Genomic DNA, 72,089 nt, shown 5'->3' on the forward strand with positions numbered 1-72,089 from the left:
CTGCTTGTAACAATAGCATCCTATGGAAGTCAAAGATTGCTTGGTTATTTATTTACTTTTAACAAGTGCTATAATTTATTTTATAATACATTTATAAAGAGATTAAACCAAGTAATTTAGAAACCAATTAGAAGCTTTAATTTATTTTAGTTCAAGTAGTGACCTCAGTTACTATGATGTGGCATTTAAACGCATGGTTCTTGAGGAAGAGTGGCAAATCCCCACTAATCCAAGATCTCACAGAAAACATGACATCTCTATAAGTATTTAAGTATAGGGCATGGCAATGATTCTGCCTAAATTTTCATTTATATTTTACTACTTCAGTAGAATTTTTCTCTCAAAAATGCATGAGGATTCTTTTTGTTGCTAAAGAATAAAGATTCTTCAGAAATCTCTCTATTGCAAATCACAATCTAGCACTGTTAAAAAACAGTATTCTAAAAGGTACTGGAACTTTCTTACTGTTACCACCCTGTAAGATCTAAACCACAGAAACATCTGTATCTAAAAATATGATTACCAACTATATGCTTTCATGCTTTATGTTAGGTTCCTCCTCAGACTTTCATGCTCCACAAGAGACACCTATTATCTACTCCCTTCTGGATACCTCCACCTAGGTGTCTGATAAATTGCTGCCACACAACATGTCATAACACAACACAATAACATAACAATAGTGATCTACTGACCTTACCCCCTGCCAATTTCACCTTCTCCCCTCTCACGGGATGGCAACTCTACCTATCCTTCCAGTTACTGTGGCATCTTCTATCCTTCTGTTTTTTATATCCTTGTCCAATTGATCCCCAAATCCTCTGACCTTCAGGAGATATCCCAAATATGATCACTTCTCTCACCATTTCTACATCATTGTCCAAATCAACATCTCTTGTCTGGATCCCACAGACAAGATTGCAGGGCAATCGGAGAATTCTTTTTATATTGAACTCCAATAAAAAAAAATATATACAAAAATACTTAAAAAAAAAGAAAAGAAAAAGAAAATTATTTTAAAATGTGAATTGAATCATGTTACTTCTCTTCTCAAACCTCAGCAGTGTGGAAGCCAAAGCATACTCATGGTGGTTTATAAAATTGTTGGATTTGTCCTCCTTTTGCCAATTTGATATCATAACTACACTTCCTATGATTTATCCTTTCTGTCTGTAGCCACAGTTGGCCTCCTTCTTATTCTTTGAGTATATTAGGCATTCTTACACCTCGGGACCTCATTAACTGTCTCCCTGATTTCCATGCCCCCTGATATCCACAAGGCCAATCTCCCCACATTTCTGCAACTTAAAATCAAATGATACCTTCTTAATGCAGCCTGCCTTGACTACCCCATTTAGAATTTCAGGCAATGCACCCTATCTTTTAATACCCAATCCCTTTTTTCATGCTTTACTTTTTCATAGCATTTATCACTTTCTATAATTAGGTGAAATGGGATTAAACAGAAAATAAAAATTAAGATTTTTTTCTAACTGCTGATATAACCCAATACCCACATTTATATCACAAAACTATGGACCAATTGTCATAAAACTTTTCTCGAAGACTGTTCTATTTTAGTCAATATAAACTAATAAAGATGAAGGTATTTAATATTTGCTATGGTAACTCATACCTGCTATGGTATTTTAAGGACAGTTGGTTACATTCCGAAGAAGTTTCCTGTCAAATAATGGAATCTGAGTAAGTGTTCACTAATGTGACCTTTTCCTACTTTGAAGGCACTATAGTTTTGAAATACACTTCTATTCCATCTCTTCAAAGAGCTCACCCTGAAAGCACATTGGTAAAGTAGAGCATTAGAAAACTGAAGAAATTTCTGAACATTAGGACAGAAGAGGGGTGCCTGGGTGGCTCAGTCACTTAAGCATCTAACTTCAGCTCAGGTCATGATCTCAGATCCTGGGATCCGGCCACACTGGCCCCCCTGCTCAGTGGGGAGTTTGGTTGACCTGGGTCCTGGGATCAAGCCCCACATGAGGCTCCCTGCTCTATGGATAGCCTGCTTCTCCATCTTCCTCTGCTCCTTCCCCTACCTGCCACTCTTTCTCAATAAATAAATCTTTAAAAAACTGGCACAAAAGAGAAGTTCTGGCATGCTACCTTTTAATCCTAAAAAGCTGACATTTTGAAGAGTCACTAAAAATATAAGAATCATGTTACTGCTACCTCCTCTCCTTTCTCACTCCCCATCCTTCCCTCAAAAAGGATTCTTCATTTTTATCATGATCATTAGAACTCTGTATCTTGTTTATACTTCAACCTATTTCCTTTGACAGGTAACCAACTCTTTCACTTTTTACTTTGTGATGATTCTCAAACTCCTTTCTACTTACTGGCAATTCATTTTTGAATAAATATAAGGTGATACAAGCAAGGGCAGTATAGAATAACAAAATGAAATACAAATGACATAGAGTTAATATGCGTAAGATAAAAGTAAAAGGTCTTCTGTATCCATTCAATAGAAGATTAGGGCTAAAATAAAGCATAAAAACTAGTAGGACTTTGAGACTCTGTGGGACAGCTCAGATGTGACTAGGAGACTCCGAGTGCCCAGCAATGAGACCTGATCACAACTATTTTCTCATATTTAATTTAACCCTTAAACTTATATGAAAATGTTCATGTTTAAATGTCTTCCTAGAGTTGAAAACATTCTCTTAAACAGAACAAATCATATACTGATGCTCACACATGTTCTCCAAAGTACTCAGCACATTGTTATGCAAAGAGACATTCAATAAAACTCCTGATTGCCAAACAACTGCTGTTTCCTAGCATTAATAATATATCTTGGAAAACATTCTCTTTCACAACTTGTGTATTATAGATCTCAAAGGATTTTACTCAATGGGAATAAGTCAAATTATGGGGCCAGATATATCACACAACAGGATCCCCCACACAATAGCTTCCCTAGCTTCCAAACCAATTATTTTTGATTGGTAAGAACATGACATGGAAGGATGCTACTAAGACAATGAAATCATTAATAACTTCCAGCAGTAAATTCAATTATTGGCACAATAGGTGCTTGTGTATGTGTTACATGGGCAAAGCAGGAGGAAAGAAAGGCTTTTTCTTTTTAGTGATGATTTTTAGAAAAATAACAAAATCTAAGCACTCACCAATTGCTAGGTAAATACTAATGTGCTGTAAATACATAATCAGCATAAAATCATAATCTCCATCCACACTTTGCTTCTATCAAAGCACCACTTCTGTCTGAACTAAGTATGAGAATATCATAATCGCATTTTTGAAGTGTACTATATTATATAAAAGATAATACACAATTAAGGATAGTGAGATTTATGCTTGTCTGAGACAAAGGGATGGTCTTGCACCTCTAAATTCTAGACTTCCCTTCAACATTCTCTTCAAAATGGGTATGAAAGGTATTTGAAATCAGCAGAAGTATACCTACAGCTAATATCTACTTACCTAAGGTTTACTCTATGACCCACCTAAAACAATTCTCAGTTCTTTCCATGCTTTGGGCCTTCCCTCTGGTTCACTATAAATGGATCATGAATATTGGCTATTTTTTATTGCACTGTTCAGGTCAGCATTTCCGCTTCCTAATTATTTTTTGACTTCATTTGTCTTCACCATTTCCAGAAAGACACTCCTCCCAAATGAGAGGTACGGCTCCAAGAGCTGACCCAGGGACACCACCAATGAGGGCCTTCATTGACCTCCAATTCAAGGAAAAAAGGTTTAATTCAGAGAGGAAAATAGACATTTAATCTTAAAGGCATACAAATTATGCTGCTCTTCTAAGAAACATGTATTGCAGCTATTTCATAGAAATAATCATTGTACTACCAAGAAATCTGGAAGTCACACCAAACATGGGCAAAACATTGCATTCTGGATATTTACAAATCTCCTGAACACAATTCATTTCAAATAAATACAATAATCTTACAACTAAGAAAAGTTAAAAGTTTACACAGTGTCCTCTTTCTTCTCTGGAACCACAGCTACCTGTCAGACCTGGGACTGACTGGCACCGGGGGGGCCTTACCCAGATCCACCATGTAGCCATATAGTCTCCAGCAGAGTTTCTCGACCACAGGACTGCTAACATTATGGATCAGATGACTCTCTGTTGAGTGGCTCTCCTGTGGGTTGAAAGATCTAGTAGCATCCCTTGACTCTACAAATCAGACCACCCCACTTCCCCTAGTTGTGACAAGCAAAATGTCTCCAGTCAATACCAAGCATTCCCTGGGTGCAAAATCATCCCCAGATGAGAACCAATGGTCTACGGTGCATCACTGATCTCTCCAGTCCCAGTTGTTGTTGTTAATCTGAAAAATGGGTGAATATGAGATGGCAAAAAAACATATTCATAATGTTTCTGTCAAGACAGATTCTCTATTGTTCTGAACTTCCTTTATTTTTTATTGATTGATTTTTTTGAGGTAGCTCATTGGCTACTAGGAGAAAGAGATTTCCAGGAGCTGAGATGGGAAGAACTATCAGGTTTGAAAAAGGAGGGAAATTTATCAATAAAACCAGAAAGGGAAAAGAGAGAAAGAGTTAAAGAAGGAGTATAATCATCAACTTCTTTAGCCTTCAACAAACTGAATAAACTCCTGATATACTTAAGATAGATGGCTTATTAATAGAGATCAGCAAAGGAGTTCAATTTTCACTAACAGGTTAAATCACTGTGAGAGATAGAACAATATCCCTCAGAAACGTATACATCCTGGAACCTGCGAGTATTCTATGTCGCATGCAAAGAAGAGTTACGGTTAAAGACAGAATTAAGGTTGCTAATCAGCTGACCTTGAAATAAAGCAATTATCCAGGATGAAAGTGATCCTCAAAGTGATCACAAGGGTGCTGAAAAAGGAACAACATAGCAGCAAAGGAAGAGGAAGGTTTGTGTCATGAGGACTCAGCCTGCTGTCACTGGCTCTGAGGCTGGAGCAAAGGCCGTGAGCCAAGGAATGTGGGCGGCCTTGAAAAGCCAGGAGAAGCAAGAAACGGATTCTCCCCTAGAGCCTCCAGAGAGAAACAAAGCCCTGCTGACACCTTCGTTTTAGCCCGGTGAGACCCACGTTGGACTTCTAACCTCTGGAACTATAGGAGAATGGATTTGAAGAAAAAAAAAAAAGAGAGAGAGAGAGAGAATGGATTTGTGTTGCATTAAGCCACTAAAGTTATGGTAATTTGCTACAAGAGCAACAGAAAACTAACAGCTGTAAGGGATACAGCACAGGAGGACACCAGGCTTGGCTTACAGGGATGCCTGAGCCAGTGACCTATTAGGAATCTACAGAAACTGTACAGTGGAAGATGCCTATGTCTCAATGGCTGTATAAATGGGGCTATGGACCAAAGGAAATCAGAGATGAGAATCAGGAGGCCCTAGCTGACCTCTAGGACACATGAAATTAAAAGACAAAACCATCTCAGAGACCCATTGGGAAAATTTAAGGAGGTGTTGTATATAAGTGTCCAGCACAGTACTTGGCACATCCCAAGTGCTAAATACATGTTTACTGTGGACATTCTTTTTTTTTTTTTTAATTAACTTTTATTGGTGTTCAATTTACCAACATACAGAAAAACACCCAGTGCTCATCCCGTCAAGTGTCCACCTCAGTGCCCGTCACCCATTCCCCTCCAACACCCGCCCTCCTCCCCTTCCACCACCCCTAGTTCGTTTACTGTGGACATTCTACTGTGTTTTCCCTGTGGACAAATAGAAAAGCTTTTGCCAAAATGGAATAATATTTCCTGTGTTGGCCTAATTGCAAGTTATACTACCACTCATGAAAAATGCACAGGGAGAGAGAGAAATCACGTGCCGTTAGGCCTCTCTTAAAATCTTTAGGATAGGGATCCCTGGGTGGCGCAGCGGTTTGGCGCCTGTCTTTGGCCCAGGGCGCGATCCTGGAGACCCGGGATTGAATCCCACATCGGGCTCCCAGTGCATGGAGCCTGCTTCTCCCTCTGCCTGTGTCTCTGCCTCTCTCTCTCTCTGTGTGACTATCATAAATTAAAAAAAAAATTAAAAAAAAATCTTTAGGATGATCAATAACTGCGTGCTATTCTGTATGGTCCCAATCAATACATGATTCCAGTCATCATGAACTCACTCGGAGTCTCTGCCTCCTTGACACCTTATCAGGAGCAGTAGATAAGCTGTAACAATTTTTCTGGATATCTGCAAGCGCCATCTATCATTGTGACAAATGGATGATATGGCATTATATTTTCTCTACTCAGCTTCGTTTTAATATCACAAGTTAGTATGTAATATCACATGATTCAGATTCAAGCTCTCATTTTAATGCCTTCTGGACTGCCAAGGCATAATGACTTTGCCTAGAATACCCAGCTGGTTGGCTCATGTAAAATATATGGCAAGGCCAGGGATAGTTTGAACAAATTGAGTTATTCTGGAGAAGAATGAACTTGCTAGAGACTGTAGTGCTAATTTTATATCATGTTGATTCTAGCCAGGAAAATTGCCCTTTGCTCAGACTTAGTACTGATTTCAGGAAAAAGTCCAATAATTATTTGAGGCAAGAAATGATTGCTGTTTTTGTTTTTATTTGGGGAAAGAAAATACAAAATCAGAGAAAACATTAAAGGTGAAGAAGAACATCTCAGATTATTATAATCAACCAATGAGAACTTTAATGAGTTGTTTAAGATTTTCAATCTCTCCAGGGTGCCTGGGTGGCTCAGTTGTTTGAGCATCCAACTCTTAGTTTGGCTCTAGTCATAATCTCAGGGTCAGGGGATCAAGCCCTGTGTTAAGCTCTGCACTCACTGAGGAATCTGCATTCTCTCTCTCTGTCTCCTTCCATCCCTCCCCTTGCTCGTGCTCTTGCTCTCTCAAATAAATCTTTAAAAAATAAAAGAAGATCTTCTCTCTCTCCTTCATGGAGATGCCAATTCCGTTCCATTAACAGGATGCTCTGTCACACCGGCAGAAACATGAAGGTCACTGTCTAGATAGATGAACAATCATTACTTTTAGAATTACTATGTATTAGAGCTGAGGGTAACTTGAAAGACCAACCACCTTCCCACTTAGTGACAAACAGAAAGACTCCTCATATATTCATTCACTCAACAATAGTACCTGCACAGGTCTCAAAGAGTCAGGCACAGACCCCCAAATGCCCCAGCAAGTCAGCAGCAGAGCTATGATCTTAAGACATGAACTTTCACAGATCAATCAATATACCCATTAAAATGCCCACTTATATTGTGGCTACAGAGGATAACCTATTCTCTATAAAGTTAAGAAAATATTAAAAACATAGGTTGAATCTACACAGTGCTAGACATCTAAAATTTCTCATTTCATGATCTACCCTAATCAGATTCTTTGCCTAACTACCATGGACTGGCTGCCATACACAGGGCCTCAGTACCATCTATAATCAACCCAGAAAAACCAACCAGGTAGAAGAAGGAGCAGCACACACACAGTCCCAAGGTGGGGACTGGTTCTGAGACTCACAATCACATGTGACCTCTCATGAGTCTCTTTGCCATCATTATCCTTTTCTTCTCATCAATAGCGTAAGGGCTGCCTCCATTCTCACAGGATTCTCAGTTTTATGGGTTCCTACATTTGAAAACCCTGCCACCCTCACATTTATGAGAAATGATGAGGGTGACTCCTGTTTTAGTTCAGTTTTCACTATAAAATGGAAAGTATGATTCATACCAAGATTTACCATGCTGTTGTGTACACCATCACAGACAACTGGGTTCAAGGGGTGTGGGAATGTAGGCATACACTCCTCACTCTTAAACGAAGGCCATGCCAACTGCAGCCATAGTAAGAAGTGAAGTATGAGCAGCAGGTGTCCCTGACCTGTAGCCACTCTCTCTTCAGTGCTGCTTTATGATCACGTTGGCCGCCACTAAGACCTCAAGCTGGGCTGCTTGTCAGGCCCTCGCATGTCCCACCATGATCTGGTTTTGGTGGGGATTCCCACCTCAGAGCAGCCTCAGGTGGGAAACACTAACAATGGGACAGAGCTACCAGTCTGAGTGTTATGATACCTTCCAATACAAGATGAAATCCACATAAACTAAATGAAGCAAACTAATGGCCTCTGATGGTAAATGACTATATACTCAGAAAAAGATCATGGAATTTATCTGTTCTTAAAAGTATTGAATCTAATAAAAATGACAACAAAATCCAAAGATGGGAAAAGACTTGAACAAACATTTCTCTTAAAGAAGATATACAAATGGCCAATAAGCACATGAAAAGATGGTCAACATCATTAGTTATTAGGGAAATGCAAATCAAAACCACAATGAGATACCACTTCATATCCATTAAGATGGCTATAATTTTAAAACACGGGAAATAAGTGCTGGTGAGAGTTGTAATTCTCATACAATACTGACGTGACTGTAAAGTGGTACAGCTATGACGTTAAGCAGTACAGCAGTTCCTCAAAAAGTTAAAATTGTTATGTGATCCAGCAATTCCACCCCTGGTATATATCCAAAGTAATTAAAAGCAAGGACTCAAGAAGAGATATCCATGTTCATTAGCATTATTCCTAACAGCCAAAAGCTGAGAACAACCCAAGTGTCCATCCACACATGAAGGCATAAACAAAATGTGATCTATATGCACAACGGGATATTATTCACCTACACCAAGGCCTGGATTTCTGATGCATGCCACAACATGGATGAACCTGTAAAGCATCATGTGAAATGAAATAAGTCAGACGCAATAGGACAGTGTATGATTCCACTTACATGAGGTATCCAGAACAGCCAAACTGGAGACCGAAGGTTGAATGATGACTGCCTGTGGTTGGCAGGGAGAGGGAAGTAGGAGGAGGGCAGAGAGAGTTATGTTAGATTAATGGGTACACGGCTTCCACTTGGAAGGATGAAAAGTTCCAGAAATGGATAGTTACGATAATCCTACCACATTGTGAATAGACATGATGCCACTGAACTACATATACACTTAAAAAGAGTTGAAAAGGTAGATTTTAGGGACGCCTGGGTAGCTCAGTCGATTGGGCGACTGCCTTCGGTGCAGATCATGATCCCGGAGTCCTGGGACCGAACCCCACGTGAGGCTCCCTGTTCAGTGAGGAGCCTGCCTCTCCCTCTGCTACTTCCCTGGCTTGCGCACACTCTCTGACAATTAAATACACAGAATCTTTTCTTAAAAAGAACGATTTTATATTACATATATTTTGCCACAATAAAAAAGTATTTTAATAAAGTATCTTGCCCCAGAGGTATACCGGCAGCTGAAGTGACAAAGCAATTTGTGCCAAATACAAGCATATTCCCTCTTCTAGGGCCTTAACACGGGTGTGGGGGTATGAGGAACAAAATGAGAAAAAACAATAGTAATAAGGAAGCAGGAAACTGGTTTGATTCTCTGGCAGAACAGGTAACCATTTTCGGGATGTGAACCTCAAGATGGCAGCGGTATGAGGACACTGGGGAGGCCCTGATGGCCCACAAACACCACCTGGCCAATGGGGTGGGGGGCTGTGACGGGAAAAGCCAACAGAACTCTGGAATCGGCTGCAGCCACTCTGCAAGCCTGCTGGCGAGGGCCAGGGGGAGAGCATGGGCTCCTGCGGAGATGGGTCCACGGGAGCCCCGTTAATCTGCACCTTGGCTCTCCTCTTGGGTGGAGCGTCCACCCCTGAAGACATTCAGCAATCCCCAGAGGTAGTACCGTTGGTCACAGATGCAGGGTGGGGTGCCACTGGCATCTAGCAGGTAGAGGCCAGGCTGCTGCTAAGGTTCTGTGTGGGCCCAGGACAGCCCACACAACGAAGAGCTAGCTACCCAGCTCACAGCAACAACGGCACTGAGGCAGGGACACCCCCTCACAAGAAAGCTGCCCCTCCTTGGTGCCCATTTCTCTCCACGAAGATGGAAAGAGAGCGCTGCTCATGGCCCACGTATGCACACAACAATGCTGGAGCCCCAGAGCTGCTAACCGGGAACGGGCTTTTGCAAAGGTCCCTGACTTAAATAAATTTGATGATAAACAAAAAGTTCCCAGAGCTCAATTCCCTGTAAAAAAGGAAGTGCTAAAAATGTGTGAAGTGCTTGCTTCACAAGGCAAAGCAAGAAAAATCTGTCACCTCCACGTCTGTGGAGGAGCAGAGGATGCTGTTCCCTGCCTGTTGCTGCGCACCGCCCTGCTGACTCAATGCAGTCATGCAGAGCTGGCCCCAGGCCACACTCCAGAGCTGCCCAGAAACAGCACTTGGTGCTAAGAGGCAAGCCCACAAATTCCAAGTCAGGTACACAGGTAGGATTTACTATTGGCTGATCAAGACAGAACTTCTAACATCAATTAGTGGGAAATTAATCCTCGGAGGAGACTCAAGAAAGAGGTTTCTATCTAAATCACCAAAAATGCCCTGAAAGTCTGTGTCCCCCCAAAATGCATATATTGAAACTACCAGCCTCAATGTAATGTTATTTGGAGGTGGGGACTTTGGGAGGTGACTAGGTCATAAAGGTGGAGCCCTCCTAGAGGAGGCTTATAAAGAAACCCCAGAGAGCTCCCTCACCTTCTGCCAGGTGAGGACACAGCAAAAGTCAGCCATCTGTGAGCCAGGGAACTGGCTCTTCTCACGCACCAGATCGGCTGGCGCCCGGACCTTCAACCTCCCAGCCTCCAGGACTGTGAGAGTCCATGGTGGTTTGTCATAGCAGCTCAAACTGAAACAAAACCTCTTGTGTTTCTATGGCCCGTGCCTCACATTCTTCATCTGCACAATGGATAAAAATAGTGCCTATTGGGAGGATTCAAGAAGTTATTTATGTAAATGACTACAAATAATGCCTGGCATATCAAAAGTCCTACAATTGTAATAACACAATAAAGATTGAATATCACTTAAGGTTGGAGGCAGCCAACAGCACTATTTTAAAGAAAAGGCATGTGAGGCTCAAAAAACTTGAATGGGATGTGCAAGTACCCACAGATTCTTTGTAGCCAATATGAAAATGAAAATGTTGGGTAGCCAGAAACTGAACATTCAACACCACATTCAAAGTGTTCTTGCCAAGAAGAAAAAGAATATTTGAAAACCTGGGGGAAAGAAATATTTTAACATTAAAAATGTTCTTCACTCTGCATCAAAAATATTAACAGTGTGTGTAATATGCAAAGAGAGTTAAGCCCACAGTAATTTGAAATAATTAACTAAACTTGTCACTGTCCAATAAATATCTCTAAAGTTTTATGGCCAAATAACAGCCTTTATTCTCAATCCCACAAGTAAAGTGGATGTGACACTGTAAAGTAATTAGGACTAGACTAAGTCATTTGACTGTAGTGTTGGTTTCATGACTGTGACATTTACATTCAAAATCTCCAAGTAGGGATCCCTGGGTGGCTCAGCGGTTTGGCGCCTGACTTTGGCCCAGGGCGCGATCCTGGAGACCCGGGATCGAATCCCATGTCGGGCTCCCGGTGCATGGAGCCTGCTTCTCCCTCTGCCTGTGTCTCTGTCTCTCTCTCTCTCTTTCTCTCTCTCTCTATCTCTCTGTGTCTATCATGAATAAATAAATAATTAAAAAAAATCTCCAAGTAGCTCATTCTCTTTATCACTTTGAAGAAAACCTACACAAAACGCATGCACTATGGTCTCATTTCATGGATTCCCTTCTTTCTGTTTACTGTTTCATTTCTTTCAGAACTATCAGATTTACAACTAGCTGTAGTTTTTTAACAAAAAAAGGGAATGATGGTGCAATCTTTAGATATTTAACTGGCAGTTTATCCAATAAACTCTACCAAAGACAGACTTTCTGGCACCCTCTAGAGGCTTTACTTGTGTGTCTACATGATCTTCACAGACAATGTGGTTCTTTCTTGTTAACATCTTAATAATTTAAAATGAAGCAAGTCTTCACAATTCATTCTGAGCACTAAGATTAGCTAAAAATAGGAGACAATTATGCTAAGTAAGAGTTTTCACTGGAAAATTACCATTCTATTATTGGGAAGGAGAAATTATCAAACATTTTGGGGGAGGGTGGGAAGCAGTACAGTCTGATTTGATAATTTCTGGATATTTCCTGCAGAAACCTATTCATTCCCAAATAGTTATTCGAATCAACAGTCTTCCATATCTGTCCAAAACCACTAGGCAGTAACAACAACAACAAAAAAGCAAAAGGTAGTTTTAAGATGTTAACAGTGTCTGAAGCTGAGGACACTCATGCATAACTATTAAAACTTAAAAAAAAAAATAAACTATTAAAACTTAATCAGTGTCATGGTACCACCTGAAATGCCCTGAATTGACACTTAAAGATAGAAACACTCGCTCTAAAAAGTGGCCATCTTTTCTAAACCAAACAAATGAGCAGCCAGCAGGAGTTGAACTATAGTGTATCTGCTCCCACTGCCAAGGCATGGACAAAGATGTACCCTGGGTGGGGACTGAGGCTTCCTCTCACTAGAGCCTATCTGTTTATCTTTCAAGGCAAATTAGGTTACAGGAGATTTTACTGACTACATATGAATTTACCACTTTATCATAAAGTTAAAATCAACACAAACAGGTTGCAAATAAGTCACTTCTCCATTGTGAACTAATTAAGAAAAAATGGACTGAATTGAAAATATAGCCCCTGCTTCACTGCTGCCAGAGCTGACCCATCTGCCTGGATTGGAGGCCTCACAAGCCACTCCACAACTTCCAGCAACTGGGCAAGGACCTGTAGAGGGGCTTACCCTGTGACATCTGCTCAAGAAGAAGGTGAGGAGAAGGAGAACATGAGCAGTTTGACAGCAGCCTTCTGTGGGGGACTTACCTTCAACAAACTTGTTCCACCCTTGGAATGAACAGCACGTGAGATGCCCCCACTGGTAGCAAGGGAAGAAGTACAGACAGTAGAGCGCCCATAGAACATCTACCATTACTGCCTCCAGGAAGTGTAGGAGACAGGAAAACTAACATAGATTTAAGATATTCTTTCTTTTTTAAATTGTCAAAGTCAACACCCAAGAAACAAAAAAATCCAATCATGAAATGAACAGAAGACATGAACAGGAATCTCACAGAGGAAGACAGACATGGCCAACAAGCACATGAGAAAATGCTCCGCATCCTTTCCATCAGGGAAATACAAATCAAAACCACCATGAGATCCCACCTCACACCAGTGAGAATGGGGAAAATTAATAAGGCAGGAAACCACAAATGTTGGAGAAGATGCAGAGAAAGGGGAACCCTCTTGCCCTCTTGGTGGGAATGTGAACTGGTTCAGCCACTCTGGAAAACTGTGTGAGGTTCCTCAAAGAGTTCAAAATAGAGTGACCCTACAACCCAGCAATTGCCCTGCTGGGGATTTACCCCAAAGATACAGATGCAGTGAAACGCTGGGACACCTGCACCCCGATGTTTATAGCAGCAATGTCCACAATAGCCAAACTGTAGAAGGAGTCTCAGTGTCCATCGACAGATGAATGGATAAAGAAGATGTGGTATATGTATACAATGGAATAATACTCAGCCATCAGAAAGAATGGATAAGGGCGCCTGGGTGCTCAGCAGTTTAGTGCCTGCCTTCAGCCCAGGGCGTGATCCTGGAGTCCCAGGATCGAGTCCCATATCAGGCTCCTTCCATAAAGCCTGCTTCTCCCTCTGCCCATGTCTCTGCCTCTCTCTCTCTCTCTCTCTCTCTCTCTCTCTCTCTATGTATATATATATATATATATATATATATATATATATATATATATATGTATATATATCATTGAATTTAAAAAATCATTAAAAAAATCTGTCTTTGAAAAAAAAAAAGGATGATACCCACCATTTGCTTCAACGTGGATGGAACTGGAGGTTATGCTGAGTGAAATAAGTGAAATGGAGAAGGACAATCATCATAATGGTGTCACTCATATGGGGAATATAAGAAATAGTGAAAGGGACCATAAGGGAAAGGAGGGGAACTGAGTGGGAAAAATCAGAGAGGAAGACAAACCATGAGAGACTCCTAACTGGGAAACACACAAGGGGTAGTGGAAGGGGAGGTGGACAGGGGTTTGGGGTGACTGGGTGATGGGCACTGAGGGGGGCACTTGACAGGATGAGCACTGGCTGTTATACTATATGTAGGCAAATTGAACTTAAATAAAAACAAATGTAAAAAAAACTATTCTTTCTTTTTTAAAGCTACTCACTTGTATATTTCTAGAGAATATTTCACTAATTTAGATTTAAGAATATAAATGTGTTATATTATTTTTAAGGCTGTGTGTGTTATATGTAGGAAAAAAATATGGTAAAAGTAACTGGTCTTAAATTTGATATTCAGGTTAAATTTCATATTCAGGTAATAGTAACTGGTCTTAAATTTGATAGTCTTAACTAGTGTTAAATTTGTTGTTCAGATTAAATTATTAAACAGGAATTTAATGCATTAATTGTGTCAAATTATGATGTATACAAAATCATTTTTTCTATATCTCACGTGTTTTTTTTATAAGCTATTAGCTTCATTTTTGCTAACATCCAAGGTGCATACCATTATCCAGGTTGGTTATCTTATATCCTACCCTTCCTCTGCACTCCCCATCATTTTGTGATGACACAAGACTCTTCTCTTTGCAGGGAAACACTTTCATAGCCAACATTTAAGAATGACATAAAAGATCCCACATTTGTCATTTCCTCTGACAGTGCTATTTTCTTCTAAATATAAAAAAACAGACTTCTTGCATTTTCATTTTTGCTGACGATATCTGGGTCCCAAAGAGAACTTTGGTATTTTTTCCCTCCTTGTGGGAAAAGTAGCACAAGTTTGGTTAACCTGTCACTTTGTGTACAAAGGTATAAATTGTCCATTTTCATGACAGTCATATCATGACTGACATAGATTTTCAAGCTCTACTAGTCAGTGGTGAATACAATGTTGAGCACTGATATAGACTTGCTTTAAGTGGATAGGAAAGGAAACAGACTTTGGAATTCATTAACCATACACTGAAGCCTTATCCTATTTCTAAGTTAACACAACAACCTTTAATGTTAAAATTCTCTCATTGTTATGACCACTTTGTGATAAACTTATCATAACCTCAGCAACGCACAGAAACATGGCATTAATATCAAATGTCATTGAGTCAGTGAAAGGTAGCAACAATTACTTTAGGAAGTTAGCATCACATCTCCTCACCCAGATAACCTGTACTAAACCAAGGTAAACCCCACCATTAATTTTCAAAGGAAAGTATAACCTAAATACCTTTTAAGTTAGACATGAAAAAATACATATGCATTGATGTTTTAAGTAGATACTTTCAAACAAATTTGAAAAAATTATAAATTATCCAATCCCAAAGAGGTTTGCATAAGTGGAAAACAAAATACTGTTAACCTCTTACACTACCCATGACTTTATCTTTCATTTCAATAACTTGGAAATAATTTTCCTATAGAGCCGCTAAGTCCTTACCCATTAAGGAACAAGTTTCTACACTGTTAAATCATTCTCATAGAAAATTATGTTCTACTGAGTTTCAAACATTCGATAGAGACTAGCTATTAGCCTATTGTGTATCCAGTTCTCAGTCTTCACAAATATCTCCTTTCCCCTGAAGCCTCAATTTTCACTTCCTAACCCCCTAACTCACTATTGAATTTGTGCAAGGGCACTGCTTCTTTTGTCTGTTACTCTAGGAATACATAACTCAATCAAAAATCCTCAAAGCTTTGCAAAGAAAAACTGCTGCAAAAGCACCTCAGCACTTCGGATTAAACACATTTTTTAAAATTTTTATTTATTTATGATAGTCACAGAGAGAGAGAGAGGCAGAGACACAGGCAGAGGGAGAAGCAGGCTCCATGCTGGGAGCCCGATGCGGGACTCCAGACGCGGACTCTGTCCGGGGCTCCAGGATCGCCCTGGGCCAAAGGCAGGCGCCAAACCACTGAGCCACCCAGGGATCCCCAGACAGACCAAATCTTAAAGTATATAAACTCTCCATTTTTAATAACAGCCATATCATGAATAACATTATATAAAATATTTAACCAGGTACTATTCACATATAAAGAAATAGAAAACAAGATAGACAAGAGTTTACTATTTCCATTCTTTCCATTTCCCCTGAAAGAATAGGAAGACTATGTCACATGTATAATTATATGGATTTATGAAATTATAGATTGCATACATAATCTTTCAACAAGGTAACATGGATTACAAATGCATTTCATAGGGAAGAATTCCATTTAAAAGGCTAACATTTAGTCATAGCGCTAAAATCAATATAATCATACTCCTTCAACAAACCATGTGTGCATGTGTATGTACATACATACACACATATATATATTTAAATGCATATAAATACTTAAACAAAATAGAAAGATAACTTTGCATAGAAAGTAAAACCAAGAGAAATAGTCCAAAAGCCTGATTTGGTTAAAAGGTTAGCTTAAAAACACACCATACATTCAATGAGCATTTAATAATGCTATGGATTGAACAAGTGTTCAAAGCTCCACTGGTTTACCGTGCACTTCTGCCATTTTAAATGGCACCGAGGTACAAACATTTTCTAAGGTTTATTATGATGTCTCAATGTTAGCTTTTAAAGGTAATCTGAATCATCAATATAGATATCAAGCATGAAAGAAATAAGCTGTATTTAACATGCTGATATTTTACCCAGAAACCTTGCTGAAATCTCTTCGTAGTTTTGTTAGTTAATTCTCAGATTCCTTTGGATTTTGTATGTAAACATTTGTTTTATCTGCAAATAACTTTTAAATGTTTCCTCTTCTTTTCCCATGCTTTTGTCTTTTCTTGTCTTTTTTTTTTTTTTGTCTTTTCTTGTCTTATTGTGATATCTGAGGTCTAAGAAATGGTGAGAGCAAATATTCTTTTGGTTTTTGTGATTAGAAGGATAGCATCAATCTAGGATTTCAGTATTAGTTAGATTAAGAATATTCACAAATTCTTAGCGTACTGCAATTATTAATTGCAACCTAGTTTTGGAATGTGGTACTTCTTTAAGATTGATTAAAATAATCCCAAACCTCTCCTCCATCTGTTGATATTGGGGATTACAATAATTCCTGGCTGGTGCCTCCCCTCAGAATTACCCCTCTACCTTCCTGATTCCACTCAGCATCACCGGGCTGCCCTGCAGCCCGTGTTCTGTACACCTGTAACAGAAGGCTTCCAGCTAAGTTTCACAACAGGGAGTCCCTGCCAAGAGGCTGGATGGAAGGAAGGAGGGAAGATACAGAATATCACTCTTCCTTCCTCTTGGCCTCCAGTAGCCTTTCTGAAAGTGACTGCGTTTCCCCCTCTCCCCACCCACATGGCTCTACATCCTGCTGGATCATCCTCTCCCCCTGGGAAATCCAGGCCTTGGATTCCGGTGGCACTGCCTTCTCCTCTCTCTCAAGACCACTGGTTCTCCATCTGAGTACTACTGACTTTTTGGGACCAGATAGATTGTGCTTTGTTATGTGGGCTGGCTTGTGCATCAGAGAATGTTTAGCAGCGTCCCTGGCCTCTCTATACTAGATTCCACTAGCACCTCCCACCCAGTCTCCAAAGACTGCTACTTGTCTTCTGGTAGGGGTGAGAGGGACCACACAGGCCCTGGTTGAGAACCACTGATCTGGGCTAATGGAAGTCATCTCCTTGAAGCTAATCTCTGAGTTACTTCTCTGCCTCCTTGCTTGACTCTTAGCTTTTCTTTCAAATTTGTAACTATGCTCCTATATTAAATCCCCTCTGCTGTAAATACAGAAGTGGTGCGTAACTGATAAAACAAATTCTTAACATTAAAGCATACTTAGGAATGACTGTAGTACAAACTTCTACAATAGCTGGCTTTTATCTGCTTTCTTTCATTTTACTCTGTTGCCTTTAAGACGAACATTTAGCTCATTATCAATTACTCTTCTTTTCTAATAAATGCATTAAATGCATGTACTACACTAGCTACACACTTTGAATTTCGCTATTTGCTGTTTTAATTGGCATCCAGTTACATTTTCTGCAATTTATTATGATGTCTCAATGTTAACATTTGAAAGTAATGTTGAATTATCATTATAAATCATGCATATAAGAAATAAACCATATTTAATTTGTATAAGAAGCAGATTTCAAAAGAGGAAGAAATAGCTTTTAAACTGTATCACCAATATTTGAATACGTTTGTAGCTAATCTCCAATATTTAAAGTATCTATTATTGAGAAGCTTTTATTTCACATTACTTCTCAATCCATAGCTGGAAAATAAAAGGTTTGGGAAAAAATTCTCACTTTCAATAATAATGATCTTGATCATTATTATTATCATTATATTCTCTTAAGAGGTAAATTGAACACCAATAAAAGTTAATTTAAAAAAAAATGAAAGAGTATCACTGATCTTTAAGACAAAGACAAGAGAATCAAATGAGAAAGACTAATGCATTTGGGGGGAAAATGCTATGACCAAAGGCAAGAAAAAATATACAATTACAAACATCAAATTCGAGTAAAACTACATATAAATCCACCTAATAACTAAAAATATGTAAGCACCAAAGAGCAGCACGTAAACTTGAGTCTTTCTGAGTGGTGGAATCAAATAAATGAATCTTGCATATAAGAAAAGAAAATTAACTTCTATCCAAGCTTTCTTCTTTTAAGAGTGCCTTACAGAATAGCTTAACGATTTTATACACACACAGAGGCACACACAGAGGAACAAATTTTGGAAGTAATAAGAGACACTTGAAAATGCAATTATGTTTTTTCTGAATTGTTTTGCATTTTATACTTGAAAAACTACATCAGCGTCTATTAATAAACATGGTGTAAGAGCGTCATAAAAATCATCATCAATATTACATATTTCCCTCAGTTCTCTTCCATCAAGAATTCCCTCTCTGGCTTCTGTGTTCTGTCTCCTCACCACTACGTGTGTTTCTTGTAAAAGGTCGCCCATTTGTCTCTGGGATGAGCTACCTGAGAAAAGGTCAGGTCCAAGGAAGGCAGGATTCATTGCCACCCAAGACACAGACGGTATTAGTGCCTCCGTTTACCTCCCATCTTCAGGGCAGAGCGATGCTCAGAGAAGACAGAAGCAGCCAACGTTGGCTCTGTTCTACCGCCCGCAGCTCCCGCAGTACTGTGGGCCCGGAACCCCACCCCGGCGCGCCGCCGCGTAGACACCTGCAGGCGGGGCCACACGGACCCAGGGCCCTGAGCCGCAGCCTGGCCAGCGCTGCCCAGGAGGGTCGGGGGCCACATCCTCCCGAACCACGGGGTGCTCCGCGGGAGCTGCTGCCCTGCCCTGGAGCCCTCCTCAGTCCCCCTCCAATCTCCCTGGGCCCCAGCACAGGGCAGCGGGGGCCGTGGCAGCGCCCTTCCACGAGGTGGGAGCACAGACGGGCCTGGGCGCTTCGCCACGAGCCTGGCTGCTCAAATTAATGACTTGTCGGGCCTGTCTCCGCAACTGCACTGGAAGCTTTTTGCAGAGCTCAAGGCCGTCTCGCTCTTTGATTGTCTCTGCCAGCTCCTGCTGCCCTGCACCCCCAGCGGCCCCCCCAGCAGCCCCGAGCCCCCCCACAGCAGCCCCACATCCCCTCCCCCTGCAGCAACCCCGCAACCCCCGCAGCCGCCCCGCCCCCGCAGCAGCCCGCAACCCCCACAGCGTCCTGCCAGAGACAGCCCCACACCCCGCGCCCCCCAAGCAGCAGCTCTGCATCCCCCCCGCAGCAGTCCCGCACGCCCCCCCGCAGCAGCCCCGCATGCCCCCCCGCAGCAGCCCACACCCGCCCCGTACCCCCGCAGCAGCCCCCCCACAGCAGTCCCGCAGCATCCCCCCAGCATCCCCCCCCCCGCAGCCGCGCCCTGCACCCCCCCAGCCGCCCCCCAGTCACAGGCGCCTGCAGCCTGCAGTTTCGATGGCGACGGGGCGCGCAGAGGGGGCACCACAGGGAAGCAGCGCCGCCCGCTCCTGGGTCCCTGGGGTCCCCGGGACACACAGACGCGCCAGCCAGGACAAGAGGGCCCGGAGAAGACAGGGCGGGGGCAAAGCAGAAAACAACCTGAGATGAGAATGAGAGGCATTAGAACCGCCAAGTGTCTCGGACGTTCCCACCAAAATGAAACGTAAAAATCAGGTCTGTGAGTTTATTTTTTAAAAACTATATATGCATACATACACATATAGGTACATATGTGCACACATACACGCATGTGCATGTCCGTATATACAGGAAAAGTTTGATCTGCCTTCTCTTAACACCTGGGAATAGCATTTCCAGAAAAGTTCATTTTCATGGAAATCTTGAAAAACAGCAAGGCCACTCTGGAGTGTGCTACCATTTCACTGGAGCACATTATCATAATATTGACTCCCGATCATGGATCATGCCCTGTTCTGGGCCCTTCATGAGGCTTTGACATTTATTTTTTTCTTACTTTTATTCAAATTCCTCAATTTTTGTTTTATTTACAAGAATTCCAAAGAAAATTTTGTTTTACTAATAAAAGCTATAGGCTCACAAATACCTCCTAGAGTTAAAATATTTCTAAGCTGTCCAACTCTCCTTCAAAGACTCCACCAATATTCTTTTTCTATTCTGTATTTAAGGCTGCTCACCAGTATCTTGGCTCTCCCTGACCCCAAGACATGTGGTAAGACTGGCTTCCTTCAGCATTTAAAGTTGAGCATGTCCACGTAACTCACCGTGCCTGATGATGCAGGCCTGAGTGACACATGACTCAACTTTTCACTCTTTTTTCCCCACCTCAATGACCATGAGGAATTCACTACGGTGCCAGGTCCATTGGCCTGGCTCCCCAAACGCCTAGAATTGCCCGAGCCTCTGTTCCCACCTTTTGCCAACCCCATGCTAAAGATGTGCCAACTCTCACTCTTTTTAAGCTGCTGAAATGGGGGTGCTGTTTGTTTAAGCATAACTGAATCTACCCCAACGAATACACAAACTTCTTATTCAATCGTAAAAATTTCAACACATTATGCTCATTTGTATGAGGTGTGCAGAAGATTACGAGAGAGTCTCTCTTCAAGATTATGATGTGACAAGACCATAGCTGGTGATTACCATAAAAAACAAAATATGAAACATTCCATAGTAAATGAAAAGCAAAAATTCTGTAAGAATTCACTTTGGGTTGAGGTTAAAACTAAAAGTCTTAGCACTAGAAAGTGGATTTAAGATAGTAACATAGAGGGATGCCTGGGTGGCTCAGTCAGTTAAGCATCCAACTCTTGAGTTCAGCTCAGGTCATGATTGAAGATCTGGAGATCCAGTCCCATGTCAGGCTCTACGCTGAGCATGGAGCCTGCTTAGGGTTCTCTCTCTCTCCCTCTCCCTATGCCCCTCCACTCAACTTGTGGGTACAAACTCTCTCTCTCTCTCTCTCTCTCTCTCTCTCTCTCTCTTGCTCTCTCAAAAAAAAAAAAGACAGTGACTTTGAAGAATTAGTAAACCCAAAAGAAGGTCTTCTATCACAAGGAAAGGGTTAGAGTCTGAAACATATACTAAAGGCTCAACTATTAGAATTCTTATTGTTAATATTATTAAAGAGAATTGCAAATTTTATCATACCTAGCAGATTCTGCATGTGGAGGTCTAGTAGAATCTGAATTGTAGAAAAAACTATTTTTTTTTTTAGTATAAGTGTGTACCACGCAATATTTAGATGCTTATACTAAAAAAAAAAAAAAAAAAAGTAAAACTATTGATTATCTGCAATTCATATTTTACTAGGCATCCTGTATTTTTACTTGCTAATCTGGCAACTCTAACTCTGGATTCATAGGTATTTCCCGGGTATTATATAGGTTGTATAAGAGGGCCAGGGACAAGGCATTAAAGTTATCAGTAAGACAATTCACAAAATGAATACTAATTACATTTGTTTCTGGGTTTTGTAAAGGAAAGAAGCAAACATTCCATACTAAAATACTTGTTAAAATATCTTCATTTGTTAAATTATTTTCTAAACAAATGATAACAATGCCCTTTGCTTCTATAAAAGACATAAACTAAACAAAATAGTTTAAGCAAGTTTTGCCAATTTTGCATTATCTGTATCTTATAAGTCATTAGTTTTCTTTTTTATTGTTTATGTAATTTTGAGAAATTCCCTCTCTTCCCTCACCTTACCATAAATCCACAACATAGATGATAAAAAATATTTTATGCTGATTTGCTAGTGAATAATTAATAAGTCAATTTGAAGAACAATTTCAAAATATTAGGACATCATCCAAGCCTATTAAAATCAAATAAAAACATCGTTTCCTTTACTGAATTCCTTACTGGAATCTTTGAGCAGGCATTTTAAAAACTTACAGTGTTAAAAATAAAATTTGAAAAGCAACCATTGGGATCCCTGGGTGGTGCAGCGGTTTAGCGCCTGCCTTTGGCCCAGGGCGTGATTCTGGAGACCCGGGATCGAATCCCACGTCAGGCTCCCGGTGCATGGAGCCTGCTTCTCCCTCTGTCTCTGCCTCTCTCTCTCTCTCTCTCTCTCTCTCTCTTTGATGACTATCATAAATAAATAAAAATTAAAAAAAAAAGTTTGAAAAGCAACCATTATGTTTTAGGATCATTTTAGGTTTACAGAAAGATTGCAAAGATGGTAGAGAGAATTATCATATATCTCATACCTGGTTTCCCCTTTTATGAACATCTTACATTAGTATATTTGTTACAACTAATGAACCAGTACTGATATATTATCATTAACTAAAGCCCATACTTTATTCAGATTTACCTAATTTTTCCCTAATGTCCTTTTACTATTCCAAGATCCTATCTAAGACATCATACCAAATGTAGTCTTAATGTCTCCTTGGGCTCCTCTTGGCTCCGACTAGATCTCAGATTTTTCCTGTTTTTGATGACCTTGAAAGTTCTAAGGAATACTGAACTAGATATTTTGTACAATGTCCCTCACATGGGATTTCCCTGATATTTTTCCTAGGATTAGACTGCGACTAGAGGTTTTAGGGAAGAAGTCACAAAAGTCAAGTGCCATTTTCAACCTATCATATAAGATGGATTTTTTTAATTGACAATTTTTTATAAATTGCTTACTTACATTCTTGGAAACTAAATTATATTTTAATGCCCTCAATTTAGTATTACCAGCCTATCCAGTTTGAAGTAAACATTTGGACAAGACTCAGGAGTTTCAATTATATAAATCAATGGCATTTTTATATGAATTCTAACATCATTTAGAATGATCATATGACATTTTAAAGTGCAAGAACAAAAAATCAATTAAAACTTAGAAAAGAGTCTCATGAAAACATTAGAACATTAATTTACATTGTCCTTTAAATAAATAAATAATAAATAAATAAATCCTATATAGCTTAAAAACCAAAATTACAAGCTTAGAGCTAGGGTAAACAAAACAAAACAACAACAAAAAACAGCAACAACAAAAAACAAAGGAGATAGAATCATTGATGAAGATAACAGTAACTGTCTATGGCAGAAAGTGACAGCCTGCATCCCACTTCCTGAGGGCCAAACACACCAGCTGACAGGTCTCTAGGTTTCTCAGGGATTTAAGTTAATTCTTTCCAGCTTGGCCAACCTTAATCCAATCAGTGGTTTCCCCCATGACCCAAGAGTTGGCACATCTCCCTTTGTACTTGAAAGCACAAGAGAATTTGAATCTCGTATTTGTTATTAAACTACTAAATGGTGAACTGCATTGGAAAAAAGTATACATGTTATTTTGTGATTACTAATTAGCTCAATTAATGAGATTAACGATTAGATTTAAACTGACATTTTTGTAGGTTAAAGGAAGTTGCATGTCAGCAATTTCACATGGTTCTACCTAACACTCTCAAGGATACAGCAATGGAGGCCTGGATTTCCCAGAATGACTCATAAATAAAAACCTTCCCAAGGCATGTACTGCCCTTGGTAAACAATTAGGCGAAGGTACCATTTCTATCCTTGAATAAGACTCAAAACCAAAAGCTGAAATTGTTAGCATGCTGAATGTCAACAGTTAAACAGTGAGAAGGAACCAGAATGCCACTTCCACTCAGCTCCTGAGGACACCAGCATCTGGGCAAGAAGGCAGATGACACCTATTCCGTTACTACAAACTCCCAAACTGCTCTCCAAAACTAAACTGTGTCACTTACTGTCAGACACGATTTACAGACAGATTCAAAAGCTAAAGGTGCACATATATGTAGCCAATACAATAGGAGAGAAACATTTTAATCCACATTTTTGCTTAAGTGTAGCAACAAGTTAAGCATCAAAAAAAAAAAAAAAAAAAAAAAAAACAACTCAAAATAGTCCTGATAGTTAAAAGGAAACCTCCTCAATCTAGTAACACTAAATAACTTTTTTAAAGATTTTATTTATTTATTTGAGAGAGAAAGAGAGAGAGAAAACACAAGTAGGGGAGGGGCAGAGGCAGAGGGAGAAGCAGACTCCCTGCTCAGCAGGGATCCGGATACAGGGCTGGAACCCCAAGAACCCGAGATCATGACATGAGCTGAAGGCAGACACCCAACCAACTGAGCCTCCCAGGCTCCCCTAGTTTAATAGCTTTAAGCTAATTTTCTACACGGAGGCTTTATATTTTTCAAAGATGTCATTTGACTAAAGGCACAGCTAATTTAAATAGAAAGGGGATTTTGTGATAGCAGAATCCAAATGTGAGATGTAAAAGTTTATAAGCAAAAACTTATTTTTCTGTTAATATTAATTCCAAGTTACAGATATTTCCTGTATGAGATGAAATGAAAGTAAATATGCCATTATGAAAATATCACCTAGAAGTCACATAAATTGGCTTCTGATATTTTAATATGTAGCTGTTTAAAAAAAAAATTCATATCCCTGACACATTAACATGCATTCTTTATAAACAAGTCACAAAATTTCCAACATATATCATTCAAGGACTTATGCCAAGAGTAACATCTAGATAATACTGCTCTAATTTAAAATAATTTGTTTTCCTTTCAGTTGACAATATTCCAAAACTTAGATGGTATCTTCAATTTAAATATAACGGAGAACATAATATAAATTCACTTTGACAAAACAAACCTACTTCTGAAAATCACATATGATCATATTTCCTATATTTGCCAACATTCAATACTTTCTCTTAAGATAATGTCTTGACAAATGAATATCCTGAAAGTTCTCTAAATCAATATCTCCCAGTGTTTCATATTCCCTGCTTTCTTTAAGATGATGAATATTGTTCCATGAAAAAGTAAACTTTGTACAGTTCTAATTTATTGTTCTAAAAGTAAGTTTAATGTCCTCCTGCCACAAAATTCCTGGCATATTTATATTCTATTTACTATAAGATAATCTCCCCTTGAAAAACAGCCTGCAATACTTGAGAATGCCAGGAAATACAAGAGAGCTGACCTGGTAGGTAAAAGCATTATATTAGATCTGCATGTGGCAACGCATCAGCTCTTCCTAACTAATCATCATACTGGTCTCTGACATTCATTCAGTGATAGATGATCTGTCTTCTATCTTCCCATTTCAACATATATCTGTGATATGATTCAATGGTTAGTACATTTAAAAATTATCCTATATAAGATATTTACTTGAAGCCAGGTAGGCATTCATCCTTGTGCATTCCTACTTTTTCTACATCAGAACAGGTATTTTAAAGTCTTTTTAATGACCAGCCTTCAAAGGGGTTGCATTCTACTGTGGGAAGACAGGAAAATAAGCTTGCAAACCAATAAATAAATTAGATGATTTCCAGTTCTTTCACATGTTGTAAGGAAAATAGAACAGGGAGTAATTATTAGGTGAAAAACCAAGAGAGGATCAACTTCAGGGAGATGTGTACAAGAGACAAGATGGCCAAAGTGGCTGCCACCTAATAAATCGGTGGGAGAGGGTGCAGGTGAGATAAGACAGGGAGGAGTTGAATTTATTTCTTTGTGTCATTGTCAGGGTCCTAAATAAAGGAAAGATATGAGTGGATACAGAGAGAGCTCTCTGGCTGCTGTGGAGATAAACTTCAAAGAAGCTCAGGAAAGGCAGGCTGGCTGGCTAGGAGCCTGCTACAGAAATCTTGGTGAGAGGTGATGGGGGCTGGGATCAGTATTTTTAAGAGTGAGGGTTATAAGATGTGAAAGGTTCAATCAAGATGAGGAGCATCCATGTAATTTTTTTTAACTATTATAAAAAAGAATTTTGGAATACCAGATGTTAATAAATACGGAAATCTGTACCTAGGTATTCTATCATATTGCTTTGTGTGTCACATTCTCTTTTATAAATCAAAGCAAATCGTTTAAAGTAAACTAAAAAGTAATTTAAAATACCTTAAATAATGACCCAGATTATAATCAGTGATTCCCATTCCCTTAAGGACCACGACAATACCAAACACCCCAAATCTGCCACCAGAGTGGGCCTTCCTGGGCATTGGGACCTTGCTGGTTTTAACCTGTGGTCTCTGTTATGGATGTAAAGTTTGGATCCCCACAAGTTGCATGTGTTGAAGCCCTACTTCCTTTAACATGATGATATTTGGAGTGGGGGCTTTGGAGGTAATTAGGGTTAGATTAGGTCATGAGATGAAGTCCTCATGAGGGGATTAGAGATCTTATAAGAAGAGGAAGAGAGAGGACACTGGGTTACTCAGGTAGTCAAGCATCTGCCTTTGACTGAGGTCATGATCTCAGCGTCCTTGGATAGAGCCCCTGGGTTGGGCTCCCTGCTCAGCAGGGATTTTGCTTCTCTCTCTGTCTCTCCCCTCTGCTCATGTGCTCACTCTCTCAAATAAATAAATACAATATTTGAAAATAAAATAAAAAAGAAGAGGAAGAGAGAAAGATACATGCACAAGGAAATGCCATGTGAAAACACAGAAAGACCGCGGTCATCTGCAAGCCAGGAAGAGAGCTCTCGCAGGAACTGAATCAGCAGGCATCTTGATCTTGGATACCCCGGCCCCCAGAACTGTGAGAAACAAATAAATGTCCCTGGTATTTTGTTATGGAAGCCTGAGCTAAGACTCCCATGCAGTGTTTTCACTTAGTGAAGTACTTCCACCAGCACAACACACAAGCCACCAGGCATTCCCTCATTTCCGTGACTGAGGGGATCATGGCATGTTCTTACATTTGGATTTAGGAATATTTGTGCCACTGAGCACGGCACCCGATTACCTACTCAGTGCCTCACAGCATCCTACAAGACTAGCTGTCAAAATGTTCTACCATCTTCCCCTGGTGAAGCACAAACAGCTCTGCAAATTCCGACATCACACTACAGTACGTCTGCATATCTCAACACCTGAAACCTCACACTGTATCTGTATTTTTTAGCTTAATATGCACGTGCAGCTTAGCTTCTTCACACGATGATGGCAAACTTTTCCACGTGCTGCCAGGATCACTGCAAAGTGTTGGGCACCACAGGCATACAGCAGGACAACCCACCTGCCTGCACCGTCCTGCCTTATAACGGGGGTACAAGCAGTTCTACCTTTTCCCAAATGCCTAATGATATCCATCTTCAGAGATACATGAGCGTTAAACACACAGGTAACAATGCTCTGTCTACAGGAAAACTACGAAGCAGAAAATCTGACATTACTCCTACGGTACACGGGCAGCTTTTTAATGTAAATCGTGGGCATGCATATTGCAAACTAATAAGGTACAACAAACAGGAAACAGAATAATCCCTCCCAGTCCACAAAGCGATTCCTTCTAGAAAGTAAGAGGAAAAAACAAGGGCACAAAACACAAGCTGTGTAAGCACAAAGGACAGAGAGAGAAACTGAAAATAACTCTGAGTTCAAAAGCATCTTCTTTGGGTCAGAGCTAAAAGATAAATAAATAAATAATTTTTAAAATTTCTATAGTCAACAAATACTGTATCCGCCACACATTCATTTAGCTCAGATGATGAATACCTACAAGGAACAACATGTATATTCAAATTCAGATGAATATCTGCTAAGGAGCTTCAGAGAACAAGCAAAAATGACATCTACTATTGGTTCAAAAATCTGTTCAATTGTTTTCAAAACTCTCATCCTCACTTTCAAAAGATAAAATATGGGGAAGCGTTTGTAATGACTAAGATGCTATAAAGCTCAAAGGAATAGCTTTGCTTGTATCTCCTCCTACACCCTGTTCAACTCAAGACAGAACTTCATCAGGCTGTCACCCTTCTCTCTCCCACCTGCAGCTCTATCACCCGCCATCCTGGTAGAAAATACATATTCTGGGACGCCTGGGTGGCTCAGTGGTTGAGCGCCTGCCTTCAGCTCAGGGCATGACCCCGGGGTCCCGGGATCAAGTCCTGCATTGGGCTCTCCGCAGGGAGCCTGCTTCTCCCTCTGCCTGTGTCTCTGCCTCTCTCTGTGTGTCTCAAGAATAAACAAATCTCAAAAAATGCATATTCTGACAAGCCACTAGGAAACCACATAAACTCATATGATTTAACTGTGTAACTGTAAAGTATTTACGTTTAGTACTGGAAGATCTTGAGTCTTAGTCGCAATCATAGAATGCATTTTAACAGAGTTGGCACATGGAAGGAAAGGAAGGATTTCATATAAGTGACTTGAAGTAAGGTAGCATGGCACCCTGAGCTTGAAATCCAAGTTTGGACAGGATAGATACAGCTACTCTTCAACTAGAGAAAATGGCTCAACCACTCAGAGGGGGGCAGATGATCTGGGCCTGGAATATCCTGTCATTTGCTACTCTTTATATTGCTTCTTCAAAATTCATCCTCAGCCTAGTTTGTTGACTGAATGGACTGATCAATGAAAAATTGACCAGCACATCAAAAAATTGTGTTGCCAAACTAGTTTAAGCTTCCTGTTCCCTCTCACTTCTTAAAATTTCCACACTTCTCGGGTGTTACAAGCCCCTCAGCTCTCTATCAGAGGTCACCAGAACACAGTCTTCTGTCTCTACCATCCATATTCGTGGAGGGAGGAGGGATGTCAGTTTCCCCAAAGGTCAGTTTCCCTTTGCCCCATAACCTCTTACACTCTCTTTGGTTTGGGGGATTCACATGTACAAGCTACCAGCACCCCAGGAACCGCTCAACTGTTGCAATGAGAAACACAGAATCACTATATAATTCATCACACAATCTTCCAGCTAAATTTAAAAAAGGGGGGGGGCTGTCTCTGAAAGTGCTACAAGCATAAGCAAAACCATGATTAGCATATCCACTCGAGTACCTAAAACTTCACTACTGACTAAATAACATACCCACTGAGAGGATATGAACTTGCCTTCTGAACTTCCTTCAAAAGTTTTGAGAATAGGGGACAAATTAAAGTTTTTTTCATAACTTTACACACGACTTCATCCTATTGGAAGCCTACAGTTAGAGTGATAAGAATTCTCTGAAAACTTCTTCAAATATTTAAGGAAATATGTTCAAAAAACAGAAGCCAGCTACAGTTCACACTTCTAAAACTGTTCTGATAAAGCCTTCCAGGCGCCAGACTCAGCAGCCCACTATGAGAAAAAATAATATTCTGGGGACATTTCTATAGACTTCAATCCGTGAGGAACAATAGGGCTTCGTTTTTACTACTCTTTTAAGCAGCACATATCTTTGCAAAAAGAAAAAAATAGAACTTTTTTGGGAGCCAATTTGATATGAAACAATTTTTGAAGTGATATAAAGAAATAACAGGAATTACTTCCAGTGATGGTATCCTCTAAGTGATACCCAATGGCATGGAATATAGCAGTATCTTTACAACCAGTAGGGGAATGAGCATTTCATAATCATATTAATAATGGAGGTCAGACAAGAAAGTTTTACAGACAAGAAAATCTTTTGACTCCAGCTCATCAAAAAAAGAAAGCCAAAACCCTGCTTTTGAAGCACATCACAAATTTCAGGGAATACATTTTATACTGAACTGCTTGTCATGATAATGCTTCCCAAAGCATTTTTACATTTATTATCATATCACAATCATGAAAACACTGTAAATGTTGATCCTAATGAGCAAGTGACCAAATAGGGACACATGCAAGGTCACAGGAGAAAGCAAACAATTTCATTATGTGGATCCCAGAATCCAGAACCCTAATTCAGTATTCCCTTCAGAAGTGCCCAGTTCCCAAAATCCACAAAAAGCAACCAAACCAATCCTAGTTCATGAACCACTTTTGACAATGAGAACAAGACTACACATAGCCCATCATGATTAATGGAGTATTTACTATGTGCCAGTTATTGGTCCTAGGATTTGAGAATCAATGATAAAAAGACAGATGATCAGTATGGAATGGGGGTGGAGAGATACATAGTCCTAGGTGACCAGAGAGAAAGGTACATGTACCCAGTGGGTACACACAGAATATGATAGGTGTAATACATGTATGGGGACAGCTGGGGGGCTCAGTCGGTTAGCCCTCTGACTTGACTTTGACTCAGGTTGTGATCTCAGGGTCCTGGGATCCAGTCCCCATGGAGCTCCATGCTCAGCGCAGAGTCTGCCTGAGAATCGTCTCTCCTCTCCCTCTGACCACACCCCCCCCACTTGCTCTCTCTTTAAAATAAATCTTTAGAAAAAAGAAATATATATATGTATCTATATCAGATCTGTGAGGTAGAAAATCATATATTTGCTTAAGAATGACATCCTAACTTGCTTTTCCCAAACATCCTGAAACACTGCTTCAGCAGCCACACAGAGGATGACTATGGCACATATGCAGAGCTTCCACCTGTGAGCCCCAGCTGCGGCAAACACCTGACCTGTCGCACACAGGTCCTGAGACAGTACAGGAGAGTAATTATGCTTCATGGGGAGAAAGCAAAGGCCAGAATTAGAGAAAAAATATGTTATCTTTATTATTTAACAGTAGAGATTGCTAAGATGTTGGAGGTTCACAAATATACTAGGTTCTCTGCTATGTATATGAGGTCCATAGTTTCTTTTTTTTTTTAAGGTTTTATTTATGCGAGAGAGAGCAAGCGCACACCCAAGCAAGTGGGGGAAGGGGTGGAAGTGGAGGGAGAGGGAAAGAATATCAAGCTGACGCTGCATGAAGCATGGAGCCTGACACAGGGCTCAGTCTCACGATCCTGAGATCACGATCTGAGCTGAAACCAAGAGTTGGAGGCTTAACTGACTGAGCTACCTGGACACCCCAGGGTCCACAGTCTCTTAATCTGCCTTCAAAACAACCTGAAAACACAGGGATTATCTCCCCTCTATCAACATTGGCACTCAACAGTAACGTAACCACTTGCTAAAAAAAAAAAAAAAAAAAAAAGGAAAAGTTGAGATATGAACTCAGTCAAGTCAGGATACGACTATTAAATGCTCCCTCCACCATTTGCTCCATTGCCATAGTTACTACTGAAACCCACAAAATCAGCGACCAAGAGAATGCTCCCTTAAAGAGGAAAAGGGAACAGATTTAACTATTAAGTTTTAGAATTATTCTTCAAAAGTAAGAATAAAATGAGGAATAAACTGATAAAATACAGCAAAGCGTAATATAACTACTTTAGAAAAATAATATAAATTAATATGAAATGGAGCATAAACCAGTTGAGAAATATGCAAAAGATACAAAAAGAAAATTTACAGTAGAATTACAAATGCATCATAAACTTATGTAATATTTAACCTCAGCCATAGTCACAGCAAAGAAAATTAAATCTCAGGAAAACACAATTTTCCCCCTAATTGGAATGTGCCGCCTGGGTTTTTGTTTTGTTGTTTTGGGGGGTTGTTTTTGTTTGTTTGTTTGTTTTGTCTTTAATTATAATACTCAGTTGTTAAAATCATGGGAAAACTGGCACACTTCTGTCTTGCCAAAGGAAATGTAAATTATATAACCTTTCTGCAGGACACATTGACAACATGTATCAACAGCCTTGAAAACACTCAGTTCTATGAAGTAATCTACAGAAAATAGCCTGATGAAAACTATTTAGCTTTAATCACGGTATCATATATACTACCAAAAAATGAAAATGCCACCAATGTCGCAAAATAGGAAGTTATTTAAGTAAATGATGTTACATAAAGGTATGGAAAACAGACACTAAAAATGAATACAAATTATATGAAAAAGGCTGCTTTACATGTTAAACAGTAACAAGACAGAATATGAGGACTCTTCTAAATTTAAAAATGTATATGGATCAGCATTTCTACTAAAAACAGTCATTTCTGTGGCTTCACATCATGTATGAACTTTAGCTTCCTTTCATCACTCCTGCATTTTCAATTTTTTATGATCATGCATTACTTTTGAAAACAATAAAAGAAGAAAACAATATTCAAAAAAGAGAAAAATATTTCATTAATATGCTGCACATTCTCAAGAAGACACCAACTTGCTAAAACTACTCAATACATCTCTTGAATTTAAGAATGGAGAAAATCTAGCTGTAGCACTGAAGAGGATACATGTAATAGACACTCAATAAAGAACGCATGTTGTTGATTTCAGTCAAGCATTCAACTAATTAATGAAATTTATCCCAAAGCAAAAATATAGTATTCTTCTCAAATTTAAAGGCATGCTTTTCTTTTTTTTCTGTGTAATGATGTAATACATAACAACTATTATATATTTGGTGGGCAGATAATATACAAAGAGCAAAACACTTGAAACCCTGTCATAAGCGCTATGTTGTGTTTGTATAGGTGTATATACGGGTATGTGTGCTGGGTATCATATTCAATATAATTCACTGCCTTGCTTTTCTTCTTAACCCTTAGTGTTAAAAACACTCCCCAGTTTCTTGGAAGAGATAATTCCTAACTGTTATCATGTTCCTTTGGATAGAGGTGTCATAATATATTTATGCATTTATGGTGGATGTAACATTATTACTCTTTTGGAACCCAACTCAAGCCAAACAGTCTGATCCACACACTACCAGCCCCAGGCTTCCTGTGACACCTTCCATGACCTGGGTAAACATGACATGATTTCTACTGTCTCTGAGACTTTTCAGATGATGCCCATTTCACCTTTCTGCTTTTCTGGAAATCTCTACCTCCTTATACAGTGACTCAAAACAAAAGAAAAAATCCACACCAGAATCAGCACCAATGAGGGCGGTGTTAGAGACAAGACACTGAATTTTGGCTTTTTTGTATTTGGGAGAGTTGGTTTGCTGCCAAAAACGTTGCTATTCTTGGAAATTAAATTATTGCATTACTGAAAGTAATGACTGCTAGGTTACTCTAATGTTTGAAAGTCCAAACAAAATATTTGAGAAAGAAGAATAACATTTATTTTAAGAAGTAAGCTTTTATAAGGTTGAGTAGTCATGCTCGGATTCAAATAAAACTTAGAAATTCACTTTTTTCTTCTTTCTTGACAGAGTCTGTTATTGCTCCTATTAAAAGTTAAAACATTAAATGCCAACCAAACTCAAATTATCTACACTGGGATAGAAAGTACCTTATAGATAACAGTTCGCATGAGATCATTATTTATATATAGTTTGGGAAGTCAGATTTTGACATTGTCCCTTTTATACCCAATTCCTACCACTTACAAGGCCATCCAATTATTGGTAGTCAAAAGTCTAACATGGAGAGTAGGGAGGAAACACCGAGAATGAGTTATTTTAAAGTTGGCAATACATAAATCAGCTGAATTTCATGGACCGTACTCTCTATAAATCAGCCAAGGCATTGGACACTCCCCTGATAATTTCTGATACAGTGTCAAAATACCATAAAATATTTAAAGAGCTCAACTTCTAAGCAAAATACTATGGAAGCTATTATATTAAGAATTCTACAACCAGAATTCTTTATAAACCATGTCAGTGAGGCACACTTCTTGCCTACTTCTGATATTTTTTCCAGGTAAAGGGAACTTAATTCATGTGATATTCTGGCCTCCCTCCAACCCTTCACTTTCTCTGTTTCTGAAAAATAAAGGAAGCACCTTGGCTAGTTCCTTGCTTCTTCCTCTAGAGATCTTTCTGCCTACAGAGAGACAAGGCTAGGCTCTAGGGCTCAGATCAGCTCTGTCCTGCAGGAAGAGAGGAAGGCCAAGGTCCTGTGATGACAGAATTAAATTATATCTATTCTTCATCATCTAATGCTAGAAATTAAGCATCTCACTTAGTAATATATCTGTATGATACAAAATTTGTGGAAATTTTGACACTTATATTTAACCAAACATACTTGGATCACTGCTTACGTTGAGCCAAAAAACAGGAAGGTCTTATTATAACACGTATTTTACTCTGGTAACTTACAATTAGAGTTCCCACAACAACACATAAATTTGAATATAAATAACCGTATTTATTGTCAAAATGTTTTTTTTTGACTTAAGATAAATTAGTCTCTTGTTACACAGGTCACATTCCATTAACAAATTTTAAGGTATATCTAAACATTATTATAAAAATTATGCTGCTAAAGATCATGTTTTTTCTTTGAAGGAGCTGGGCATAATCAAACCCACAGGAGCTAAGCTCTTTACTAAAGGTACCCAGAGTAAGAAAACAAGTGAAAATTACTATTTATTGTCAAAAAAGGTACCAGTACACACACTTTCACTTCAAAAAGTTGATTTTTAATGGGGGGAGTGGGTCTTCTCTTTAAAGAATAAATTCAACCTTTTAAGGTTTCTTTCCTTTTTGTCACATTGCTATTATGCTGGGATTCATGCCCTGTGGTTCCAAACAGAGGACAGATTTAATATGTGACCTCACAGAAAGGGAGGCCGTGTTTCTTCAACTATCTATAATATTTTTTGTATGAATCTTGTAGAAAACTTGATATTAACCAGATGAATAGTACACAACACTAATAGAGAATATCAAAATTTTATAATTTCTGACTCTTTGATTGGCATCTTTTTTAAAAATAATGGTGCTGGGAGATATAATTTACTTCTCTTTTAGCTTAACTAATATATATTTTAATATGTAAAGGACTGGTATGTTGTAGATTAGAGAACTTAATATACCTCATATGAAAATCTGCACAATAAAGTAACATTACAATAGGAGTAGGGAGAGAATATATACATTTAATAGCCTTTGTTAGAGAGAGGCCTATATAACATATTTAATAATACACAAATGAAGCATAAGTATCCATCTTGCAATGAAACGCCGGGACACCTGCACCCTGATGTTTATAGCAGCAGTGTCCACAATAGCCAAACTGTGGAAGGAGCCTCGGTGTCCATCGAAAGATGAAGAATGGATAAAGAAGGTGTGGTTTATGTATACAATGGAATATTACTCAGCCATTAGAAATAACAAATACCCACCATTTGCTTCGATGTGGAACTGGAGGATATTATGCTGAGGGAAATAAGTCAATCAGAGAAGGACAAACATTATATGGTCTCATTCATTTGGGGAATATAAAAAATAGTGAAAGGGAATAAAGGGGAAAGGAGAAAAAATGAGTGGGAAATATCAGAAAGGAAGGCAGAACATGAGAGACTCCTAACTGTGAGAAACGAACTAGGGGTGGTGGAAGGGGAGGTGGGGACTCTGGGGGGGGTGACCGGGTGACGGACACTGAGGGGGACACTTGATGGGATGAGCACCAGGTGTTATTCTAAATGTTGGCAAATTGAACACCAATAAAAATAAATTTATAAAAATAAATAAATAAATAAATAAGTACCCATCTTAACATGCAGATACAGATCTCTTGTGTCTACGCAAATGTTTATAATTTACAAGCCACTTACACTTTCAATTAATCCTGAAATAAATCTCCTCAGATATTCTATCCTTTTGTACCCATTTTACTGCTGAAAACCAACCAACAAAAAACTAAGGTCTAAGTAACACATAAATGGCCAACGTCACAGCTAAAGAAGAGACAGAGCTGGGATCCACCCAAAGCCAGCACTCTGGCTTTGAATATATATATATATTCATTGTGGGTCAGAACCCAACTTTTTTCTCTAGAAATATATTTGTGACAGGAAATGACAATTAATGGAATAATAAGTTTCAATAGATGTAATTCATTTTACAGATCACTTTCAGGAACCTCACCAAGGGATACATGTGAATATGTCTCTAAGATGAAAAGCTTCTAGGAAGCACTGTTTGTAATTTATCAAAAACTAATTGATACAGAATATAACTTCAATATCCTAATATAGCTAAGACATTTCCTACAAAACAGTTATCCGAGATATGGAGCTTGAGATCATACTTAACAGCTCAGTGATCAAAAGATAAACAACTGGAAGTGTCATAACTACACATTTTTGTTACGAGTCTTCACATTTTTAATGGACTAAAAGCACAGTAGGATAAAATACTTCTGTGACTTTCCTGTGTTAAGAGGTACTGTTTTTTTTAAATAATAAATTTATTTTTTATTGGTGTTCAATTGAGGTACTGTTTTTGAACATATTTAGATTCATTAAACCCAACCAGGCAGCTTATTAATCAGTAGGCTAGATTGGCAGACAATGGGATAGAAACTATTTATCTATGACACATTTAATATTTTACATTAATACAAAAAGCTGTTGCTCTGGCATATAATCAGATAAACTTGAAGCCAGCAACAAGTATCATGAACTGTTCCCACTCAAATTAACTTTTCACCTACATTCACATAACACTTTTGACAAAGCTTATGTTCAGGAGAGCACCACCTTTATAATTATATGTCAAAAGTAATGTTATATTTGAGAATATGGTAACTTCATTTTTAATTTTAAAGGTCATTATGAAAGTGACATTATCCTTAGAAATTATTTAACAAAACTATAAATTGCATTTTCCAACTAATTTCATTTGAATTTCATTTTCTCCCTGATGAACCATTTCACTGGGAGAAAGACTTGGCTTGTATTCTACTGTGGAGGATGTGAAGTTGATGGAAATATTTTTTTTTTAATAGGGTATTATTATTTTTTTTAATTTTTATTTATTTATGATAGTCACAGAGAGAGAGAGAGAGAGAGAGAGAGAGAGGCAGAGACACAGGCAGAGGGAGAAGCAGGCTCCATGCACTGGGAGCCCGACGTGGGATTCGATCCCGGGCCTCCAGGATCGTGCCCTGGGCCAAAGGCAAGCGCCAAACCACTGCGCCACCCAGGGATCCCGGAAATATTATAATTTGACAGTGCATGACTTTTATTACAAACAATGAAAACATTAGTGACATCTATAATGATTAGGTTGTACAACTACACAAACATTCACCAAATTAAATAACTCCTTTCTGCAAGACTATGACAATTTTATTAGGGCAACAACCTCATGTACTTACTACAATTGCCATTCAATCAGGTACTATCATTTTCAATCCACAACATGACATAAAACTCACATATACAACACGTATAGTGCTGCTCATGCTCATCAGCTGCTCTCTGCATACACACATAAGCACAGAACAGTGTCTACTAGTCCTTTAAGTATCGTGTTTAAAACTCAACAGTAGACTCAAAAGGAATAAAGAAAAATGAACGTCTACCCCATTTATTGCTTCTTTTTGAAAGAAATTTTATATTAAAACAAGGCAGCAAGTACAACAGTGTGTTCAAAGTGCTCTTGTAAAGTTTTCTAGATGTGAACAAGCTGAAACTAACACAATATAGGTAGAGCTAATCAATCGCACTGTTCAGTTAACTCAAGCCGTATGGAGCTTGCTAGCCTTCCTGCAACACTGAGACTTGCTAGCTGTGTAATTACAGGCCTCCCAAATCTCACCATCTAACTCCAAACGCAAGCATCTTCATCCAAGTCCTGAGATCCTGTGACCCACAGGGCAGTGAGGACGCCACTTAACATTTTCCCCAAAACATTGAAAATGGATTCTGCATGTGGCAAAGAGAATTTAGGGCAGTTTAAAGCATCCAGTCCACACTGGAGGATGCCCGCCCCTACATGTCATACTTCTCAGGGACCGAGCTCCCCATGTCATGCCCAGGTTCATCCTTGTAATTCAACCTAAGTCTTATCAAACACTCCTCCGTGGGATTTTAGAAGCGGTGCAGCCAGAATGCCTTTTAATCCTGGAGGTGAATTACTAACTGCCAAGAGAGGAACTGGTCTACCACCGGACGCAGCCGAGCTGATGGAAAGATGCACAATGAGACAACTCCTGGGTAGTGTGACCAGCTCCCTATTTTCATCGAAGTCGGTGCAGAAAATTGCAAGCACCTTAAATATTGGTCATATAGCTCCGAAAAGTGAAAATCTACGCATGTCAGGCCCCACAGTATGCTTGTAACATGTCCCTTTTCTCCACCAACATCTTTGCTTGATGACATTAGGCATGCATGTTAACAGCACCTTTCAGGGCCAAAGCAAATCAGATCAGATCAACCCAAGCACACAAGGGGAACAAAACAGCTTGGAATCACAACCTGCTCCTCTTTTTTCTGTGTTTCCACACCCTTCACTTCCCTCCGTGTACATCTCAGCACAACTTTAGGCATTCTGGAAGTAGCTGATCTTTGTTGGAAACACACACACACACATACACACACACACACACACACCCCAAATCCCTAAGACTGCTTCCCTACCACACGACTTGGGAAGCTGCATCACCTCTCTAGTGACTTGATTCTGAACGTAGCGGCTCCAACCAGCTGAGCAGCAATCGATGCAAACGCATCACACACCAGAATAAGAGCAAGGTCGGTGAAAAGGGAAAGCAGCTTTGCTCTCAGCCACTAATTACCTACCACCCGAATACCGCGTCGCAAGCTCCCACACACAGACAGGGAGCTGCCCTTACCAGACACCACCGGGCGCAATGCTGCCCTTGCACAAGTGTGCAGAGGTGCTTGGAGACTCAGTATCCCTCCCTTGTAGAGGAGAAAAGTCTGACTTAGAGACAAGGGAAACACACACAGGCCCCAAACTGGTGGGTCTTATGGATGCAGAATTCCAGCCTAGATCCTCTTGGGTCCCATCTTGACTTCCTTGCCATCTGCAGGATATCCATGGTGTCCTGAATCCTCGTGGGCTCCAAGTCAGGCCCTTTATCACTGTAGACATGTACCAGTGAGGAAACGGGTCTGCCCCTAAACACATTCCTCTGCATGCTGTGGAGCTCTGGAAACTTGAGGAAACAATGTGTTAATGAAGGCAAAGTCTTCTTGGGTTATTTTACAGACAATCCTCCTCAGAAATTGGCGATAATTAGCATTCTGGCTATTTTTCCAAGGCTGAATTCCTCAGAGGTGAAGCAGTGCAACTTTGCAATACCTGAAGCAGAAATAATTTATGTTATGAGCACAGGGAATCATCAAACAGCCACCAAAGGGCATCCACTTAGAAGCTGGGGCCCAACCTTGTAAGACAACAAAGCAAACCACGCTCATGCCCTCTCCGGAGGGAAAGTCCAGGACAGCTCCTGGCTCAGGCAGATTGCCAACCCGTCCACACACGGAGGAGCAGTACCTCCAGTTAGAGACGGTGGAGAGGCCCTCACCTCTGAACAGAGCCAGTGGAGCAGAGCAGGAGATGGGCCTCACGCCCCGACTCTGGGTTCCTGTTCCATTGTCCCCTCAGATGGAAAAGACATTCTGAGATGCATCTTGTTCCTCCTGGATCAGCTTCCTTTTGTTATTGTAACAACTCCAAATTTAGTTCCTTAAGACAAAACAAAATTATGCTCCTACAGTTCTGGGGGGGGGGGAGGGCAGAAATCCCATTAGCACCCTCTGGGGGCAGGAATTGTGGTGTGGCCAGGCTGCCTTCCTTCTGGGGGCTCCCTTGCCTTTATCAGCTTTCCAAGGCACCTGCCTTCCTTGGCTCCTGGCCCCAACACTCTAATCTGCACTTCTGACAGCAAATTTCTTCTCGGACTGATCCACCTGCTGTCCTCCCTTGGGAGGCTTTAGGGTCAAGTCCATGTCCTTGTCTCTTTCAGATTTGGGAAGCCATTGGCATTTCTCAGCTTGTGGCTCCTTCCTTGGCCTTCAAGGCAGCAGCAGAGCGTCTCCAAATCTCTCTCCCCTCCCAGCCCCCCACCTCTTTTCTCCTCTCTCCCCCAGATGTCCTGTTACTGCTCCTCTTCTGCCACTGCCACCTGAGGAGGTGCTCTTGGGCATGGCATGGGCATCAGCATTGAGAGTGTGAGAAATGTGTGAGTGTGCGTGTGAGACAATGTGTATAGTATAATGTGTGAGCATGTAAGCAGTGTGTGTAATGTGGCCAAATGTGAAAGCACGGGTAACTGTGGTGAGAACATGAGTGTGTGGCATGTGAGGGTGTGAGTGTGTAGTGTGGTATGTGGGTGAGTGAAAGCATGAGTAAGTGGCGAGAATGTGTAATTATGGTGTGTGAGAGCATGTGAGTGTAAGGATATACCATATGTGAGAGCATGAGTAAGTGGCATGGGGGCATGAGTGTGTAAACGGCGTGTGTAGTGTGGTATGTGGATGTGAGAGCATGTGAGTACATGAGTAGTGTGTGAGAGTGAGGGTGGTGCAAGCCTGCAGGTGGGCAGTGCATCCTAGTGCACATGGTGGAGCGAGCCGACTTCAGCACGTGTGGTCTCCACACAGTAAGAAGCCACCTACCCAGACTCTTCTCTCCGCCAGACAAAGCTGCTTCACCTGCCATCCAGCACGAGCGCGCACTTCCCTGGTTTGTCCTCCTGCCTCCTTCTCAGCTCCTCCTCCGTGTCCTTTCATCTGTTATCACCTTCTCGATTTGGACTTCCCTAACCACACCTCCTCCCTTCGCCATGGGTGACCTTGACCCACAATATGGCTGGCATTCATGGCTGTTTGCCCACTGAAAATGCTCAAATTCTCCTGGCCTCAACCCGGTGATCCCATCTGACTCAATACACCTGCTCGCCTGAGCTGAAGGTATTTGAAACTTGCCATATAAAAGAAAAAAAAAAAAAAAGCTAAAATCAGGATCTTTCTTCCCAGAAATCCCCACTCCTGATCTTACCCACCTTGGGGAAGTGGTAAGTGGAAAAAATCCCTGGAGTCAACCTTGGCTTCTTTCTCTCATCCTCCCTCCAACTCACCAGCAGGTCCAGTTGACTGTACCTGCAAACTTAACCCAAACTGACTCCTCTGCTGCCAGCACCCTTCTAGACCACTGGATTGTGCAATAATATGTTAACGTCTCCCTGCTTCACGCTTGCTTCAAGAGGCTATCCTCAAAGTAGCAGACAGAGTGACCCTTGAGCTCAGACATGGCCCCCATAAGTAGAGCCTACAAAAGAGATTTGGATGTTCACAAAATACTGAAGGAGTTCTCTCAGGGGGGAAAAGAAATCCGTAGGGAAGTAGGGGACACAGAATAACAAGGAGACAGAGCAGAGCCAGGATGGGGTCTCAGTGAAGTCTGGCCTTAGCTTGACCCACAGCAGGGAGGACTGAAGAATAAGCCATGAACAGAGCCATCAGCCCTCGACACAAGAGCGGTCTCGGTCATGTGCTAGGGACCAAGCGTAGATCTGGTCAACCATGGGGCGATACCCCAAAGAAGGTGGCAGCCGAGGGCCCTCAGCCATCAGCACTCACTGGGTGGGAGACACCCTGCCTCCCAGGCGGAGGGCACCTGGGTGGGTCAGCTACAGCTAATAGAACAGCGCTTTTCAGACATCAGCATGCATCAGAATCATCTGAGGGAGGGTTGCCAGGTTTAGCAAATAAAAATAGAGGCCACTCAGGTAAATTTGAATTTCAGATAATTAAGTACTTTCTTCGTATAAGTGTGCAACATTGCAGAGGACATAGTTACATAAAAAATTATTCATTGTTTGTCAAACATATTCAAATTTACCTGGGCATGCTGTATTTTGTCTCTCCCTTGGAGGGGCTCAGTGAAAGCAGGTTGTCCCAGATTCCGGAGATCAGGGATGAGGTCTGTGCATATGCCCTTCTATGAACCTCCCAGGTTTAGCTGATTCTGCTGATTGGGGGACCTCAAACATGCTCAAAATGCCTTTTGTCGTCTAAGAATGTAAGTGTTGCTCAAACACTTCTAGGGCTCTCCATCACCGTTAAGGAAAACCCAAAGTCCTGACAAAGGCTTGCAAGGGCCCAGGCCCCCTGGCAATAACCTCTCTTGCCACGCCTCCTAATTGCTTCCCTTGAGCTCTGTACAGAAACTGGCTGCAGGGCTCTTTCTTGAACCAGGCAGGGTCCAAGCCCAGGACCTTTGCACCAATAGTTCCTCCTCCGTTAAATGATTATCCCCTAAATAGATGCAGGGCCGAGACACCCCTCCTTCCACCATCGCATAATTCTACATTTGACCCGATTTTAAATTGCACCATGCACCCCCCCCCCACATCCCCGCTGACCTGCTCTGCAGCACCGTCTCCATCAGACAAGCAAGAAAATAAATCATCGCTTATTGTCTACCTCCTACCACTGAACTGGCAGTTCCATGAGCACGGAGATTGGCGTTGATCAGACCCACTTCTATTCACAGTGGGACTATCCTCTGCCAGCACTCAAGAGGTGCTCAACCAATGTGTGGGATAGGAGTTTACAGACAGGGAGCTGCCCTAACCAGACACCACCCACCGGGCGCAGCACCATTCGTTCATTCTGCAAATGCTGGAATTAAATCGCCCTGAGCCCTAGGCACAAGGAACCATCTGCAGAAAGCATCTCTTTTGCAAATGTGTAGAGCGTCCACGTGTGTGGGGAAGGGGAACAGGACTTTGAAAATGCTGCTGCGAAATGACTCTAAGCAATCCGATTAGTCCACGATGGCCAGCTACTTATTGTTGTTTCTGAATGAATAATCAGGCAATAGCGACAGGTGGGAGGTACGTCCCATCCCCCACAACCCGCACCCAATAGTGTCGCAAAGATGAGGCTCAGAGCCCATTCTGACAAAGCACACACGCGTGCATTAGCAATCAGCACCAAGCAGCCCTATACTCTATTTTTGCAAGTTCAGAGAGTTCCCTACACTTTGTCCCCGAGCATTGCAGAAACGGCGTGTAATTTTCACTGAGTAAATGCAGTATCTTGAAGGCAGGATGAGCCAAGCCTTTCATCTCTTCAGGGGATTTGAGACCTCCTTAAAAGCAGAGAGGCTGAGGAAGGAGAACCTAGCCCCGCAATCTGCTCTCCACACAGCGGGCAGGGAAGATGCTGGGCTGATGGGCCACTCGGTCCTGAGGTCCTCAGACCCTGTTCCTCCAACAGCAGTGGCATCCACATAGTATTTCAAGCCGGCCACGTGGCTTAGCCATTGCTCACGGTGCTGAAGTCACTTCTAACGTCCCTTAGAAACAGATGAAGGCATTTAAAGAGCTTGGTGGTCCTCTCTAGAGAGTAGAATCTCGTTAAAGTGACTGCAGTTACCTAGAGGCCCCAAGGGTGTAGACTAGAGGTATACAAACACCTTATGCTATTTATACTGAAATATTTTTATTTAAACTACATATAGACAATTTACCACATGTCTACATATTAACTTTAAAACGTGTTAGCGAAAATCATCAGCACATGTATCAATTAAGGCATCACAAATGAAATAATTTCAAGAAGCTTCGATCTCCCATCAAAACTGGCAACCGAACCCCAAACCGTGTAATCCACTGAACTCATTGCGTTGGCCAGTCCTGAGGATAAATACAATGAGATAAACCTACCACCACCATAGAGTGATTGGATTCCAAATTCTTAACCCTACAAACAATGTATGATTACAGTTTTCACCTTTGGAACTACCTGCCATCTTTTAAGGGGTCCTAACAGTAAAAACCTGACATTTAACTCCTTAAATAGGAGGTAATCAGACTTCTAAAAAAAGTTTCCGCGGGCCTAGCTGGTGAGCTTGTTCATAATTAAGACACAGAGGTACACATTTAACAAATCTCACAAAACTCTTAGCCTTTCTACCCCCAAATTAAAACAATGTGAATTAAGAGTAATAGGAAATGCTTCGGGTCTTTAAATAGGCAGAGTTGGAATATGTCTAGGGTGATTTGTAAATCTAAGTGGTTTAGAAACACTCAAGGGCATTTAAATAAAGCAAAGTGTTCCCTCCCTTACAGCTCCCAGCCCAAGCCCTACCAGCCACGGGAGTCCAGACCCTGGAAAGTCACTGTACCTTCCTCTGCAGGGATGACCACTTGACAAGATGAGCACTGGGCATTAGACTGTATGTTGGCAAATTGAGCTTCAATAAAAAATATAAATATACATATTAAAAAAAAAAAAGGATGACCAACCCCCAATTTGCCCAGGTTAGGAGATGTCCCAGGACACACAGAACTTCCAGTGGTAAAAGTGGGACAGTCACAGGCAGACAGGGATGCGTTGGTTGCCCTACCTGAACCCTCAGCTCTCCAAGGAAAATCCACCCCACCCCTGCCCCACCGTGGCTGTCCCCAGGGCCAGGGAGGACCTCCCAAAAGTGGTTTCCTCGTTCACAGTAAGCTGCTGAGCTGCAGAGAACTGTTGCCAAGTCTCTCCGACTGCTTTAACAGTGTTCACGTCTCTGACCCTGAAGACCCCAGCTGCCCCTCAGTAGCCCCCAAAACCCAACAGGAGGTTGGCGGGGGCAGGGCAGGTGAGAGGCTGCTGGCGCAGGTGGCTGTCCTTCCAGCTAATAGAGGGGGTGGGGAGAAGGCAGGCCTATAAAGAGGCAGGTTGCGGCCTCCTCCCTCCCGTGGGTATCTTGGCTGGTGTGAGCTGTTGGTCCAGCCCTGGGCGGTCAGATCCTGGTGGTCCCAGCGGGGCTGCCGGAGCTCTCTGATACGAGGGAGGGGGGTGGGGGTTGCTGGGCCTTTGTTTTCAAGCTGGCAAGGTTGGCTCTTCCTCTGGGTTCCTTCCTCCTGAGAAAGCTCCTGTTTTCTCTTGCTCTCTTTCACTCTGCTGAAGCCTAAGGAGGTTCCAGCCCGCAATAAGCCTGTTCGAACGCACCTCCACCGGCATGTCTGAGGCCTCCTTTGCTCTAAGACCTTTCTTTCCTTTTCTAAAGAGGATCGTAGGAGCAATTCCTTGGCTCCTGGGCTAAGGCGAAGTTCTCTTTCATCCAGCAGAACAGGGTGGGAAGGAGCCTGCTGGGTCCCTAAGGGCCCAGCCTGGGAGGGAATGCTAAAGCAGCCTTTCAAGAGCAGCCCCCTGGTACGCGGAAGCCGATGTTGGTGGGGGAACCATAGGCAGGGCCTCACAAAGCCTCTGAATCAGAAGTTGGGAAGCCTGGAGTCTGCGGTACAGCAGTCTGCAGCTCTCCGTGCCTGTCGTTCATGAGCGGAATTATTAACTAGGTCAGAACAAAGCGCTAGTGATGGTGGAGCAGGTGAACCTGAGCTCCCAACCCACGAGCAGCAGGCATCTTCCCTCCCCAGCACCAGGACTGGCTGCCCTGGGCACTAGACATGGTCTTCTAGATGCTTCTTCATTTACTTCTGTGGTCCTGGAGGTCTAGGTGGCTTCTTAGATCTGAATTTGTGATGATAGGGACCCCTCAACCCTTTTGCGGGCTGGCTCCGCACGGCACCAGATTAAGGAGGTGCTCAGCAGAATGGAGACGGGCAAAGATCTTTGAGGTTCAGGAAGCTGGTTCCTTTTCTGGGCTGTGACTAAAATAGGCTTTCTTCCTCAAATCTTGTCAACGCTGTCAGAGGGATTAGTCCTGCAGTGATGGGGGGGGGTGTAGCTGTCCTCCAGAAAACCTTAAGGCCATCTCTAACTCGTGAGGGATAGGGACCTCCGCTCCTCTCCCTGAAGGGTTATCTGGCTACTAGTTCATTAGAACTAAATAAACCAAAGCTCTCCCCCAGCCCCTCTAACCTGGCAAGGGTTCAACGTTCCTTGCTAGTTCTGCTTCTCTAGTCAGGTTTCATTCCCCAAGGATGAAGTGACCTGATCACTAGAAAAGAGAGGAACTAGGATCTGTTTGTACACTTACTCTCTCCTACAGAACCCCTAATCCTCACCTCGGGAGGGAGGGAAAGTCTTATCAGCTGGGGCTTTCTCAAAGCACAAGTCCCTGTTTGAAAAGGCATTTGGGCCCGGTTCTAATCAACTCATTAGATCTTGCTTCATGATGCTGGGAACTACCTGAATCTAGTTGTAGCCTGACTCCTTCCTATGCCTGTGAAGCTGAGCTTTCTTGTCTGCTTTGGTGCTGCTGCCCTCCCCTGTAAAACAAGGAGTTAGGGACTAGCTAGCTCTTGAGGTCTTCACAGACCCCACTTCAACATGGAGTGTGCCCAAAGTGTCCGGGCGCTAGCTGCAACACTTCTGTGGGTACTGGCGTGGGCCTCCGGCTGGAAGTGGCGTGCTAGCTGGATTGTGTGAGGCAGCAGCCAACACCGCCACAGGCGGCCAGCAGATGAGGCTCGTTCTAAATGCAGGTGATGTTGGCGTTCCTTGTGGGAAAGGGGGAAATGCAGAGGATGCAGAAGCCTTTGTAAGCCTGCAGCTCAGGGAGTGAAATTGCATGGAGCATAGTCTGGCTTAGCCGTCCTACCATAAGGGGTCTTTAGGTCCCCCTTATGGTGCACAGAACGCCGCAGTCCTGCTCATGAGCTTAGAGGAAGCCACTATGGATTCTCTTGCCTTGCTCCCAGCCCGGTGTCCTCCTATAGTGTGTCCAAGCTGCCATTTCCCCCATCCATCATTGTGCAGAAAAGTGGTCCTTAGCTTCATGCTGAAGTAATCCTTCCCAAACAGTAGGAGGTGGGTGGGTGGGTGACCACTTAGTCTTCATGGTGTTCCTCTAGGGAGGATCCTACTACAAAGCTAAGCCCCTAAGTGCCTTTGTGGTTTGGCCTTAACCTTGCCTTCGGAAATGTGGAGTAGAAGGTGCTTGGTTCTATTCGCTATATATCCATCTTAGATGGATCCTTAAGATCCAATCCTAAGGATCTTCTCAGCCATACTACACCCTCCACTCATACAACAATTAAGTGCATGTAAAGTATAGGTGTTGAGGCTGCTCTCTGAAGTCATGTGCAGCTGGGAGGTGAGCTTCTCTGGCAACTTGCACGCTGTCCCCTGAGATCTGTGCTGGGGCTCTAGATGCCACCCTATAAAGGGCAGGTGGCTTCTGGTGGGCCTTGAGAGGCTCTAGGTGCCTGCCGTACAGCCCCCTTAGTCTCCGGTGAGGTACGACTTATCCTAGATGAAAAGTCTGTTCAGACAGGCAGGCCTCAGATACCACGGTTTCTTGCACACCACCATAAAGCGGCTAAATGAACTTCTTGGTTGCCTGGAGCACGTAAGAGCTACGTTTATACTACACCATAGCCTACTAAGTGTACAATAGTCCTAAAATGCCTGAACTAAATCTCCCCAAAATGCTGTCCCCTGAACCTTCAGCTGGTCTTTCTGCTGGTGCAGTGTCTGCCCCAGTGCTGACAGCTGCCGACTGATTGAGTTCTTGGGACGACAATGAACTTAGCCGCATGAACGGACTCTCCTCCCACACGATTGCTCTGTGGCTATGTGCTGCTGTTCCACAGCATTTTACCCACGGAGCTTCCAAAACTGGAGTCGGTCCTCTTGAACCCTGCTATTACCTTATCAAGTAGGCTTATGGAAGAGTTCAAACTGCCATTTCAACAGGCTTCACAGCATCCTCGCCAGGAGTAGATTCCATCTCAAAAACCATGTTCTTTACTCCTCCCCGAGCCGCATCTATTCTCCCACTAGCTCTAGCATGAGATCATGGCTGTGTGGTCCCACGTTCAGGCTCCACTTCTAATTCTGTCTCTACCACATCTGAGGGGGCTTCCTCCACGGATGTCCTGAGCCCCTCAATCATCCATGGGGGTTGGATCCACTTCTGAACTCTTGTTCCTGTTGACATTTTGACCTCTTTCCAGGAATCATGAATGTTAATGGCCTCTGGAACAGTGAATCCTTTCCCAGGTTTTGAACTTCCTCTGCCCAGATCCACCTGCAGGCTCCCTGTCTACAGAAGCTATATCCTTACAAACTGTCTCCTAAGAGGACTTAAGTCAGAAATACTCCAACTGTGGGCTGCAGAATAGAGGTGGTTAGCGTGAACACCTCAATCGCTCTGTAGGCCCCCCTCAGCTCTTGGGTGACCAGATGCATTGTCAATGAGCAGTTAACTAGAAAAGGATCTTTTGAGTAGCAGGTCTCAGCAGTAAGCTTGAAATACTCTAAGCCATGTTATCAGCTATCCAGGCTTTGTTGCTCCATTTTTGGAGCACAGGCAGGGTCAATTTAGCATAATTCCTAAGGGCCCTAGGATTTTTGGAATGGCCAAGGAACACAGGCTTCAATTTAGTCACCAGCTGCATTTGCCCCTGACAAGAGTGGCAGCTTGTTTCTCAGAACTCCTGCCCCAGTCTACTAGAAGTCCCTAGATGGCGTCCTACGATACAAAGCTGTTCTCACTATAGTGGAAATCTTCACTATCTTAGCTAGATCTTCTAGAGAACTTGCTGTATCAACTTGTGCTTCTATTATGGAGACCACTTCTTGAACCTCAAGAACGGACCTCTGCCGGCCTCAAACTTGAGCATCCCCGGGTCCCTCCACTCACACAAAATTGGAGAGTTGGCCTTGCTCTGGATTAAGCTTTAGTTTGAGGGAATTTTGAGCCAGACTTGACCCTCTAGCTCCATCACTCGAACTTTATATCCATGTCTGCATTAAGGCTGCTGGCTTTAACCTTCCTGTGGTCCCTGGTGAAGTACCAACTTCAAGAACTTTTCCTTCCACTTGAACGCTTCAAGTCAAAAAACAAGCTTAGCAGAGAAGGTACACTGAATGCTGATAGGCCCAAATCTGGGCCTTGTGATAGTTATACAAGTTGTGAATGCAAAGGAAGAGTTCCATCTCTCACACGGAGATCACTGTATATTAACTGGCTTACTCTTGTCTCAGGGAGGCTTGAACAGACGAGACAAGAGTACCAGGTGGGTGGACCAGTCAGAACACTCCTGTCCGTTTCCGATCCTATGTTGTGGTTCATGGTGACCTGAAACCATAATTATAATCTCAAAGGTCACTGATCACAGATCATAATTATGAAATCTCATGAACTATCAAAATGTGCTGCAGAGACGAATGGTATAGGAGGGAGTGGAAATGGCACAGATAGACTCCCGTTTTGTTTTGTTTTTTTTAAATGGAACATTTTTATTTGGAGACATCTGGAGCATTATTTTATCTTCATTTTCTATTAAGCCAGGAGCAGTCTTCCCGGAGCCAGGTGGGGGAGAATCATGTGAGGCTACATTAAGTTCGGTCTGAGACAAAGCCAACCACTTTGTATTCAGATGCAGCAGAAATACTGATTACATGCTAGAGGAGGCCACATTTTGGGTTCTCGAACCTGCTGCCGAGGAACAGATCCAGGGTGAAGCATTGCAATTCCTTTGAAAGCTGGCTACGACAGTCTAGTGTTGGTTCACAATGCTCTGCTGCTTCTTAGCCTCTGGCAGGTTTTCATGAAAATTGTATATACTCTGTTAGGGCTCCTCGAACTCACACTGCTCCTCTGGTTTTGTTTCAGAATCCTTTAAATGTCTTGTGTATATGACTCTGTGTGGGTGTGTGTTGTTGGAGGGCAGGGGGTGAGGTGGGGGCACTGCTCATTAGCACCTGTTGCTCCCTCGAGCTTGGGGGTGGCAAAAAGCTTCTATACTACCCCAAAAAAGTAAACACTGATAATATGGCCTTGCAGCAGTCAGGGGCACTAAGATCTAAGAACAAGTGAGAAGCGGAGCCGAATTGCTTCCAGTCACCAGTTAGCCACACCACAGTAGAGAGGTCTGAGGAGCAGGCCTAAGGCACCGAGGGGCAGCGGCCTGGAGGAGAGCCGCTTTGTTGTGGCTCCACACTGTCCGCCTCATGGAACAAGGCTCAATTACACCCTCCTTGGGGGTAACCTGCCTGGAGGTTAAGAATCTCCCTGAAGGCACAGTATTCAAGATGGTAGACCTGATCTGGGCACAAATCCTAAAAGAACAGAAGCTTCCTGTGTGCTGACAAAACTTAGGCCATTTGGGACTCTCGTTCTGAGGAAAGGCTCGGATGAGGTCTTACTTTTGCGAGTCACCAGGGACTCTCAGGACCCCAACACCCTGACCCATCGGAGGCGCCAAATGACCCAGACCTGAGAATGGGCAGCAAAAGTGGGCCACAGAGAAGGCATTGTTCTGAGAGAGTATAAAGCAAAGCCACAGGAGGGTAGGAGAGGCTTGTAACAGATCAAATGCCGGCCTCCAGAAACAGGCTTTGGGACTGGCTTGATGATTCCCAACCCCCGCCCCCTCCGGGGTCTCACCTTGAACCAAAAAGGCAGCCAAATTAAGCCAGGCTGAAATATTGTTAAAATTAATAACACTGCAGCATCTATACTTGACTAATAGCAAAAGCAGGAAGCGTGCCTGGAAGGTAAGGGTTTTTTTTTTTTTCCCCCTCTAGGTTTTCAAAGAAGCAATAAATTCAATAATAAAAATATTTGTGAGAGACTGGTTTGTGGGTTTTTTGTTTTGTTTTCTTTTGTTTTATGTTTTTGCAAAGAATTAAGCTTTTTTTTCTTTTTCTTTCTTTTTTTTTTTCTTTTATTTTTTTTTTTGCATTCATACAGGAGAGGCTACCTGGCTGGACAAACATACACTTTTTGGAATCCTGTATAATATCACGGAGTTGAAAACTGGAATGGCTTGAGCAGTCTCCGTGCTTCCCGTGGAAATGGCACGTGGAAATGCACTCCGTGCAGGGTTGCCACAAACTTTTTCTTAAGCGTGTAAGGACCCAAGGTACGCTTGTACAGGCTCAGATGTAGAGCAGCTTGTGCCGTCTCCTCCCAAGCGGGGGTGTGGGGAGCTTCTCAAAATACTTGAGTATTAGGTCCATAAGAATACTCTGAAACTCAACTGAGTGCTTTTCCAGATCCTGGAGTACAAAACCAGATCTCCTAAGCACAGGGTTTTGTTGAGGGCCTCTGACATGGGGATCTGCCCTGAACTATGTTCAGTTTCAGAATAGTGGTTGCTTCTAAGATGAATCCATCTGGTCGGGCTCCAGATGAATGAGTCACAGCTAGACTATACTCCTGGCAAAGTTTAGAAGGCCTCCAAACAGGAGCAGAATACTGGACTGAGCAAGTTTGCACTCAAGTTTGCACTCAGGGTACCCCCTTAGATGTTCTCAGATCTCCACGGATTGGGTTTGCCTGAAGTTTCAGGCTCCCTTGTTTCTGCTTTCCTTACCCGTGGTTTGTCTGGTCTTGAGTTTTCTTTAACTGCTGTTTGAAGACCTTCAGGGACTCCCAAGAACTGTTCCTCTGGCTCTACAGTTCTGGGCTTGAGTGTAGCCTAGTATCTAATAAGAATTCGCTTTGTAAAGGGAAAGTCTTTACTGAATTCAAGTGGTAAAAACTAGCAAAGGTTGGCCCAAATACCCAGTGTTGGACCCTGGGCTCGGACTATACTGCAGCAATAAAATGAACAGCTGATTGCAGAAAAGGTTAGCAACTTCTAGTCTACTTTCAGCGAGACAGAGGGCTCCGTTAGGGGGTGACTGGGTGGCTCAGTAGTTGGGCATCTGCCTTCAGCTCTGGGTGTGATCCTGTGTCCCAGATCCAGGGATTGAGCCCTGCATCAGGCTCCTTGCAAGGAGCCTGCTTCTCCCTCTGCTTGTCTCTGCCTCCTTCTCATGAATAAGCCTATTTAAGCCTTCCTAAGAAGGCAAGGGCCTATTGAAAAGCCTCCAGATAAGAGCATCCATGTTCTTCCTGACAGGTGTGGTTGGAGATTGGCAATGAAGTTTAAAGCCAAGTAAGGACCACTGAACTTCCAGGTCTTACGGGGTTCATCCTAGCCAATCCTAAAGTCCCCTGGTGAGCTGTGGAAGTTGGGGTGGCTATCAGCTGTACACTACCAAATCCTGCGGTCGGTCTTGGTCCATGCCTAATGAACTTGACCAGACTTAAAGACCCGAGCTAAGGAAACAGGTTCTGTCATCTATATCAAGACACTACACTTGCCCCCTACCTCTGCTACTTGTGAAGAGGAGCGGTGGGGAGCTCTCCCAGATTCCTGACCTGAAAAATGTAGTATTCCCATAACATGCACAACAGGACAGGACACTGGTATGAAGCTCTAGGTGTTGACTAAATTGAACATGGAGTTAAATGTGACCAGCGTGTGTGCCCAGTAGGCAACTGCCTGCTTAAAAATAACAGCTCTGAATCCTGGGTGCTTTCACGGAGTAACCACATTCAGAGCATTTTCCCTAATATCAGGGTCCAGAGTGCTGACGTCTAGCTGGCCTTTCTACTATAGCCCTAAGGCCTAATGTCAATTAGGGGACAGTCTGACAAATACTGCATGTGGCCATATTTGTACCAGCTGTGCTTTGGAGGATACTTTTGAATTAAGATCTACTTAAATGGATAGAAGATCCCTACAGGCATTTAGCTTGGGTCCCAGATGACCTGGCATCCATCAAAGCCTAGCCCTGTGACTGGATTTTGGAGGTGACTATGCCTTCCCTTGAAGCTTCCTTTCAAGGCAGCAAGTTCCTTTCAAGAACTTGAGCCCAAGAGATCTCCAGTGCCATCCCAGGACAGCTCTGAAAATGAGGCTCTTTGTGAGCATAGTATCCTCCTGTATAGTACTAGGAGCGTACCTTTTGTGATGGAGGGTTATCAGGACCAGGCTTTAAAATGAAAGGATCTTGTTCAACCCTCTATCCTGATAGCTAACTTCCGGAGCCCAGCTGTGGCTCTTCCTCAAATGAGGGCTTTAGTTGAGAGTGACTCACCCAGCTTCTGGTGGGTTTTTGTTTTTGTTTGTCTTCTATTGGAGTTCAACTTGCCAACATCTAGCATAACACCCAGTGCTCGTCCCATCAAGTTGCCCCCTCAGTGCCCGTCATCCAGTCACCCCACTCCCTGCCCACCTCCCTTTCTACAACCCCTAGTTTGTTTCCCAGAGTTAGGAGTCTCATGTTGTCTCCCTTTCTGATATTTCCTTTTTTTTTCCCCCTCCTTTCCCCTTTATTCCCTTTCACTATTCCCCCAAATGAATGATACCATGTAATGTCTGTCCTTCTCCAATTGACTTATTTCACTCGGCATAATACCCTCCAGTTCCAACCACATCGAAGCAAATGGTATTTGTCGTCTCTAGTGACTGAGAAATATTCTGCGGTATACACAGACCACACTTTTTGTTTGCTCTAACTGGCTTTACTAACCCATTCATGAATAGGCAGCTATTCCACACAAGTAGAGAGCTGCTCCGAGGATCTGTACAAAATTGGGATGGTCTTCTAGGCAGGAAGGTGGGGTGAGGAAATCAGAATAAAAGATTTTAGGCCAGGAGCTCTTCTAGGGGGTGAGGGAGTGAGCAGCAAGGTTTTCATCAACCAGGTTACCTCACAAGTGCTGATCAGGAACGTACAGATGGACTGCTGTTCCATTCTTGGGATGAGTTTTAAGTACCTGCTTCTTGAAACTACAAAACCCAAACTGCCTATGGCCAAGCAGTCAGGGGGAAAAAATAGCTTCACAAGATCTGCTTGTACTGAGAATGGAGTCCAAGAGTAGACCCCAACACTAGGGACCTCCGAGGGGAGGTGGTCCCACTAACATGGGCTGGAAGTACTGCCGCTGAAGTTGTGCAGCATGGACTGTATTAAAGCTACAAATGGGGGGGGGGGGACAGGAAAAACCTACAAAGCCGACTCCCTATTCTAACGGATTCCTCCATTCTTAGCACAGCTGGTGAAGTAGCCTTCTTGGCTTTTACGAGCCACAGGTGGCTTTAAGGTCTTAAGGAATGAAGGGATGAAAAGTATTAGGGGAATTGCTCAACCTGAATGAGTCAAAAGCAGTATCTCCATCAGTCACTTGAGCTCAAAGAAAAAAAAAAAAATCCTGGTGGTGAGAAGCAAAAAGTCTAAACTTATTGCCCTAACCTTGTAGATCAGTCTGCAAAGGTCAAGCCCTCGTCTTCCTAATACATTCCATTTGTAACTTTCCCTCTTCCAGGATCGAGAAGCAGATCCTATCTGCAATCCCTTTCAGGGGATCAAAAGCATGGAGGGATTATCCTCCTAGGCAACATGCCTGAAGTAAGGGTTTGGAGCACAACTGCCGAAGAACAGGGCTGGCTGCCTCCTACCCTAAATTCTGTGCCGTTTCCTGTGAATGGAGGACCGGACACCACTCTATGCCGGGGCCTCCCTGTTCTCCAGAGGTGAAATCCAGGTGAATCTGTGCTATAGTCTCTATCAAGGCTGGGGTCTTCAGGGCTCTGGGGGAGCCGTAGTTTCTACCTTAGGGACCCAGACAAATCTTGGATCTTCTTTCCTTATTAGTATCTTCTTGGGTTCTCTCTTCTCTGCCTCCAGAGAACTAGGTCAGGAAACCAGCGGCTCGCTGGGGACTTCACATACTAGTGTGCCTAGAGAAACGTGTCCAATGTTGCTGACAGGGCTTCTGATTGTACAGGTCATGGTGAACCTGGAAACCATCTTGTGCCTGGTGCTCCAAACGGTAGTTTTCTGGGTTGGATGAATAACTATCCCTTGGTTGCCTACCTGGGAGTTCAGGGAGTCCTGCCAGGACGCCATATCTGTTCTGCCAATACCTTGGTGGTCCTCCTGGTCCCTCAAGGGGGGGCTTCTCGGTTGTAGAAAGCCTGTAAGGGATCTGTCACTCCCTGGGGGTTATCTGCCCTGGAAAAATGTATCTATTTTCTAGGATTCTCTCTAACCCCTCACCCCCACCATCTTCTGGAGGGATTTCAACTCCTTCTAGACCTTGAGCTTATCACAAAACCAGGATCTCTATCCTGAAAACCATTTCCCCACTAACACTAGTGCCTTACCACGTTTGCAAGACCTTCCTAAATGTCTGGGGTCTGAATGTTCCCAAACAGACTTCAACCTCTTCAAATCTCCCTGACAGATCTAGGTCTAAAGCGCTTCTGGCCCAGCTGACACCTGGCCCAGGGACTGACAAGTCTCCAGCTATTTTGTTCAGGTCTCCTTTGCAAGCTGTTCTTTAGCTGGTCCCTATCCTGCTCTAGGTTTGGTCTCAGGACGTCATAGCTTCAACTAGCAGCTAGGTGCTTGCTCTCCCTGCCCTCCGCCCCCCGCTCTCCTCCAGTAGCACTCTTCTGAGCTGCCATTCAGTGTGTTGTAATGCCTACTACTGGTCCCTACTAGAATTTCCTAGGTGCTCCAAACATGGAGGATTCTGTGATTCACCATCTTCCTTAAACCAGCTAGATCTCCACAATTCCCCATCCCACACTTATTTTTAGAAAGCCTAAAACTGATGCTGCTTCAGGTTCCTGCTGTCCTTGCACTGATGGTTTTCTTGGTATCTTGGTGTTTAGGAGCTATTCGGAAGTTTAGAAGGGGCTGAGGGAGAGCTGGTGTCCCCTTCCTGTTGGGTTATAAATTGGGCAATGGTGCTGCCGCCATGGTTTCTAAATACAGTGGCATCTCCTAGCAGGCCCCCCACCCCTTCCACAAATCCTCCAAAATCCATGTCTGATGGGGAATCCTGGGAAGGAGCTTAGGGGGTTGAAAGCTAGGCCCATGTGTGAAATTAAGCCCATGGTGACTTGTATCAGATGAACAAGCCTGGCAAATGGTACTCCTGATACTGACCTGTAAGGAGGACCATCTTTGAGATATGCTAGCTTCTTGGCTATTACATTTTACTTAAAATCTGGATGCCCCAAAGCACTTAAAATGTGAAACCCAAGATTGGAGTAGAAACCAGGGTTTTTTGGTGCTAGGAAAGAATTACCTTGGCATCCTGACTGAAGCTCCACATGTCAAAGGGCACTGCCAGCAGCCATTCAGTGGTACCTAGATGTTCCCCAGGGGGCTTTCCTGAGTACCAACTTTGCTACTGAAACTTAACATTTCCAGTCATCCTCCCTACAAAACGTTCTCCATGTTTCTAACTTTAGCAAGGGACTATCAGATAACCAAACTTAATGCTGTCTTGGTAAAAGTCTCTGTAGAACTACTGCCACGTGGCTTTAGAAAGAGCCAACTCTTGTCAGCAAAAGGGCTCCCACCTTAGATATCTGGATGCCTTAGAGTCTCATACTCATGTACCCAGTACATAGGAGAGACTAGGGGATGGCTTGGTGGCTACCTGCCACAGGACTGGGGTCTAATCGAGGAGGAAGTTGTCCCAGCACATAGGGCAGGAGCCTTCAGTTCTGGACTTCACCTGGTTGAATGACTGGATAGTGGAGAGGATAGGCACTACCCTTGATCAAAACTGGAGATGTTGACGATCTTTATTACTAGACTTCAAGGCAATCCTGGCTCAAGACACTTCTCCAACATGGTCTCCGGAGAACCCTCTACTGAAATGACCAATGATGGTTGAATGTGACTAACCTAGAAAATGCTGTGAGGCCTGTCAAAGTTTGATCAGTCTTCTAGACACCTGATTCTGTGAATGTAGTTTAGGCATTGCTTTTTTTTTCTTTTTTTTTTTTTTAAACCTTAAGCAGTTTTAGTTCACAGGACTTGAGCAGAACTATAGACTTCCATACATGCCCTCTGCCTCCCTCACATGCAGTGTCCCTCCCTTGCTGTGAATATATACCACCAGATGGTACATCTGTCCACCAATGGACCTACATGGACCAAACCTCTCCCACAAAGCCCATAGCTAATATTGGGGTTAATTCTTCGTGTACATGGCTAATGAGCTTAGACAAATGACCTAACCACTATTATGGTATCTCCCTGAATATTCTGCCCTAAGAATATGGAGTAGTTTTTTCAAATTCAAACCTAATATGTTGAGGGGGCCTTGGTTGGAGAACCTCTTGAGCTCCTTTGTATGTGACCAGGCTTTGGTCCACACAGACCTGCCTTCACACTGTTACCGTGATCCATGCAAGGAGCAGAAGCTCAAAGACCCAAAAGCACACAAAACAAGGGGCTGAGGAGGTAAGGAAGGGTGTTCCAGACATAAAACTGATCTTTGAATCTGCGCTAGAGGATGGAGGTGTGAAGGTAGCAGAATTGAAGAGCATGGTGGATAGGAGCTAGTGTTGCACAGACTAGGAGCAGAGGGGAGTGCAACTTGCTGGCTATACCGGGATGGGGGCCATGGAGGTAGCATTCTCTATACTCCAAGCTCCAATAGACCTTGGAGTTCCAACAACTTGGAGTCCCCTCCTGCAGGGCCTTCTGGACCATAGAAAGCAGGCTCACAAGGCCTGAGGAGGTGGGTATAACACAAGTCCTCACTGTTGCTCCTTGGTGCATCACCAGTGTCCAAAGCAGACAAGAGTCCAGGAAAGTCCCACCACGTCAATGACTGGCTGTGTGGTCACACAGGATGTCTGTCCTTTCAACTAGTAGCAATTTTTCAAGCTCCTAATACTGCTGAAAAATACTAGATTTCAGCAAACTAGTAGACAAGACCTCTCTTCCCGGAAGACAGGCCAAGTCTTCCTTAGCACTACAGGTTTCAACAACTTGAAGAAGTCAACTGCAAAATGGTTCTGGCAGCCTTAGGAATTCCACCCCACTTCCCTGAGGTCAGCCCAGCCAAGGGTGTTTTCCGTTGTAACCAGCAGGTTCCTGGGGGAAGTCCGGATCTCCAGGGCCCCATTGCAAAGACCCAATTACCGGGAACTGGCCAAAAACCTTGAGAGGCAAATTTGCAAAGCTTGGACTGAGCCTGAACTTCTATGTACTTTCCAGTGGTGTTCCTCTAACCTTACTCTACTGCATTGGTGAAGTGTTAAAGTGAATCCCCTGCATATAACTGATCCAGGAAGATGAAGTCATTACTGACAAGCCCAGACACATTCCTTGCGCTGCCCCTGATCCTTATCAAAGGCAAGATTTATCAAGTGATAGAAGTGAAAACACAGGGAGGGGAGCGGCGCGGGCGATGCGGGCCTGGCCTTGGCGCCCCTGCGAGCCCCAGGCCGGCGACCCCGCCCGGTGAGTGGGCCCCTGGGCCCGAGCCCATGTCGGACGCCGCCGGCCGCGCGTGCACGCGGTGCCTGAGGATGATGCCCACGTCGCGCTGCTGAGCTGCTGAGCCTCGCGCTCTGCATCTCCCTGGCCTTCTGGGTGGTGTCTCTGACCGCCAGCACCTACTACGGCAACTTACACCCTATTTCTCCTTGGCGTTGGCTGTTCTCTGTCGTCGTTCCTGATTTGATCGTCTCCAATGGCTTTAAAAAGAAAAGTCTAGACCACAGTGGGGCCTTGGGAGGGCTTGTGGTTGGATTTATCCTAAGCATTGCAAATTTCAGCTCTTTTACCTCTTTGCTGATGTTTTTCCTTTCTTCTTCAAAACTCACTAAATGGAAGGGAGAAATAAAGAAGCGTCTAGATTCAGAATACAAAGAAGGTGGGCAGAGGAATTGGGTTCAGGTGTTCTGCAATGGGGCTGTGCCCACAGAGCTGGCCCTGCTGTACATGATAGAAAATGGCCCCGGGGAGATCCCAATAGATTTTTCCAAGCAGTACACCGCTTCCTGGATGTGTCTGTCTCTCTTGGCTGCACTGGCCTGCTCTGCTGGAGACACCTGGGCTTCAGAAGTGGGCCCGGTTCTGAGTAAAAGCCCGCCGAGGCTAATAACAACCTGGGAAAAAGTTCCAGTTGGGACCAATGGAGGGGTCACAGTGGTGGGCCTTGTCTCCAGTCTACTTGGCGGTACCTTTGTGGGCATCACCTACTTCCTCACACAGTTGGTCTTCATTAATGATTTAGGCATTTCTGCTCCCCAGTGGCCAATTATTGCATTTGGGGGTCTGGCTGGATTACTAGGATCAGTTGTGGACTCATATTTAGGAGCTACAATGCAATTTACTGGTTTAGACGAAAGCACAGGCAGGGTGGTCAACAGCCCAGCGAATGAGGTGAAGTACATAGCGGGGAAACCCATTCTTGATAACAACTGAAGAAAACAGGTTCACTGCATTGTTATTGCCCTCTTACTCCCAACTGCTGCTTGGGGTTTCTGGCCCATGGAGTGAACTTTTTTTTTCCTTTACAAAGGTTGAAAACTGTGGCAAAGTCAGCTAAATTTGCAATTCCAAGTTTCATCCTAAGAAGAATAATTGTAATGGCAAAGAGGAAATACCAGCTCTTCCCATATTCCATTGTGATGAAATTCCACATTTTTCCTCTCATTAACTCCCCTGTAACAGCTGACCTCTTTGTAGTGAAAGAGATGTGTGCATAGACCTTATTCATATTTTTCTTCTGAATAGAGCTTCTTAAGCAATGAAACTATAATGTCCCTATATATTGCTGAGCTGAAAGTTCCTACGTGGTAAATACAAATTTTGTTTTGTTTAAACCAGTGTAGGGACTAAAAATATAATGCCACTAGTACCAGTTGCCCAAATTTTAGTTTTGGGGAATTTAAACTGATGTGTGTGGAAGCCTGAATAAATGTAGTCCTGGACTTCTTCCATTACTTGCTATTTCCAGTTGTGAAAAGTGTGGAGTTTAAGTTCTTAGTATGCTACTCCACATTTGTTTTTCCTTCCTCAGGGTTAGAATGAAAATAAAGTATATGTCTTTTTCATATGACCATTGGAATGCACGAAAAAATTATTTTTAAGTGAAAGAGATTTATCTTCTATCTAAAAAAGTGCACCTTACATTTTAGTTGATTTCTGAGCAGAAATTATTCTGAATTCAATATTTGTTAATGTATTTTCTAGCTTTCTTTGAAATTTGTATAGGAATCTGTTTTACTTTGGCATCTGAATAGTTAGTCACTGGAAAACTATTGTAATTAGTTTTTTCGTTTGCTACCTAGAATTCATTGGAAGATGCTATGACTTCTATTCTGAGCTTAAGTTATGCTCTCCTGTACAATACAGACTCAACTAAAATGAAAAAAAAAGTGAAAACACAAACGGTTTTGAACTTCATATACCACAGGACTCCATTTCTATATAGTTCTTCACCCTTGTCTGAAACTTCTGCATATTATTTGTAGCAGTTCTCCACCGCTGTATGGTATTTCATTATAAACCTACTATGGCTTATCCATTCTAGTGTCATACACTCAGTGGGCTGCACTAACTGTAACCGTCCCCAAGCTGTCATGTCGAATATGGCAACTGGTGTACAGAAATGCGCTCTATGCACTCTGCAGTAAAACCCGTGTTCTAGGCTTCATGCCTGGCTTCAGAGTGTGAAGTGGTGAGGGGAACACATCGGAATGGCCTTCCAAAAAGTAATTCACTTTGACAGAGCAACTGGAACACTCCTATGTATTTGCCGAGGCTTAGTAAAATCTATAACCCTGCCTTGCTGTTGACTTGGTACAATCTTTCAAGATGGAAACGCATTGGAGGTGTTTCGTGCTAAGAAATAGGTGTGGGAGTGGGGGATTCCTGGGATACTCCAAGGGAAACGAGGTCACCTTTCCTTCCACCTCAACATGTCCCCACCTCTGAAGATGGAGGTGAAGATCAAAGAGCCTAAGGCAACTATCCTAACCACCTCACTCCTTAATGATTATCCCTGCTGCCTCTAGAACAAGATAATGGCAAGTGTTCTCTCATCTTGTCTGCAGCCTGGTAAGACCCGGGTGTTGAGAGGCTGAAAGAAAAGGCTTCACTGGTGATGTCCTAAAGTAGGCCGTGTGACCTTCTGTTACAGCTGCAGAAACAGCAAATGGAATCCTGCTTTCTCCTGTCTTCTGAGCAGGACTCTTGTCCGTGTGGCACATCGTGGGTAGTAAAAACACAAGTGGCTCTCTGGATCCTCGGAACTATGTGTAGTTTAAGACAACCATGGTAGAGACTATAGAAGTCTCTAGACTTCTGTAGAAGTCTATACAAGTATAGAGCTGAAGGGGACTTGGGCCTCCAAGGACACTAGGAAATAGGCTGAAAATGTTCAGAGAAAGCCACAGCCAGTACAACTCACTCAGCTTGTTTTCCTCTAGACCTCATTCCCCAGACTCTGGCTCCTAGGCCTACACTGGTTCAAAGAATCCCTTGGAGGCTGGTACCTACTCAAGAATTGCCCAATAAGCAATTCCTAGGTCTCCATTCAAGTCCTTGCCTATTTGGTTGATGTTGGAGCTCTAGGAAGCCTGGCCAGGTGGGGCTTCCAACCAGTTCAACTAGTAATATGGCTGTTCCTACCTATACAAGTGGGTTTCTGTATGTGGTTCTTAAGTCTAAACCCAGCTTGGTGCCCTAACCATGTTTGGGCAGGTAACTTAAGACTTATTTACCAGTGTAAAACCACTAAACCAGCAAAGCTAAAGCCACCAGGGTTTCCCACTGACCTACTTTTCTGCTTGTATTTTCAGTAGAAGGGAAAAACCCATTCGTATCCTATAGAACATTAGTGGGGGGGGGGGAAACAATGTGGCCTATAACTAATGGATGCTAGTCCATTCAAATATGGAGTACCTAGAGTGGTCAAGGCAAGATGGGGGAAGTGTAGGGGTCCTCAACTCCTGCTCCCACAAACTTCCCTAAATAACTTTCAAAACATCCTGAACACCTATGAATACAACCTGAGATGTAAAGAGAACAGCTGGAATGCTACAGTTTTTGCTCCTGACAAGGAGTGGAAGGGGGGGAACCATGACAAGCCTAGGTGAAAGTGAAGCCCCCACAAGCTTCCAGGCATGAAAACCCAGCCATGGGCAAATGGGAACTTAAAAAAAAAAAATCCATGCCTGAGCTTTCCCTGACTGAAAAGTGCTTAGCAGGGAAGTAGTGCAGACTCGGGGAGGGGGCAGTGAAGCTTCAAGATTCCTGAAGACCCTAGTAGAGGAGCACCCGGAGGAAAAGCTCATAGCAAATCGTGGCCTGATCTCGGTAAAGCTCATAGCAAATCGTGGCCTGATCTCTAATACTGCCAGAGCACCACAACCCTCCTGGACATTTGGGAGAAGCCTGCCAGTTACATGGGCCTGCTCCAGAGCTCTTTGCCCTAGAGCCCAGCAATGGAGGTGGCTGTCCTCTATTCCCTTCAGGAGAAGGGGGTCCCTGGGAGCGTAGGTCCAGGAGCACAGGCCCTGGATCCGAGGACACCTAAGCGGACAAAGCTGGCTATCCTGTTCCCCCAGGGAGACTGGTGGAAATGCGGAGGGCACAGGAAAACAAGAGCTTTCCTGCCACTGGGCACCCTGCGAGTTGTACAGATTGGTGCATCCTCACCTGTCCCCGGGAGCATCTGGACCAGTGTGGACGAGGAGGCCCCGGTTCAGTACTCACACGGAGCTCTTGGCTCTGGAGATCTGGCTGCCTCCATTTTTTTTTTTTTCTCCTCGACTTTCATAAGGAAGGGGCAAGACCTAGGGAACAAAGGCCTCACAGGACAAACAGCTCATACTGAGTCCTGCACCTGGCAAGAGGCAGGGCATCTCCTCTCAGGCACAGACACCTGAGAATCCGTGCAACAGGCCCCTCCCCAGAACTACCAGTAGAATAAAGGAAAAGCAAGCTCACTGGACAAGCAGCGCTGGAAAGCTCCAGGGCTGAAGGGGAAAACAGCATAAAGAAGAGGGTTGGAGATGCCTGGATGGCTCAGCAGTTGAGCATCTGCCTTTACCTCAGGTCATGATCCCAGGATTTGGGATCAAGTCCCACACTGGGCTCCTTGCAGGGAGTCCGCTTCTCCCTCTGCCTGTGTCTTTGTGTCTCTCACGAATAAATTTTGAACAAAAAACCCACCCTCTTTCGTTAATCACAACTTTTTTTTGTATAAAGTTAAAAATTCCCAAGATTTTTTTCTTCCCACCTTAGCTACATTTTACCAACTTGTTTCTAAGCTTTTTCCTTTTGGACTTTCATATTGCTACAATTACATGTTTTAGATAGATCTCTTCTGGATTCCCTTCAATGTAGTCAGCTTAATTCTGGTAGACCCATGGGATATGGGGGGGCGGGTTGTCTCATTTTGTTTTCCAATGATAAAAGTTAATGCCTTCTAACGCCTGGATCAAGATACACCCAAAACCAATTGGAACACCATGTTGGCTCATTCTGTGAGACTACAGTCTCTTCCCAGTCTGCCCCCCTCTTCTATCTTTACATTTTTGTAGTTGATGAGTATTGCTGGTTTACTTAAATTTGGATTTGAGCATCTTCTAACATAGAGAATGAAATCCATTCTAAACCAGGAGGATCACCCTCTAGGGTCCCCTTTGGGAGACTCTATTATCTACTCCACCTTTTTTTTTTCCCTTTTACTATTTTAAAAATTTTCACTTTAATGGTCCTTTTTCTTGTCTGGCCTTATTTAAAAACACTGAATCATGAATGAAAGATCACCAATACTGAAAAAATACAAGACTCTTAAAGTATGAGCAACCATATGTCAACAAATCAGTCAATCTAGAAGAAAACCAATGCTTGGGAATCATGATGCCTGATTTCAGGCTGTATCACAAAGCTGATCATTAAGACCATTATAGCACTGGCACAGACACTAGATCAATGGAACAGAACCCAGAAATGGACCCTCAACTCTGGTCAACTAATACTGGATACAGCAGGAAAGAATATCCACTGGAAAAATGACACTCTTCAAAAAAAAAAAATGGCGCTGGGAGAATTGGACCACCACATGCAGAAGAATGCTACTGGACCATTCTTACACCATACACAAAGATAAACTCCAAATGGCTGAAGTATCTAAATGTGAGACAAGAATACAACATCCTAGAGAACGGACAAAAACCTTGAATTTGTCCACAGCCTCTTGCAAGACCAATCTAATAAAGGTGAGGGAAACCAAAGCAAAAATGAACTTGGAACTTCGAGATTAAAAGCTTCTGAACAGCAAAAGAAACCAACTAAAAGACAACCTACAGAATGGGGGAAGATACTTGCAAATGACCTATCAGATACAGGGCTAGTATCCAAGATCTATAAAGAGCTTATCAAACTCAACACCCAAGTAAACCATCCAGTCACTAAAGGGGCAGAAGACCTGAAGTGTCTCCAAAGACCTACATATGGCCAACGGGCATGTGAAAAAATGCTCTATCACTTGCCATCAGGGAAACACAAGTCAAAAACCACAATGAGACCGCCTGACACCAGCGAGAATGGCGAAAATGAACAAGACCGGAAACAACAAATATTGGAGAGGTTGTGGGAGAAAGGGGAACCCTCTTGCACTGTTGGTGGGAATGCAAACTGGTACCGCTACTCTGGAAAACTGGAGGTTCCTCAAAGTCAAATACCCAAAACCCGACAATTGCACTACTGAGCACTTACCCCAAAGATATGTAGTGAAATGCTAGGACACCTGCACCACGATAGCGGTGATGTCCACAATAGCCGAACTATGGAAGGAGTCTCCATGTACTTCATCAGGTGACTGGATGAAGATGTGGTCTGTATATGCAATGAAATATTACTCAGTCATTAAAAATGACAACCACCATTTGCTTCAGTGTGGGTGGAACTGGAGGGTATTATACTGAGTGAAGTCCATCAGAAGGACAAATCCTATGGTTTCACTCATACATGGAATATAAGAAATAGTGAAAGGGATTGAAAAGAGGGGATCTGAGGGGGGTTGGAATTAGAGGGAGATTAACTCTGGGGAAACAAAGGGTTGCAGAATGAGGGGTAGGTGGGGGGGATAGGGTAGCTGTGACAGACACTGAGGAGGGTATTTGATAGAATGAGCACTGGTTGTTATAGTAGGTTGACAAATCGAATTTAAATGAACAAATATGGAGTACCTATAATGTATAGTGGTAATCTAAGGGAGCAAATGTGCCTCCACCAGCAAGGAGCCCCTTCTCTAGTCAGTGGTGTAGACCATATAGCCAAGTGAGTATAGGAAAGTCTCAGGTCATAGATCCTGCAAGGACTTTGTGTTTGGTCTTCTACTTAAAGCTCACCACTAGATTCCCATTTCACTCAATGCGGAAAAAATAGCCATTAAGAGCCTTAAGTTCTTGTTGTAGAAGACGGGTGGTAGGGAAGAGACCAGTTAAGAGCACCATGTAGAAATCAAGATGTGGTTTGGCCCAGGGTGTACATGGCAGTGGAAGTGAGAATGGGCCCAAAAAACCTTTTTTTCAGGAAGGATGAACAATTGCTGGATACTCGAGGTAGGGAGGCCAGTATGAAAAAAGTTCAAGAAAGTGGAGTGAGGAACCAAGCTTGATCAATAAGAGCAAATAGCTTTGACAGTGAACTGCTTGAAGCTTAAATTCTCATTAAATTCTGCTCAGAGCTTCTCCTTTCCTTGCGCCTCATGCTAGGTGGTCTTGTTCTAGAACACCAGCATGGACCACAACTCCAAACAAAGGACCTCCCAACGTACCATCAGGGAACAAGAACTTTGGCCACAAATGCCCAGTTTCCTGGTACAATCAAATATGACAGCACTCCAAAGATCAAGGAGATGGAGTGGAGAGCCAGCTTTCACTCAGGAACCTGACCAATAACCCTTCTGGGTCTACAGTGTGGGCCTTGACCTTCATACATCATAACTGTGCTCACTAGGACAGGACACGGCTTGAATCCTCTGTAGATGAAGTAGGAGCATCCTACCTAGCAACGTCTTGTGTTCTGCAAGAACACTTGGTTTCCTTGGCAAGGTCAAGAAGTGTGCTTCTTAAGCTCTATGCTGTCTTTAACTGGCTAACAAGGTGAGAAGTACCTTGGAATTCAAGATAGTTGGGTCTTAGGGGTCAGGGATAAAGAGGGCTTTTTTCCTCAGGTGTATCTTATGTAAAAACTGCACATGCTTGTTATACCTTGAGTTTGGGCACATGTTTTGATCATGGTACTAGTAGTTTATACAAGAATATTCTTACAAATTCACACACACCAGAAACCATTGACAGGTTCCTACAGGGAACCAAGACAAGGGAAAGTTAACCAGAGAACAATCTGTGGTGACAAGTGACCGTAGCAAGAAGAGTCAAAGAAGGCTGAGCCAATGCGAAATAGAAAAAGGTGACCTGAAGTCTTCTGTTCAGGGAGAGCCTGTAGCCCTGGAGTGAAGGAAAGGAAGCTGGCTGATACCATTTAAAAAAAAAAAATCTTAACCAGAAGCCCAGAGAAGCTGGGAAGTTCATGTCTGCAAACCAAGTATGGTGTTTAAAAAAAAAAAAAAGGCGGGGGGGCTTCTAGTCTGAAACCACCCACCTCCTCTAGAGTTACCACCAGGATAGACTCCACTTCTAGGACACTGGTACCCCTGGTGATGTCCAGTGAAACCAGATTCTCCGTGGGCCTCTAGACAGGCATCGAACACAGGAGATTCCAGGGCCACACAAGGCCAAACTTGTGTTCTTCTAAAGAATGCATCAGGCCTAGGTCAAATGACCGAATCCTCTCAAATACCGCTTTACTCCCACCTCCCCGAGGTTTGAAGGACAGTGATGGGTCTCCCCAGGTGATAGACCTCAGCACAACACGTACAGAGGATGGAGTCTGGCCAAAGTTCTTCAAACGCCTTCAAGTCAGGCTGAGCTTGACTTCAAGTCAGGCCTGACCCTCATGCACAAACTAAGTCAAGTCAGCATGAGCCTTAGGATCAAGGTTCAAACCAGGACCAGAGATTGAATGGGAATAACCCTCAGACGCAAGATGGTAACCTGGTGAAACTGGAGTCTTTTGACCTCGGAGTTAGCTTGGTCTCAAATTTGTTGTACTGACCTTCTATGCAGTATGAGCTTGTGATTACTTGTGTCAGATGACATCCAGTTTGATAGTTCAGTCACTGGAAAGTTGCAGGCATTTAGTGACCCCTCTCTAGGCATGTATCACTCCCAGGACCCTGGCATGAGAGGAATTGACTATCAAACTAGCAGGACTAGGCATGCTGCTTCTCTAGGAATCTGTGATCAATCAACTGAGGCTTTTTGTTAGCTCTATATTGTATTCTCTCTGCCCTAGATCCTTCCATATTATCTGTTAAGTTGTATACTACGTGGCATGGCCACCCCTATACTGGCCTGCATGAAGCCAAGCCGCCTTGGCTCTGCATCCTACTCCAAAATAGCAGCTGTAAGGGTGAACTGTTCCACAGGTCTGAGCCCTCCAAGACCCAATGTGCTGGGTCTTCCAATTCTTCACATTAGTGCAGAGACAGCAACTTGCCCTTGTCTTGGAAAGTATCTCCTGACCAGTTCCAGATCCCTGACCACCGTAGTGACCCTGAGGCACATCTCTCCCTAGAGCATTCTCCTTGCATGTGCTTGAAGCACAGCCAGATTCTTAGCACCACCACCCCATCCCAAAAATCAGAGGTCCCTTGGCTTTTTGACATGGACCAAGTAGAGCTCTGACCTCTCACCAGCCAGAGGTGCTAGCTCCATGAACTAGGTCAGCTTGGGAAAGCCCTTGCCTAGAGCTGGGCTTAGTGGTCAGGGCTGCCTCTGGGACTCCTTCCCTACTGCCTACCCCTGGCCTCTAAGGATGTGGCTATTTCTGTCTGTCACTGTTCTGTCCTTGAGTAGAGGAGGTATACAGTACTAAGTCCATCTGCTTGTCTTTGGGTCTGTAACCAAAGATATCCTGGGATACAGGATGCCAGGAGCTTGGGGAAGATGATCTTTCCAATGATCCTGCTCTGACTACAGTATTCCTAGGACAAACTCTCCTGAAGGGACTTTCTTAACCTGCCTGTTCTACAATCGTCCTGGGAGATGAAATTCTCTGTAGAACTAGAGAATAGACCTAGAAGTTTAAGGCTGACCCAATTTCCTGCATGTTGCTAGAGTTAGGGGTACCTCAATGATATCAAGGCGAGCCCTGGTTCTGCAGACCACTTGGTTCTATTGACCCAATCTGAACAGATTACTTCTGCTCTACCTCAAGTTCATGAATTCTCTTCTGTCCTCTCTATTCGAGTCCAGCCAGTGAGTTAGAACTTGGGAAAGTCCAATAGTTCTCCAACTGAAATGCACGTCTTCTATTTCGAGATTTTCTATTTTCCATTTGTTTCAAGTGTTCATAACTGTTCATTGGAGCATCTGACAACCCTTCTCTGATCGTTCTAATCTGTTCTCAGTGTTCACTTCTTGTCTGTCTTCCCCCTTCAAGCTGAAATTTTCCTGGCTCTCAGTAGGAGTAATTTTCGGCTGTATTGAGAAATCAGGCTTAAAATCCTGTTCTTATAAAACAGGCCTATGTCCCCATTTGAGCAGGTAGTTAATCAGCCCAGAATGTACATCACTTTCACGAGCTGTGGATCAAATGTCCATTCAAAAAAAAAAAAAACAAACAAACAAACAAACAAACAAAAAAAAACAAAAACAAATGTCCATTCAGTTAAGCACCTGCAGAGCTCTCCTGGTCGGTCTCCAGGTGTGTTGCCCAGATGGCAAGACTCCAGTCATTCCCTCCATGTTAGCTGGAGGGGGAAGTGTGCTGCTGCCCCAGACTCCAGGAGGTGTCCCTCTCCTAATAACTGTAAAGGGAACAGCTTCTTCTGTGAACTCTGCTGTGGTAGTGCTCATTATGGTCAGAAAGGAGCTTGGGTTGTTTTCCTCTCACCAAGAATGGGCAGGTGCCAGTAAAGCACTCTTGTCCCATTGGGTGTCCTTGCCTCAGGCTTCTGGCTGGAGTTATTCCTTGGGGCTATTTCTTATCTGTGCCTGTTGGCATCTCCTGGCTGCAGACATCTGCAGCGCCCAGGCAAGGGCATCTAGGAGCTTAGAAGATCACCCAGGAAATTTTTTTTGCTGGTTTGTTGCTCATGTCTCAAGATCCCTAGCAAGTATGCTGACTTCTCTATTCTAGAATCTTCTGGCAGGGGACTTCTTCAGGGAATAGGTCACTTCCAGCCACCACTCTAAAATTAAGCTGCTGACAACAGGGACTACTCAAGACCATGAAAGAAGAGTGAATTTTGTTTTTTTTTTTTTTGAAATACAGAATTTTATCTAGAAACTGTTTAAAGTAGAAAAAAACCCTGTCAAGAAAGACCAGGTGGAAAATGGGTTCCCAATAAAATGGTATTTTAGGGCAACAAAAGTCTAAAAGGCCACAAAAGAGAAATAGCACCACTGTTATTTGAACAATGGCTAGTTACTTGCATTTTTTTGGCATTGTTAATCACTGAATCTGGGTTGTCCTCTGAATTCCACACAGAGCATGCACTACACAACAATTTTATCATAAAATATCTGCTTTCTACACACATTTTAGGACAAGCTACCACCAGGAACAAATCAACACAAATACATTGGGGGCTGAACAATCTCAGTAGTGGGTGACACACATTTTGCAGAATTCTGCCAAACAAAGGAACTGAATAGGCTAGGGGCAAAGCAATGAGGAAGAGTTAAGGAATGAAATATTTTAAATATTAATAATTAATTCAGACACGGTACTGTATCTTCTGCAAAAGAAAATGAACATTTAGCAACACGCTAACGAATTTTATCTCCAAAGAGATTAGTGCACTGGCAAAGTATTCCGATAACAGTGGAGGGTGGTGGACAGCAGGTACCGAGAACACCCAGCCTTGCAGATCCTAAGGTAGCAATGGCCTTCACTAGTCACTCCCTTTGCCAGAGGTCCAGAAAGACTTGCAGCGTGACCACCTGCCTGCTGAACTTACACTCTAAGCAGCAAACTTTAAGGAGCCAAAGAGGAGTCCCCAGTGGGCACAGGGAGCCGAGAAGAGAAACATGTTCAATGTAAACTTAAAAGACAGTAAAATGGGACATGAGCTCCATTCAAATCCCAGACATGTGGGCAAGTCCCCAAAAGTAGTTGTTAGATTTAGAAACTGGACACACCTCCTTTCCCAAAAACACAATACATAGAAATTTCAGGGATAACTGGAAAAATCGTCAGAGAAATGTTCAATGAAATTCAAGCTCTTCAACATCTCAGGGCTGAAGCGTGCCCTCTATTCATCCAGGCAACAATGCCTCTTGCTTCTTAGAGGAGGGATACGATTGGTCAAGGACACCAAATGGCTTTACAGAGCAACGTTTTAAACTTCCCTTTTGAGCCAATGTCTAGGTCTTTGAGGATTCAAGCAGCCCTGCAAGGCCTGTGAACAGCAGATTCCAAAGGTCCAGAGGTCTGGCCCTTCCTTCCCAGACACCTTGTCAAACATGTAACATCTCCTGTCATGGTACATTTTATATTTTGAAATATGGAAGCATATTTTAAATACTCTTAAGGCATTTATTTATTAAAACGTTCTCTGCCAAGATTTCACGTTAGCTTAAAATTCAAATCAGTCTTTACATTTCTCTACTGAGGACTCCACCTGAGTGTATAACATAAAAAGCACCTTCTCCAGCAGTGAGTGTTACCAGCATCCACACAGTGAGCCCCATGGTCAGCCTCTCTGTTCTCCAGGTGACCCAACTAGGTGTTAATACTGCTCTGCTACAGGGTAAAAGCTCCCAACTCAAACTCATTGGAAAAGGGGTGAAACTTCTGCAAAGTGCACTTTAAGAAGAAGTACTGTTTGCTCATGAAAAGAAACCAGTGAGTCCTCTAAGAATAATAAAATGGGATATTTTACAGTTAAGCACATGTTTTGGAGTGAAGAATTCGGATGTTGCTTTGCTGGTCCAGGCTGTTAATACTCTTCTTGTTCCTCCTGTGGGCCCCCTTCATCAGGTATCACAAAGCCTTCATCTGTGGCATAGAGAATGTCCACGATCCTCTGCAATACAGGGTTGTTTTCCCCTTCGTTCTCCTGGCAAATCAATTCAATGTTTCTTAGCTTTCCAAAGTAGAAATCTCTCTCTTTCTCCAAGTCTTCGACGGTAAGTTTCAATACATTGACCTGCTGCATCAATTCAGCTGCTTCATCATCCCCGTTGCCCACACCAGGATTCTTTCGCACCACACCCGGGCCAGCCTTAGGGGTTGCATTAGTTCTGTGTGTTGCAATGGGCCTCTGTGGAGCTGCACTGCTAGAGCTGAGAGGTTTCTTCAGTTTGTTCAGAACTGGAGCAACAAGGGAGGGAGCCACTGCAGTTTCTTGACCTTGTCTGGCAGCTACAGGGTCATAGTCTTTTCCATCATAGTTTGCATCAAAAAACTTCTTGAACCACTGAACAAATTCAAAATTGTCCTGAAACTTTCCTTTTAATAATTTGTCCACAGGAATTATTTTGTCAACACCCATTCTCTTAAAACCTGCTTGTAGTATTTTGAAGTTCTGGATGTATTCATGCTCTAGTGTAGCCTGGAATTTCACTTTCTTCAAGGCAATGGAGCCAGGGAATAGCATGTCCATAAACCGACAATAGGCAGCCCCTGAGCACAACTATTCAATCTTTGTCAGATTAAGCTGCAGAGACTCATTGATGCAGGCCAGCATATCATGTCGACTTAGGTTATCACTGGTGACGGACGTTGAGTATACGTTCACTGCCATCTTCGGCTCTCGGCGGGACCGCGTCCACTGCCTGTGCCCGGCTTCGATTCCGTCTTCGTCTTGTTCAAACCGCCCGACCCCTGAATTTGTTTTTTTAATATATACTTCCCAGAATCTCTCCTTACTCCTAACTATAGTTGGCAGCTAAGTATTATCAAAGTACAAAAACCTTTTGGTTTGCTTATCTTCATCCTTCTGGCCCCCATTCCCATCTTCTGACACTTAAGCAAAAACAAAGCTATCCTGAATGTTGTCTCAGACCATGACTACTGCTGTGAATATAACAGTTTTAATCTCCTATTCACCCATGGATGAGCAAGTAAACAATTACCACTGTACGGGGATATAATGAGATATCAGAAACTTGTCCTACATACAGCCTAGGTGAGGACACATGCCATGTGGGCCATATGGAACAGGGACAACCAGGAGTTGTAAAAGGCTGGCTCTGTAGTGACAAGGATGTGGGTGTCCTCTGGTTCCCATGGAAGATGTCTTAAGTTTTGTCTAATTCTATAAGCTAGCAGGGAATGGAAACCAGACACCTAGGGATAAGCAGAAGCTGTGCCTAGTCCCTTAACAAGAAGGGTTGTCTAGCTGGGGGGCCTCCTCCACAGGAGCAGAGTCTAGTGGGGAACTTGTAAGGCCATTCAAGGCCCTCTGATCTTCCCCAGGGAACAAGACAGTTCTTAACACAGGGTCTCTATTTTAGGCCTAAGCCACTCTGGAAGAACCATGGTCTTTACCCTTATGCTTCAGACCAATTAGTACCAC

At 42.9% G+C, this 72,089-nt stretch overlaps 2 pseudogenes; one reads left to right on the forward strand and one right to left on the reverse strand.

Moving 5' to 3' along the window:
- The first annotated feature begins 27,432 nt into the window (after positions 1-27,432).
- Positions 27,433-59,540, forward strand: LOC140596560 (transmembrane protein 19 pseudogene; annotated as a pseudogene).
- Positions 59,541-70,334: 10,794 nt separating this feature from the next.
- LOC140596562 (microtubule-associated protein RP/EB family member 1 pseudogene) lies at positions 70,335-71,370 on the reverse strand (annotated as a pseudogene).
- Positions 71,371-72,089: the final 719 nt, after the last annotated feature.

Source organism: Vulpes vulpes, unplaced genomic scaffold (assembly GCF_048418805.1).
Source record: "Vulpes vulpes isolate BD-2025 unplaced genomic scaffold, VulVul3 Bu000000656, whole genome shotgun sequence".
Classification (NCBI taxonomy): Eukaryota; Metazoa; Chordata; class Mammalia; order Carnivora; family Canidae; genus Vulpes; species Vulpes vulpes.